Source organism: Somniosus microcephalus, chromosome 11 (genome assembly GCF_052327205.1).
Source record: "Somniosus microcephalus isolate GS21.2 chromosome 11, FLI_Smic_1.0, whole genome shotgun sequence".
Lineage (NCBI taxonomy): Eukaryota > Metazoa > Chordata > Chondrichthyes > Squaliformes > Somniosidae > Somniosus > Somniosus microcephalus.
The window spans coordinates 192,409,422-192,480,841 of NC_140997.1; the positions used below are offsets into that span (position 1 = coordinate 192,409,422).

The 71,420-nt window shown below is 46.5% G+C and overlaps 2 protein-coding genes across 2 annotated transcripts; both read right to left on the reverse strand.

Annotated features, from left to right (window-relative positions):
- Positions 1 to 32,353: 32,353 nt before the first annotated feature.
- LOC147111069 (hydroxyacyl-thioester dehydratase type 2, mitochondrial-like) lies at positions 32,354 to 33,134 on the reverse strand. Its single transcript, XM_086001557.1, has one exon. The coding sequence runs from the start codon at positions 33,132 to 33,134 to the stop codon at positions 32,616 to 32,618; it is 519 nt and encodes a 172-aa protein (XP_085857683.1). The 3' UTR covers positions 32,354 to 32,615.
- A 45-nt stretch (positions 33,135 to 33,179) lies between these two features.
- On the reverse strand, positions 33,180 to 58,774 carry rpp14 (ribonuclease P/MRP 14 subunit). Its single transcript, XM_086001558.1, has 5 exons — positions 58,555 to 58,774; positions 58,366 to 58,456; positions 39,313 to 39,389; positions 34,345 to 34,423; positions 33,180 to 33,272 (listed from the first exon to the last, which is right to left on the reverse strand). Exons 1-5 carry the CDS (start codon positions 58,644 to 58,646, stop codon positions 33,216 to 33,218), a joined length of 396 nt encoding a protein of 131 aa, XP_085857684.1. The 5' UTR covers positions 58,647 to 58,774; the 3' UTR covers positions 33,180 to 33,215.
- Between the last annotated feature and the right edge of the window lie 12,646 nt (positions 58,775 to 71,420).

A 71,420-nucleotide genomic window follows, 5' to 3' on the forward strand; every position in this document is an offset into this window, starting at 1 on the left:
GACTGAAGAGAAGTACAATTCTTTCATAGCAAACCAAGAGAACAAATCGCACTTAATGGGTCAATGCTCCCAGAGAAAAGGCATGGTCAAAAAGGAGTGTTCAAATACAATGCTTCAATAATCAAATAACTCAAATAAAAGGCTTCTGTCCCTTAAGCATAAAAAGACTGCAATTGGTTAAAGGATGATAAAATAAACAAAAGATCAAATAACACAGTGGAGTCACTGATGGTATTACAAACACATCCAATAGGAAAGTTTGTTTATTCTGTGAGTGAAGAAGACTCGTGATCTTGCTTGTAAAATAAACAGAGGGAACTTTAAACTGCTAGTAGCTCGGATTTTGCAGTCAGCGGCAAAGGGGACGGCGCTTGCCATTCACCTCAAAAAGATTTCGCAGGCTCTAGAGCATAGATTTTCTCTTTTCCAACATCAGTTTTAATTTGGCGCCTTCTACAGGGGATCTGCGGCATCCAGCAACAGGGCAGACAGCATGATCAGTCAATCAAATTGAAGAATTCTCACAGATGGCAAAACAGGAAGTAAAACTCAGGGAATATAAATCACATTTAAATCATTGTACAGAAAACAAAATAAAGATTGGGACATACACATGGGGTTAAGGGAGAAACATAAGTATCCGGGCAAAAACTTTTATTAAAAATCTGCAATTTTTAAATGTTCTTCTAAGGGAATGAGACTTCACACTTGTAAAATTAGTTTTTCAGGGCCAGAGAGGTTGTTCAGCAACTATGCACCCTCTATGGTGCGCCGGCGCACACTGATCTGTAAGCTCCCGCGCACTTAAATTCACAGGCTGCATAGTGAGCTGGACAGCTGGAGCGGCCCAATACTCAACAAGCAGGAAAAAGTCATAGCACTGAGAGAATGACCCGGGAACTTCACATAGCCGATCCGAAATGGAACGGCGTTTGGCAAGAGCCTTGGAACCCGCCGAGCGTTGTCGCGGACACCGTTGACTAATGGCGGCTGCAGGACCCACAATTCTCTGCGCCCCAGCAACTTCTCTATCCATGCTCCCTGCTGATTTCTCCGGTTAGAGTGCACATGGTCCCCAGGGCTGCAATGCAGTCTCAAAGGAGTCGGACTCGGTGGAAGAAACCGGGAAGTGGTGGGTAGGATGGGGGTGGCGCTGGAGCAGCAATTTAATGTTGCTGGGGCCCTCGCCGCACGCCCACCAGCTCTGATTCAGGGCCTCAGACGTGCACTCAGTGTTGCTGAGGCCTGCGCTGCACTCGTCCCCACTGTTTCCTGAAGCCGCACTGCGCATGCTCTACAGACAGGCAGTCTCCGGACACAATTTGGAACACATGTGGGAGCCGATCGGAGAACATAAGAAATAGGAGCAGGAGTAGGCCATTCGGCCCCTCGAGCCTGCTCCGCCATTTAATAAGATCATGGCTGATCTTCTACCTCAACTCCACTTTCCTGCACTATCCCCATATCCCTCGATTCCCTTAATATCCAAAAATCTATCGATCTCGGTCTTGAATATACTCAACGACTGAGCCTCCACAGCCCTCTGGGGTAGAGAATTCCAAAGATTCACCACCCTCCGCGTGAAGAAATTTCTCCTCGTCTCAGTCCTAAATGGCCGACCCCTTATTCAGAGACTATGACCCCTGGTTCTAGACTCCCCAGCTAGGGGAAACATCCTCCCTGCATCTACCCTGTCACGCCCTGTAAGAATTTTGTGTGTTTCAATGAGATCACCTCTCATTCTTCTAAACTTGAGAATATAGACCTAGTCTACTCAATCTGTCCTCGTATGACAATCCCCCCCATCTCAGGAACCAGTTTGGTTGCACTCCCTCTATGGCAAGTATATCCTTCCTTGGGTAAGGAGACCAAAACTGTACATAATACTCCAGGTGTGGTCTCACCAGGGCCCTATATAATTGCAGTAAGACGTCTTTACTCTTATACTCAAATCCTCTTGTAATAAAGGCCAACATACCATTTGCTTTCTTAATTGCTTGCTCTACCTGCATGTTAACTTTCAGTGATTCGTGTACAAGGACACCCAGGTCCCTCTGAACATTTCCCAATCTCTCACCATTTACAAAATACTCTGCTTTTCTATTTTTCCTACCAAACTTCACATTTCTCCACATTATTCCATTTGCCATGTTCTTGCCCACTCACTTAGCCTGTCTATATCCCCTTGAAGCCTCTTTGCATCCTCCTCACAACTTATATTCTCACCCAGCTTTGTATCAGCAGCAAACTTGGATATATTACAGTTGGTCCTCCCATCCAAATCGTTGATGTAGATTGTGAATAGCTGAGGCCCAAGAGCTGATCCTTGCGGGCCCCACTAGTTAGAGCCTGCCAACCCGAAAATGACCCGTTTATTCCTACTCTGTTTTCTGTCCATTAACCAATCCTCTATCCCAACCCCATGAGCCCTAATTTTGTTTTAATAACCTTGCGCAACACCTTATCGAATGCCTTCTGAAAATCCAAATACACCACATCCACTGGTTCCCCCTCATCTATTCTGCTAGTTACAACCTCAAAAAACTCAACAGATTTGTCAAACATGATTTCTCTTTCATAAATCCGTGTTGACTCTGCCCAATCCTATTATTATTTTCTAAGTGCCCTGTTACCACGTCCTTTATAATAGATTCTAGCATTTTCCTTACTACTGATGTAGTAGAAAGTTGAGGACCTCAATGTGCGCGTCAGGCAGGAAAGTGAAGAGTTATATTTTTATTATCTAATATTTGGAAAACATTTATTTTTAGGTTAACTTTTTAAATTAATTATCCTGATCTCTAGTCGGTGAGTGTTTTGGTGAACCTCTTCAGGCAAAACTTTTTTTAATGTTTCAATTCATGTGGTGTAATGCAGACAAAGGTGAGCTGTGGATGTGTAACCCAAGAAGACGGTCCTGAACTGGAAATGTTGATGTGAATGAGTGTCTGATTAAAGCTGAATACCAAGACGGTGGGGGAGGGAAAGAGAAGCACGTTTTAATCTTAAATTAGGCCACAGTTCTACAAGCGCTTTTACTCCCATGGAAAGTGGTTTTGGGTGCACAATGAAAAAGTATAACCGAAGAGATAATTGTGTAAGTATAACCGAAGAGATAATTGAGGGTACTAAAGGCGTGAGGCACGAGTCTCGTATGGGTTTATGTTTACAGAGTGCACATTAACTCCAGCTTTAGTTTCTCATCACCTCCCAACAAATGTTGGAAACAAAGTTATTGCTAACGTCTCGTGTAATAATAAGAAAACTTAACAGAACAAGTCATTTGGTTCATCAAGTGTTTTCCTTCCGCCAACAATATCTCTATTAGTTTTTGGGATGAGACGTTAAATCTGCTCCTGTGGTTCAGGTGGATTAATAAGGCAAATCGTGCCTGAGTAACCTGATTGAGGTAGCATGGGATGTGCGAGACTTTGCCCAGAATGTATATTGAAGTGAGGTTCCTTTTCTCCAAATCTCTATAGACCTGGACACAATGGCCATCTTTGGTTTAACTGCTAATCAATTTAACCTGATGTGGAGATGTCCGGTGTTGGACTGGACAAATGTAGGAAGTCACACCTGGTGTTGTGTGACTTCCTAAATTTAACCTGATGTTTCCTGTTACAAAGGAACAGGAGATGACCTGGACAATCTTATAGTTAATGTGACCTTGCTAATAGTTGCTAAGGTGTTAGCTCCAGTGCCTCTATTGTTCTGCCATTAACACTTCACATGGGATGAGTCCCGACCCATCTGTTTTTGTCCTACTCCACCACTGCCCCGACTAATCTCCAATATTAGCATATCCGAATCGGACAATGGCGTCGAGATGTTATGATTAACTTTGATGGGACACCTGACAGCAAATTCTAACACAAGACACAGGTAATATTAGCTTTTGTAGGAGCTGTGACCTGTTAGAGATTAAATATAGCCATTAAATGTTTAGAAGCCAAAAAAAAACAACTGATTTCATGATTTTTAAGAGTTTGTCTGATTGCCTCAAGATTCAAGACAGTGACAATGTGGCATTACTGTTTATATACTTTTAAGTGGTTGCTGTTGCTATTGTAAAATTTACCCACGGACAAAAAAAGGTCGCGCTCAAAGGAGTTTGTGGCCCGCTCAGTACAAAAAAAAACTAGAAGGAACTTTGTTCAGTATGCCGTTAAAATCTCAATTACTCCTGAATGAACGAGGCTTAACATTTTCATTGGTTGTTACAGAGAGAATAGTGTGTAAATAGTTTGAGTTCACGACAAATCAGTGATTTCTAATGATTCCATCTGCGAGGGCTGTAACAGTGCACCTTGTGGAGGAGCAGGGTACCAATGACAGCAGCCTCGCTATTATTACTACCACAAACTCAAATAGCCTCAGATGTCTTTCCACACTCCCCTATCTTGAAAACCTCCTAAACAGGAATGAAGTTCACAATGAACCATGGGGCTGGCACAAATAGCTCTGGGACTACAAAATATGCCTAAAATTGTAACATTTTAAAATCACACTTACATGAAAAGGGTCTCCTATATCTCAGTTCCACATTCGGAATGGCATAAATGCACTATTTGTGCAATCTGGATGAATATACCAGAATCACAATAGCAGTACTCTATTTACAGGCTGCTCCATGAAACTGAAGTAGGAAGAGCAGATTTGTCCCTCCACTCCTCTCCTCCCCTCCCCCATATAGTGGGCACAAATTATCAACTTTAGCGAGGCTCAGCAGTGTACCACTTTGTTTTTTGTCTTTTTGCAATGTTCTCTATCAACTTTTCTTGTCCTCACTTGATGTTCACCAGGGGAGTTACTAGATAGCAATCGAAAGCAGCATTCTTAGTGTGACCTCAGAAACCACATTTGACTTCAGTGTCCCTGAATTAGGGAAAGTTTGGGTCCTAGGTTGTGCTTCTCGCACGGAGCGTGGAGGTGCATGGGGTGCTGTGCCAAGTGGGTCGCTTGCAATCGGAGCTAAACTGTTGTTCTTTGTCTGATATTCCCTTCTATAACCAGGGATGCTGAGGCAAAATGCAATTCCTCTGCTGCCAGTCTGGTTAAAATCAACTAGCTCAGCAGATGCCATAGATGTACAGTATTTAAACAATAATTGTAACATCTTTTTGCATGTGCTGGGTTTTTTTTACATTTTGGTTTAACGAGGTCGTTTTGTTGACTTTGCCTTCATAGCTGGCCAAGAGCAGTTACTGAGTCTGACAGCGAGATTCACTAAAGATAAAAACAGTGCATGCTGTTGTCCTACACTGAGATCGTGTTACACGATAACCCCTGAAACGTTATCATAGAAAACATTTCAAAAGAAGGGTTTTTTTCTCTAATTTTCTAGCAATAAAGATGTGCTGCCTTTTTTCCCCAAAGTTTTTTGGTTTTAGTGTACATGAAGACAAACATACTTGTATCTACCAAGAGTAAACAATACAGCAGGAAAGGAAAACAAAAAAACCCCACACTGAGCATAGTAACTGGATAAACAGGATACATACTTCAACAGGCAGACTGACAGATGATGACCAGCAACAAAACCACATGGAATGCTCCTCTGGTGACTCAGAGGTACATTTAACAACAACTTGCATTTATATAGCACCTTTAACACGGTAAAATGCCCCAAGGCACTTCACAGGAGCGTTATCAAACAAAATTTGACACCAAGCCACATAAGGAGGTATTAGGACAGGGCTTGGTCACGAGGTAGGTTGTAAGGAGTGTCTTCAAGGAGGAGAGAGGTAAAGAGGTGTCTGGAGAGGTTAAGGGAAGGAATTCCCGAATTTAGGGCCTAACAAGATTTGGACATAAACAAAGGATGCTTTAGAGGCAACAGAATATATATCTTCCATCCTTTATTATTCACATTATAAGAACACATTGGCCTGGATTTTATGGGGCCTATAACAGCGTACGCCGTGCAACTGCCCCGCAAGTTCCTGATTTCCGCATGCGATAAAACCCAGAACTTGCAATCTGTGAAGTTTCTCCTTGACAGATCGAACCCATCCGCTACAAATTCACTTTCGCTGGTGCAGAGTTGGGCTATTTGCCCAACTACTGCTCAGCGACTACCCCCCAAACCAGTGTTAGGATTACAATAAATGTTAAAATTAAAATAACATTTTTGTCCTGTTTAAAAATGTTTACATTTATTTTTCAAAAAATTAAATTTTTATTTTAATTGTTTAATTAAAGGGTATTTTAGTTAATTTTGAACCTGTGATTATTTATTTTTATTTCAGTGTTGTGAAATTGTATTTTTAGGTGATTTCTATTATGCTTATGGAGATTCTGTACATAAATGGAATCCCCATAAGCATAATAGGAATTCCCCTGGAATAACAGAAAACGCTGGGGAAAAACTCAGCAGGCCAGGCAACATCCGTGGAGAGAGAAACAGAGTTAACGTTTCGGGTCGAAACCCTTCTACAGAACTGAGGAAAAAAAGTCAGGAAATGAAAAGATTAAAAGGTCAGTTTGGGGGCTGGGAAATGGGGGAGGGGATGGAAGAACAAAAGGGAAGTGAAGAGACATTAAGAGGTATTCAAGATGAGACAAGATAGTAATAGGACAAGTAAAGAGACATAAGATGGCTCTCGATGAAGTGTGAAATGCGCTGGCAAAATGAGAGACAGCTGCCATGTGGGAAAGAAAAAAGGGAAAAGGCACAAACCAGAGGTGTGGATAAAAAATATACAAAAATGTAATAGGGGCTGAGGTTGTGATCTGAAATTGTTGAACTCGATTTTCAGCATCTGCAGTATTTTGCTAAGGAATTCCCCTGGGATGCATGGGCCTTTACGCAGGCGTACACCTGCAGACCCAGGACTGCAAGAGTCCGAAGCTTCAGAGGCAGCAGGTAAGTGCGGAGTTTTCTTACAGTTCGGAGGCGATAAGCCTCCGACAGCAATTTCCAGGCCAATATTCCATCATGGATCTCAGGAATAAATTACTCCCAAGTTTGCTTCAGGTTTGGAGACCCCACTCACATAGGAACCGCTAAAACATGACCCAAGCCCCTGGGGATTCCTTTGGTGGTGACATAGTAAGATATGGCACACAAAACAGCTTTTAACTGATTTTTTTAAGTTCAAACTTCATCCCCAGAGAAGAACTTAAAAAAAATAAAAAATAAAAATTTTCTTGTTGCATTGATAATCTTTGTCTTCCGAGGCCCAAATTACAGAAGTCACTTAGTTGTTGCAAGAATGCAGCCTGGAAGATCGGATAAAGGAACCAGAAACAGGAGGTTCTGCGACAATATAGAATCTCCACACTGTGCACCCAACCAGTTTCACCTTAGAGAACCACAGGAGAATGTTATGGTTAGAAATCTCCAGTTCCACTCAACACCCAATAATGCGAGAAAGGAAACTGACCCTGCTCGAGTCGGCTGAAGAACATGTATTATTCCTTTCCATACTATAAATAAACATCTGAAAGGAGGAAGTTCACTTTTAAACCTTTACTGACAGAATAATCCAGAAACCGATATAGTGCATATGACGAATCTGTGATTAATTTAGAGCAATGTTAAAAATATTGGGCAGAAATGAAGCATGTTCTACAGCAACATAATTAAAAGCAGTCAGGCTGTTTTCCGCAGCCACATCCTTTCCAATGAGTGTACAGTACTTGAAATCAAGAATGATTCACAACTTTTTGGATTGCTGTAGTGCAGCCAGCAAATATGGTAATAAAAAAGGTCTTAAAAAGGCCCCAATAGGAACTCAAGTTTGCCGCAAGACAAAGTGAAGCTGGTTCTTCATCTCAAAACCGTTACCCTTATCATTCAAGCTCAATTCCTGTCAAAGATTTTTTTTTTTTTTTTTTTTAAAAAGCCTTATGACAGCAACATTTAAAAGAGCAGTTCAAAAATAGGTAGATGGAAGATTCAAGTGGATTTCTGAATTAGGGTAACAGCTCTGGGAGCCATGAAAACCTGCCTCTAACTACTTGTTGCTGTTGGTCAAGCTACAAATTCCTAATGGATTCACAGTCAAATACCTGGTCTCACTCAAAGTCACTACAATTCCATTTAATGGCATCAACACTCGCTCCTCCTTAGATGACATTCAAAATTGACATTTCAGACTGGAATGATGGCGGCGGGCATTTCAGCACCAACACACTTTGCCAATAGTAGACACAGGCTCATGCCTGCAATTTACTTCAATGAGGCAACAGTCTCAGAGTTGGGGGGCAAAGCGGTTACCTCAAGAGCAACACTGACAGAAGTCTTAAAGTAGATCACTTGCCCACCCTGCCAGTGTAGTACTTGCTAGCATGGGTGAATCAAAGTTGAGAAAAAGGGGGGGGGGGGGGGGGGAAATAAAATGTTATACATCATATCATAGTTTTGTTTTATTATACAAGTGTACAGAGCATAATTTTTTGCTGATAAACAGAAACAGATTTTTCAAAAGGAAGTTTAGCACTCAGAAGGTTAACAAAATTCAAATTTCAGAATATTTTCCCACATACTTAAATGAAAACAATCATTAAATCATGTGCTTAGAATAGTCATGATCACTGACTAGATGTTTCTAATTTCGTTTTACTGATACACATCTGTTTAACTTTCAATTCTGCAATAGAGTTGTATTTCATGTTGAAACTGAAAGGAAATGCAATGGGCATGTTCTGGAATACAATACTTAATACTCCACTCCATTTTTGTGGATTGAGAATGGTAGTGGTACAGTATTTTAACAGAAAAGTAATGCAGTATAGCAGTGACAGTTAATTCACTATATCAACCTTTTAGTGAATTTTTTCAGGATTTATGTACTTTTAGCACACAGGCATGGATGAATGCAATATAAAGCTCCTTCTTCTCAGTCTCCAAAACACACCAACCACCCCCACTGTTGTCAGAGTACACATGAAACCTGATCCCATATCTTTGGATGATGTCGCTAAGGGGCCACAAGTAGATGAAGGAAGGGGCCAAGGATAGATGCTTCTGGGACTCCAAAGGTAATGGTTACAGGGCAGGAAAATAAACTGCTGCTGGATGTCCTCTGACTACAATTGGATAGGTAGGAGTAGAACCATGCGAGGCAGTCCCACCGAGCTGGACAACGGAGGAGAGGCGTTGGAGCAAGATGGGTTGGTCAACAGTGTCAAAGGTTGCAGAAAGGTCGAGGAAAATGAGGAGCGATAGTGCAACACAGTCACATCGGATGTCATTTATGACTTTGATTAGGGCCATTCCAGAGTTGTGGCAGGGGCAGAAACCTGATTGGAGAGATTTAAACATATATACCCCATGCGACTCCATACTTCAGCAGTGGAATTTTAAAATGTTACGTATAATAAAAATAAAATTCTACACTGTTGGACTTTCAGAAGGCTTTCGATAAGGTCCCGCATAAGAGATTAGCGTGCAAAGTTAAAGCACATGGGACTGGGGGTACGGTACTATCTTGGATAGAGAACTGGTTGGCAGACAGGAAGCAAAGAGTTGGAATAAACAGGTCTTTTTCTGAGTGGCAGGCAGTGACTAGTGGGGTACCACAGGGATCGGTGCTAGGACCCCAGCTATTCACTAATATAAAATATAAATATATATATTGTTCCCTCGTCTAGATATATTATATATATGATCTAGACGAGGGTAGATGTAATATCTCCAAGTTTGCAGACGACACAAAGCTGGATGGGCGTGTGTGCTGTGAGGAGGATGCAGAGAAACTCCAGTATGATTTGGACAGGTTGGCTGATTATACTGCATTTGCTATGCATCTGCCCAATGTGGATAAATGCGAGGTTATCCACTTTGGTGGCAAAAACAGGAAGACAAATTATCTGAATGGCAATAGATTGGAAAAAGGGGAAGTGCAACGACCCGGGTGTCCTTGTGCACCAGTCGCTGATGGTAAGCATGCAGGTGCAACAGGCGGTTAGGGCGGCAAATGGTATGTTGGCCTTCATAGCGAGAGGATTCGAGTACAGGAACAAGGATGTCTTGCTGCAGTTGTACAGGGCCTTGGCGAGACCACACCTTGAGTATTGTGTGCAGTTTTGGTCGTCTTATCTAAGGATGTTCTTGCCATGGAGAGAGTGCAGCGAAGATTCACCAGACTGATACCTGGGATGGTAGGAATGACGTACGAGGAGAGATTGGGTCGATTAGGCTTATATTCGCTAGAGTTTAGAAGAATGAGAGGGGATCTCATTGAAACTTATAAAATTCTAACAGGACTAGACGGACTAGATGCAGGAAGGCTGTTCCCGATGGCAGGGGAGTCCAGAACCAGGGGTCACAGTCTAAGGATAAGGGGCAAGCCATTTAGGACTGAAATGAGGAGGAATTTCTTCACCCAGAGTGGTGAACCTGTGGAATTCTCTACCACACAAGGCAGTTGAGGCCAATTCATTAAATATATTCAAGAAGGAGTTAGATATATTTCTTAAGGCTAAAGGGATCAAGGGATATGGGGAGAAAGCAGGGACCGGGTACTGAATTTGGATGATCAACCATGATGTCATTAAATGGCGGAGCAGGCTCGAAGGGCCGAATGGCCTACTCCTGCTCCTATCTTCTATATTTCTTATGTTTATACATGACCAGTTGCTGCAAACTCAAAAGGTGGTCGTTAACCAAGTTATTATGACTAAACGGCTTTTACAACATCTGCCAGTAAGGAAAGATATAGATGGCAAAAAATATAAACGTATGAATAAACACATTTCTGCCGGCATAACCTCGCAGGGAATATAGTAATGAATGAAGTAGACCAAATTGCCTTGGATGTTCTAACCCTTTGGCAGTGTCGAACATGCCAATCCAGGGATTGTGCAACTCGGTGACACAAGCAGATAGTCATCAGTGAACATGGAGAGGATTGAACTATTTCACAGCACAAGTCATCCACAGTCCGGGCTTTGCCCGCGGCCGCTCTCCAGGGTCACAGCAATCTCTGGGGTGGAAGCGCGGCCGCTTGGCTCTGCGCTGAGAGGAGGTGTCACAAACACGGCGAGCCGTGGGGCCGCTGGCAGAGCCTCCGGGCACCGACCGCCGCGGCTCAGCGACAGCGCGACCCGGCAACCGGGCCCCCGAACCCCCAGCCGGCTTCTTGCCCCTCCCAACCAAGAGCCAGTCCGAACCCAGCCGGCATCAGCCCAAACCACCGCCCCCCGCGGCTCTCCGCCGGCGCGGCCTAAACCCTCCCCCACCCTCGGGGGCTCGGTACCCACCGTGTGCGACTGCAGGTTCTGGCTGGCCTCGATCACGCAGGACAGCGGCACCGTGTCGTCCAGCAGCACTTTACCCGGGCTCTTCTTCTCCATGAACGCCATTGTGCGAGGGGGCTGGCTGGGTGGGTGTGGGGGGAGAGGGAAGGCGCCGCGCTCGGAGGGCATGTGAGGGGGAGAGCGGCCGCCGACTGAGAGCTTGCTTCACCGGAGCTGGAGCTGGAGCCGGCGCCGCGCAGTATCCGCCGGGTCCTACACCCCGCCGGGTTACAGCCCTGGACCGGCGCAGCGCAGAGACAGCGGACGCAACCTCCGCCCACCCAAGACGGCGCTGCAGCCGCACCACCCTGTGCCCCGGAAAGTTACAGTTACCAGGCAGTTCTCAGGTTACGATGTAGGGCTGTAACTATAACCCAGGGCCAGCTCTAGGTAGATTATTGAAATACTTGCTGGGAAGTTACACCCGAAATTACTCCCATTTTGCTGTTGTCAATTTATACCTAAATATACTGCCAATCTCATTAGCCTACGGTAAAAAAAAATCGGTGCAAACAAAGCAGAAATCAGCTAAACAATCGGGACCAAGGAAAGCGCGGAATTCACAGCATATAATCCTTCTTTAAGTATGAAAATTAAAGTTTCAAGCCATCTCACCATCATTCATGCACATTAGGCACAGCATGCTCAGGAACATGCAATTGTGGAAGCTTTTCGATGTTTAATATGACTCATACTGCTGCCATAAAAATGCATTCAAAGAAACGGAAAATAAAATGCAGGTCTCAGTGAGGATCATTTTTTTTAATTGCTTAAAATTCACAATAAAACACCAGAAAAATTACTTTGTTTCCTCCTGCATCTAAAATTATGGGTACAATTTTACACTCGCTTTGAACCAATCTTTACGGCTGTTTAGCTTGGGGACGGAGCCATTATAAAGGCCCAGAATTTGCAGTCTACAACGAAGCAAAGGTGTTCGCCGCTGGCCCCGAAGAAAGCTGCCCACGGAGATCTCGCGATCTCTGTGGTGAGAAGGTTGCCTTTTCCGACGGGTAAGGGATTGCAGCGCTCTATAGTGGGGAATCCCTAGTACACTCTGTTGTAATGTCAACAAGCTGTGTAAGCAGCCAATCACAATGCAGAATTCTCACAGACCAGGAAGCAGGAAATGAGAATCTGCTTTTATCCCGACTTTTTAAAAATGTTACAGAGAGCAAAACAAAGATTGGGGCTCTCACATGTGGATAAGGTAGAACCTAAAATAAATATGAACAAACTTTTAAAAAATATGATTTTTTTTAAGTTTCTTAAAAATTGTAATTTTTTCATAATGGAGAAACTTGACACTCCACTGAGTTAAAGTTAGTTTTTCAGGGCCATAATGTTTGTTTAACAGTCAATACGCTTTTAAAACCCCAGTTACACCTAATCCAACAAGGCCTAACATTTAATGGGGTATTTAACAGCAATATTACTGCGCAAAAGCTCAAGTTTCACTGATTAACAGCTCTGGTGGTGGGGAGGGTGGGGGGGTGGCTCTACAGCGCAGCCAGTGTCGGAGCAGTGAATGACTGACCGCAACTTCAGGATTGCTACCTTTAGATGCGCATACGCTACATCCTGAAGTTGCAGTCAGTTTCAAAGGGGTAATAACAGCGAACACCATTAGTTCGTCCTTATTACCCACCGCAAATTCCGGCCCAATGAGCCATGACACGTTCAGGCACGGATCAATAGACGGGTGTAAAAGATCAAGGAAATCTGGGCATAACATAATTCTATACTTATAACAATTGCCCCAAGTTTCCTCAATCTTTTATGCTGGGTATTTGCTTCAGGTCATGGTTACACATGTCTCTGGGCACATATACACAGGAAATTCCACCAATAAGTCAGAGCTGGAAAATACAGGAATATATGAAAAATAGTGACCATTGCTGTGCAAAATTACAGTATCTAGCAAGGTCCTGTGAAGTCCAAAGTCACTGGAAAATAACTTCTTGATTTGGATTATTGATTTGCCATCTGCCGCTACCAGTATCATCCATCTAGAAAGCACCAGAGAGATCAGTGCTGAATCACTGTCCAGTACAGAACCATAAATATGAAATTTGAGCACCAATACAAGACTATTAGTGCATAGATAGAAAGTAAGTGCATTGTTACAAGGATGGGATTCATGTGTTTAGTACTTCATAACTGGAATTTATATGTTTATTACAGAACACAGAAACCAGAACAGGAAAAGGTATCTGGCCCTTCAAGCCCAACAATAAAGCTACCCAATGTATTTAATCTCCTGAAGGAAGGAGAATTGCCAACACTAAAAGAATTGGCCCAGAATTTCCTGAAAACTTACACCATAGTAATGGCACATCTACGGCATTTAGTACTGCAGATTATATGAATTTCAGTGGGCTACAGTGGAACTGCCATTATCTGCAAGCCAGTTTTTGGTACTCTGCAAGAATTTTTCCAAGGCCAAGTCTTGTATGAGACACCAAAACAGCTCAATATTTCTTTTGCTATTTGTATTTCATCTTATTTCCTTGGTAAATAAAATACATGATATTTATTTCGTTATTGTCTTTTTTTCTATGGTGTTGCTGCACTCTGCAATGCCAAAATGTGGGAACTTTAATTTATCCACCAATTTTTAGTTTCTGTTTGGAGTATCGTCCATTAAGGTAAATCAGAAGTTTTTTTGCACAATTTGTAATCCCACAAGAACATAAGAACATAAGAAATAGGAGCAGGATTAGGCCATTCGGCCCTTCGAGCCTGCTCCACCATTCAATGAGATCATGGCTGATCTTCTGCCTCAACTTCATTCACCGGCCCTATCGCCATGTCCCTTGATGCCCTTACTAGTCAGAAACCTATCAACTTCTGTTTTGAATATACCCAATGACTGAGCCTCCACAGCCCTCTGGGGTAGAGAATTCCAAAGATTCACCACCCTCTGTGTGAAGAAATTTCTTCTCATCTCAGTCTTGAATGGCCCACCCTGGTTCTAGACTCCCCAGCTAAGGGAAACATTCTCCCAGCATCCATCCTATCAAGCCCTATAATAGTTTTGTATGCTTCAATGAGATGTCCTCTCATTCTTCTGAATTCAAGAGAATACAGGCCTAGTTTACTCAATCTCTTCTCATACGACAGTCCCGCCATCCCAGGAATCAATCTCCTGAACCTTCGTTGCACTCCCTCTATGGCAAGTATATCCTTCCTTAGGTAAGGAGACCAAAATTGTACACAGTACTCCAGGTGTGGTCTCACCAAAGCCCTATATAATTGGAGTAAAACTTCTTTACTCCTGTACTCAAATCCTCTTGTAATGAAGGCCAGCATACCATTTGCCTTCCTAATGGCTTGCTGCACCTGCACATTCACTTTCAGTGACTCATGTACAAGGACACCCAGGTTCCTTTGCGCATCTGCATTCCCCAATCTTTCACCATTTAGGAAATACTCTGCCTTTCTGTTTTTTCTACCAAAGTGGATAACTTCACATTTATCCACATTATATTCCATCTGCCATGTTCTCGCCCACTCACTGAGCCTGTTGAGATCCCCTTGAAGCCTCTTCACATCCTCTTCGCAACTGACACTGCCACCTAGCATTGTGTCATCAGCAAATTTGGAAATGTTACATTTAGTCCCCTCATCCAAATCATTGATATAGATTGTGAATAGCTGGGGTCCAAGCATTGATCCTTGTAGTACCCCACTAGTCACAGTCTGCCATCCTGAAAAAGGCCCGTTTATCCCTACACTTTGTTTTCTGTCTGTTAACCAATTCTCAATCCATGCTAGTATATTACCCCCAATTCCATGTGCCCTAATTTTGTTCACCAACCTCTTGTGTGGGACCTTATTGAAGGCCTTCTGAAAATCCAAATACACCACATCTACCAGTTACCCTTTGTCTACTCCACTAGTTACATCCTCAAAGAACTCCAATAGATTTGTCAAACAGGATTTCCCTTTCATAAATCCATGTTGACTGTGCCCAATCTTACTATTAGTTTCTAAATGCCCAGTTATTGCATCCTTTATAATAGATTCCAGCATTTTCCCAACTACTGATGTGAGGCTAACAGGTCTGTAGTTCCCCGTTTTCTCTCTCCCTCCTTTCTCAAATAGCGGCGTTACATTTGCTATCCTCCAATCTGCAGGAACTGTTGGATCCGTGGTTCAGTGGATATGCTGTTATTAAATAATCACACGGATGCTGTACATTAACAATAAACAGGTCTTTACTGGAGGAGGGTAGTCTCAAGACTGGGGGTACAGAGGCATGCGCAAAGCTTATATACAGGTGTGGTCACTGCCGGTACTACAGTATACAGGAGCTGTAAAAGTAGTTCTGACTTAAAGGCACATACACTACAATTCCTCCCCTTTTAGATTAGTAGTACCCCTAGTATTCAAATAACAATTGACATTTCAACATGTACATTAAACAACAAAAGTCCATTTATAGATTCAATCTTTGGGGCGGCTTCCTGACCCTTTCGGGATAGCGCCTTTCCGGAGGTTCTTGTTCTTGGTGCAGAGGCGATTCTGACCCCTTTTCATCGGGTAGTTCCTCGGGTTCCACTGCTACTGGGTCTGAGGTACATGCTACCGGTATGTCGGGTTCATCCCCAGGTACTCGAGACATGGGGTTGACGCGTTCCTGTGACGCTAAGATCTGATCTGTACACAGTGGATGTTCTCCCCGACATCCACTGTGTACATTAGTGGCCCCTGCCTTGTACATATCGTTCCAGGTTGCCATTTCTCTGTTCGATAGTCACGGGCCAAGACTGGTTGCCCTACATTGAAGCTCCTTGTCGGCTTCTCATTGATGTGCTGGAATTGTTTGCCCTCAACATTTCTTCGCACATTTGGTCTGAGCAAGTCCAGATGAGATCTCAACCTTCAGTTAAAGAACATCATGGCCGGGGTCTGGTTGGTAACTGCATGTGTCGCGTTTCGGTAGGCTAATAAGAAATTGTCCATCTTATGCTGTAGTGGAATTTCATCGTCGCACATGGCCTTTATCGCCTTCTTAAAGGTTTGTACGAACCTCTCAGCCAATCCATTTGTGGCTGGATGATACGGGGCGGATGTGTAATGCCTTACCCCATTCCTTCTCATAAATTTTTGGAACTCGTCAGACACAAACTGTGGTCCATTATCAGAGCAAATCTGCTCTGGCAAACCATTTCTGGCAAATATGGTCCGTAGGACTGCAATCGTTTTCTCTGTAGTGGTTGAAGACATTTTTATCACCTCAGGCCACTTTGAATGAGCATCCACTGCTATTAAGAACATTGAGTCCATGAATGGACCAGCGAAATCAATATGCACCCGTTACCATGGAGAGGAGGGCCACTCCCATGGGTGTAGAGGGGCATGTGGTGGTGCATTTTGGACCTTCTGGCATCCTAAGCAGCTCTTAGTTAGGTCTTCGATTTGTTGATCGATTCCCGGCCACCACACATAAGCCCTAGCAAGGCTTTTCATTTTCACTCCCCCCAGATGACCTTCATGTAGCTCATTTAGCACTCTCTCCCTTAACTTGGGTGGAATCACCACTCTGGATCCACACATCACTGTCCCCTGGCATACTGACAGCTGTTCTCTTCTGGATGAGAATGCTGGCAACAGTGAGTCGCCATGAGTTGGCCATCACCTCACCGTCAATTCATATACCCGAGACAGCGTCGGATCATTGCGGGTCTCCTTCTCTATATCCGCGTTCGTTACTGGCAATCGTTCAATTATTGACGAATAAAATATCTCGATAGGGTCCACTGCTGGTGCTTCCTCCACAGTAGGCAGTGGCAGGCGCGATAGCCCATCAGCGTTCCCATGCTGTTTCGTGCCTTTATATTCTATTTCATATTGGTTCGCCCCTAGAAACAGGGTCCATCTTTGTAACTGCTGTGCAGTCATCACTGGAACGCCCTTCTTAGGATTAAAGATGGAGACAAGTGGTTGGTGGTCAGTCAGCAAGGTGAACTTCTGCCCATGCAGATAGTGGTTGAATTTTTTTACTCCCCATACTAGGCTGAGGGCCTCCCTGTCAATCTGGGCGTAGTTGCGCTCGGCTGAGGTTAGTGACCGAGACGCAAAGGCTACTGGCCTCTCCAACCCGTCTGGGAATTTGTGCGACAGCACCGCTCCAATATCATAGGGCGATGCATCACATGCCAAACGAATTGGTAGTGCTGGGTTGAAATGGGCCAACACCTCTTTTGATGTGATCAATTCTTTACACTTCTGGAAAGCTCGTCTACGTTCGTCATCCCACTTCCATGGTACCACTGTTTGCAGTAGGGTGTTCAGTGGGTGTAATACCGTAGACAAATTTGGTAAGAACTTGTGGTAGTAGTTTACCAGCCCGAGGAACGACTTCAGTTGTGACACATTTTCCGGTTCTGGAGCCTTGACTACTGCCTCGATCTTGTCAGGGGACTTATGTAACCCCTCTTCATCGATGACGTGGCCACAATACGAGATCTGTTTCTGGAAAAACTCGCACTTGTGGCGATTAGCTCATAGCCCATACTCCTTTAATCTGGTGAGCACCTTCTCCAAGTTGGCGAGGTGATCACCATCATTTTCGCCCGTGACCAAGGTGTCGTCCAAATAACACTGGGTCCCTGGAATCCCTTGCAGGACCTGATCCATCGCCCTTTGCCAGATAGCCGGAGCCGAGGCTACTCCAAACACCAGCCGGTTGTATTGATAGAGACCTTTATGAGTGTTGATTGTAAGGTATTGTTTCGAAGCTTCCTTTACCTCCATTTGCAAGTACGCCTGGGCTAGATCAATTTTGGTGAAGCGTTTACCTCCAGATAGCGAGGCGAAAATATCCTCAATTCGTGGAAGCGGATATTGTACCGTGTGAAGGACTGGGTTCACTGTCACCTTAAAATCCCCACAGATGCGGACCTTCTTTGGTTCCCCAGGCGTATTACTCAACGACCTCTTCATTACAGGAACGATGGGTGTAGCCCACTCGCTCCAGTCCACTTTGGACAGTACTCCTGAACGTTCCAACCCTTCCAGCTCTGCTTCAACAGCTGGTCTGATCGCATAAGGCACTGGTCTGGCCTTCAGAAACTTTGGGCTTGCATTTTCCTCTATTTTAATCATTGCTGTTATTCCTTTTAGTGTTCCTAGTCCCTCCTGGAACACTTCTTTTGCGTCAGTTAGCATTTTTGACAGTCGTCCAGGTGTGACGTCATCATCCTTTTTGGCCTCAACCTTCAGTGCCTGTATGGAATGCCAATCTAATTGTATCTTCCGGATCCATTCACGTCCTAGCAGTGGTGGTCCTCCATCTGGCAATACATATATATCCATTTTAGGTATTTCCTGGCCTTTATATATCACTTTCACCCTTATTTTTCCTTTGGGGTAGACTTTTTGCCCCGTATACGTCTTCAAGACAATCTCTGTAGCTTTCAAGGGTATGTGTGAAAATAGCCGCTTGTAGTCTCTTTGATTTATGACTGTTAGAGCTGACCCTGTGTCCAATTCCATTTTCACTTGGACTCCATCTATCTTGAGTGTAACCCAGATAGTCTGGTGATCCTCCATTTCTGTTACCTTATGTAGTTTCAGACAACCCAGCTCCTTGATTCCGGAGTCTGTGTCACTTTTCTGTTCGTCTGAACCACTGTCTATCACCTGGTGTACCTTTTTGTACTTCTCCTGTGGAGATTTCTTACTGTTGGTTTTCTTCCCAGACCTGCAGACTCTTGCTATGTGTCCTGCTTTCCCACACTGTCTGCACACTTGGTCCTTGAACCAACAATCTTTCTGGTCATGTGTTGTTCTGCCGCAGCGATAGCACTTCCCTGTTCCATAGGACATTTCATTGGTGCCATATTCTTACGGTCTCCGTTGTATCTCTGCAGCGCCCCTTGCGGCTGCTTCGTGTGATACTGCCATACTGAAAGCTTTGTCCAGCGTAAGGTCCTTTTCTGATAGAAGCCGTTTCTGGGTTCCTTCACTTTGTAGCCCACACACAAACTTGTCCCTTAACGTATCTGCTAGTCCCACTCCAAACTGGCAGTGTTTCGATAGCTTGCGCAGTTCCGTTAGGTACTCAGCATTGCTTTCGTCTTTGTGTTGGTTCCTTTTATGGAACTTAAATCGTTCTGCTATCAGCAGCGGTGTGGGGTTTAAGTGGTCCTGTAGGATTTCTACTATGTTTTCAAAATTCTTGTTTACCGGCTTCTCTGGGGTTATTAGATTTCGCAGTAACCCATAAGTTTTTGCACCCATGGAATTTAACAGAACCAGCGCTTTATTAGCATCTGGCACTTCATTCGCCCTGCAGTACACCTCAATACATTCCACATATGTCGCCCAATCTTCGACTTCATTGTCGAACGTAGAGATACTGCCACTCTTCGGCATCCTTGGGTGTGAGTTAACTGTCAAAAATGGCGCCTCCCGCGCTCCCTCTTCTTCTCCGCTGGCACAAAATGGCATCTCCCGCGCTTTCCTTCCTTCCCGCGCTCGCCCTTCTTCTCCGCTGCGGCTTCTAAAAATGGCGTCTCCCGCGCTCTTTCTTCTTCTCCGCGGCTCAATGGCGTCTCCCGCGCTCCCCTTTCTTCACCCCGCGGACCCTGTTCAGCCCGTGAGCCCTGGCTGTGCTCTGCGCGTTCTTCTTTTTATATTTTTCGACGCCGCTCAGTCTAGAACCCGGCTGTTTCTCTACCCTCTCTCTCTTCGGTTTGTTATCTTTTTATCAACGCCGCTCGGTGTTCAACCCCCGGCTGCGCCCTGCGCTCTTCAGCCTCTGTCTTACCCAGTCGACGCTGCTCGGCTTTCTCTCCGCCATCGGTCGGCTCCAGCCGCCACTGCTCGGGAAGGGTCTGCGCTGGACCTGTCGTCGGTCTCTTGCTGCTCGTCGTGGCTGGGGAACCAAGCCCGGCTCTCCACAGCCTCCCCTACGAAGTTCAATCTCTGCCTGACTGCTGGGCGGTTGCTCGTGGTCGACGCCCGTGTTCCTGGCCTCGACTATTCTTTTTTTATGTTGCAGGTAGATTCGAATCGACACTCGTCGCCACTGTTGGATCCGTGGTTCAGTGGATATGCTGTTATTAAATAATCACACGGATGCTGTACATTATCAATAAACAGGTCTTTACTGGAGGAGGGTAGTCTCGAGACTGGGGGTACAGAGGCATGCGCAAAGCTTATATACAGGTGTGGTTATATACTGACTTAAAGGCACATACACTACAGGAACCATTCCAGAATCTGTAAAATTTTGGAAGATGACAACCAATGCGTCCACTATTCCAATGGCCACCTCTTTCAAAACCCTAGGATGTAGGTCATCCGGTCCTTGGGATTTGTCGACTTTTAGTCCCATTAATTTTGCTAGTACTGTTTTTTTACTAATAATAATTTCTTTTAGTTCCTCATTCTCGTCACACCCTTGGTTTTCTCGTATTTCTGGGAGGTTTTTTGTGTCTTCCTCCGTGAAGACAGAAACAAAGTATTTATTTAATTTCTCTGCAATTTCCTCATTCCCCAGTATAAATTATCCCGTCTCTGACTGTAAAGGGCCTACATTTACCTTCGCCAGTCTTTTCCTTTTCACATACCTATGGAAGCTTTTACAATCCGTTTGTATATTTTTCACTAGTTTGTGCTCATATTCCATTTTCCCTTTCTTGGCCCCCCTTTGCTGATTTCTAAAAATATCCCAATCCTCAGGCTGACCGATTTTTCTGGCAAATTTATAAGCTTCCTCCTTTGACTTAATTCTAGCTTTAATTTCTTTTGTTAGCCATGGTTGGATCACTTTTCCTTTTGGGTTTTTATGCCCTAGAGGAATATATGTTTGTTGCAAATTATGCATTATTTCCTTGAATGTTAGCCATTGTATGTCCACCTTCATACCTTTTAGTGTAGTTTCCCAATCTACCATGGCCAACTTGTCCCTCATACCCTTGTAGTTTCCTCTGTTTAGATTGAAGACCTTAGTTTCAGATTGGACTACATCACTCTCAAACTTAATGTAAAATTCAATCATATTATGGTCACTTGTCCCTAAAGGCCCCTTTACCACATGATTATTGATTAGCTCTTTCTCATTACACAGTACCAGATCCAGAATAGTCTGTTCCCTGGTTGGTTCCTCCACATACTGGTCCAGGAAACCATCTCGCATGCAAGTGAACTGATAACTTGTGAAGTACTACTAATACATCCAATAGAGAAATAAGAAGAAATTTTTTTATTCTGAGAACGGTTAGAATGTGGAACTCGCTACCACAGGAATCATAGAATCATAGAATGGTTACAGCACAGAAGGAGGCCATTCGGCCTGTCGAGCCCGTGCTGGCTCTCTGCAAGAGCACTTCAGCTGATCTCTTTCCCCCGCCCTTTCCCCATAGCCCTGCATTTTTTTTCCTTCAGGTACTTATCCAATTCCCTTTTGAAAGCCATGATTGAGTCTGCCTCTACCACCCTCTCAGGCAGTGCATTCCAGATCCTAAACACTCGCTACGTAAAAAAGTTTTCCTCATGTCGCCTTTGGTTCTTTAGCCAATCACCTTAAATCTGTGTCCTCTGCTTATCAGCCCTTGCACCATTGGGAACAGTTTCTCTCTATCTACTCTGTCTAGACCCCTCATGATTTTAAACACCTCTATCAAATCTCCTCTCAACCTTCTCTGCTCTAAGGAGAACAACCCTAACTTCTCTAGTCTATCCATGTAACCGAAGTCGCTCATCCCTAGAATCATTCTTGTAAATATTTTCTGTACCCTCTCTAAGGCCTTCACATCCATCCTAAACTGCAGTGCCCAGATTTTGACATGGTACTCCAGTTGAGGCCGAACCAGTGTTTTATAAAGGTTCATCATAACTTCCTTGCTTTTATGCCTCTATTAATTTAGTCCAGGATCCCGTATGCTTTTTTAACCGCATTCTCAACCTGCCCTGCCACCTTCAACGATTTGTGCACATATACACCCAGGTCTCTCTGTTCATACACCCACTTCAGGATTGTACCCTTTAGTTTATATTGCCTCTCCTCATTCTTCTTACCAAAATGTATCACTTCGCACTTTTCTGCATTAAATTTCATCTGCCACGTGTCCGCCCATTTCCTCCTCACTGTTCACTATACTTCCAAGTTTTTTGTCATCTGCAAATTTTAAAATTGTGCCCTGTACACCCACGTCCAAGTCATTAATATATATCAAGAAAAGCAGTGGTCCTAGTACTGATCCCTGGGGAACACCACTGTATACACTCCTCCAGTCCGAAAACCAACCGTTCACCACTACTCTCTGTTTCCTGTCACTTAGCCAATTTCATATCGATGCTGCCACTGTCCCTTTTATTCCAAGGACTTCAACTTTACTGGCAAGCCTATTATGTAGCACTTTATCAAACACCTTTTGGAAATCCATGTACACCATGTCAACCGCATTGGCCTCATCAACACTCTTTGTTACCTCATCAAAAAACTTGATCAAGTTAGTTAAACATGATTTGCCTTTAACAAATCCATGCTGGCTTTCCTTAATTAATCCACACTTGTCCAAGTGACTATTAATTTTGTCCCTGATTATCGTTTCTAAAAGCTTCCCCACGACTGAGGTTAAATTGACTAGCCTGTAGTTGCTGGGTTTATCCTTACACCCCTTCTTGAACAAGGGTGTAACATTTACAATTCTCCAGTCCTCAGGCACCACCCCCATATCAAAGGAGGATTGGAAGATTATGGCCAGTACCTCCGCGATTTCCTCCTTAACTTCCCTCAGCATCCTAGGATACATCCCATCCGGTCCTGGTGACTTATCAATTTTAAGTACAGCCAACCTTTCTAATAACTCCTCTTTATCAATTTTTATCTCATCCAGTATCTCCACTACCTCCTCTTTCACAATGACTTTGGCAGCATCTTCTTCCTTGGTGAAGACAGATGCAAAGTACTCATTTCGTACCTCAGCCATGCCCTCTGCCTCCATGCGTAGATCTCCTTTTTGGTCCCTTATTTGGCCCCACCCCTCCTCTTACTACCTGTTTACTATTTATATGCCTATAGAAGACTTTTGAATTCCCTTTTATATTAGCTGCCAATCTATTCTCATACTCTCTTTTTGCCCCTCGTATTTTCTTTTTCACTTCCCCTCTGAACTTTCTATATTCAGCCTGATTCTCACTTGTATTCTCAACCTGACATCTGTCATATGTACTCGTTTTGTGCTTCATCTTACTCTCTATCGCGTTCGTCATCCAGGGAGCTCTGGCTTTAGTTGCCCTACCTTTCCCCCTCGTGGGAATGTACCTCGACTGTACCCGAACCATCTCCTCTTTAAAGGCAGCTCATTGTTCGATCGCAGTTTTGCCTGTCAATCTTTGATTCCAATTTACCCAGGCCAGATCTGTTCTCAACCCATCGAAATTCGCCTTCCTCCATTTAAGTATTTTTACTCTAGATTGCTCCCTGTCCTTTTCCATAGCTAATCTAAACTTTATGATACTATGATCACTGTTCCCTAAATGTTCCCCTACTGACACTTGCTCCAATTCACCCACCTCATTCCCCAGAACCAGATCCAGCAATGCCTCCTTCCTCGTTGGGTCAGAAACGTACTGATCAAGAAAGTTCTCCTGAACCCACTTCAGAAATGTTTCCCCCTCTGCCCTTTGCACTATTACTATCCCAGTCTATATTAGGATTATTGAAGTCCCCCATTATCACTACTCTATAGTCCTTGCACCTCTCTGTACTTTCCCTGCAAATTTGCTCCTCTATATCCTTCCCACTAGTTGGCGGCCTATAGAATACACCTAGTAGTGTAATGGCACCTCTATTATTTCTTAACTCTAACCAAATAGATTCTGCCCTTGATCCCTCCAGGACATCCTCTCTCTCCAGCACTGTAACATTCTCCTTAACCAATACTGCCACCCCACCTCCTTTCTTTCCTTTCCTATCTTTCCTGAACACCTTATATCCAGGAATATTTAAAACCCAATCTGCCCTTTTTTGAGCCAGGTCTCCGTTATTGCCACAACATCATATTCCCATGTGGCTATTTGCACCTGCAGCTCACCAACCTTATTTACCAGGCTTTGTGCGTTTACACACATGCACTGTAAACCTATCTTAGACCTTCTCGTATTCTCTCTTAGTCTGACCCCACCTAATACCTTACTATTTCTTACTTTAGTGCTATCTGTCTCTCCCAATCCTTTGTGCACCTTGTTTCTCCTTTCTAATGCTACATTCTGGTCCCTATCCCCCAGCCAAATTAGCTTAAACCCCCCCCCCCCACCAATAGCCCTAGTAACCCCCCCCGGCGAGGACATTGGTTCCAACTTTGTGCAACCCGTCTGGCCTGTACAGGTTCTACCTCCCCCAGAACTGGCCCCAGTGTCCCAGGAATTTGAAGACCTCCCTCCTGCACCATCTCTCCAGCCACGCATTCATCTGCTCTATCCTATTCTATACTCACTAGCTCGTGGCACTGGGCGTAATCCAGAGATTACTACCTTTGAGGTCCTGCTTTTAATCTCTTTCCTAGCTCCCTAAATTCTGCCTGCAGAACCTCATCCCTCTTTCTACCTATGTCATTGATATGGACCATGACCTCTCGCTGTTCCCCTCTCCCCTCAGAATGTTCTGCAGCCACTCAGTGACATCCTTGACCCTGGCACCAGGGAGGCAACATACCATCCTGGAATCATATCTGCGGCCGCAGAAACGCCTTTTTGTTTGCCTATCGAGTCCCCTACCACTATTGCTTTCCCGACCTTCCTCCTCCTCTCCCCCGTACAGCTGAGCCACCGATGGTGCCGTGGTCTTGGCTCTAGCTGTACTCCCCAGAGGAACTGAAAGGATTCGCAAATTTCATGTCTCCCCCGAAGATTTACTTTTGGCTTATTGGAGAAACCCTGGCTGGACTGAGTTTAAAATCCAGGGCTCCAGGGCTCAACAAGATGGCTGCGGTCAACCTCATGGCCAAGGCCTGTAAGTTTCAGTTTTGGGCTGACAAAGAAGAAACTTTCCAGAAATTAGAATGCAGACAGACCTTCTGCATTTATGCATGAGAAGCAAACCCAGTGGCATTCGGCCTCTGATTAAAACCTATCAAGGTCGTCTGCACAGACAATCAATAGGTAATAGCTGCATTCAGACCTTCGTTAGAGGACATCAACACTGTTCGCAAGCGATCAACGGGGCATTCAAACTGGAATGGCCCTATCATGAAACCAGTTGGACAAAGGGGAACACTTATGAGACATTTAAAACTGATTAACCGGCCATCCAGGTCGATGGGCCCAGATCGGTTTCCTTTGTATAAGCTTCAACACGTCCAGGTCAGACAAAGAAGTAAGCTGATCTGGCGAGAGATAAGGGCTACCAGAAAGGGTATAACTAGTTCCTCGGGAAGCCATCTCTCTCTCTCTCTCTCTCTCCCGCCTCGACTCCGGAGCCCTGCCTTACCATCAAGAGGATCATCGACGAAGAGCCCGTCCAGGGAAACAGGATACCCGCAGTTACATTTAAATCACTGAGGTATCTCTGCTTTGGGCGGTGAAAACCCTAAAGACATCAGCAGGCAATGGGGCACGGAGCAGGCGTTCCAACATCCTAGACTGGTGAGCATCAATTTTCTGGCCCATCACAAGATAACCTAGATAGGTGTAAAGGGTGGGAATTAAGGGGATTGCTAAAATTGTCATTTTAGTTATTTCCCCTCGATGTGTCCGTTTCTCCTCCCCCGCTAAGTGTAATTGTGTTACATCCATAGTGATTTTCTCTCTATAGTAATTGTTTCTCTATTTTAATAAACATTGGTTTTCTTTGCACCGAACCACTGGTCTCGTTTGTCTATATCACTACTCGTAAATAAGTCCGGTGCTCAGAACTAAAAAGGGGGAAGCGATTCGAACCGCACGGGGCTGGGGCAGCTCAGGCACATGGCTGACTGACCAGGCAAAAACCCCAAACCAAAACCCCCTACAGAACCATCCCCTCACCTACTGGTTGGAATGCGAGATGCACTCAGGGGACTCCTGCACTACCTGCCTGGTCCTCCTTGTCTGTCTGGTGGTAACCCATTTCTTCTCTATCTGCACATCCTTACACTACGGGTAACCACCTCCTGAAACATGCTATCCACGTAGCTCTCAGCTTCACGGATGCACGGCAGTAACGCCAGCTGCTGCTCAAACTCCAAATCCTGGAGCTTGACTCCTCCAGCTGACAACACTTCCTACACACATGGTTGTCCAGGACACTGGACGCGTCCTGGATGTCCCATATGGCACAGGATGTGCATTCCATGGGACTGAGGTGCCCTGCCATGCTTTTACTTAATAGATTATTAACTAATTAACAGAAACAACTGAACTAATTGAGGCAAATAGCTGAGATGCTTTCAAAAAGAAACTAGACGAGTACATGAGAGAAAAGGGAATAGAAAGATATGCTGAAAGGCTGAGATGAGGCAGATGGAATGGGAGGAGACTCGTGTGGAGTATAAACACCAGCACAGGCTAGTTGGGCCAAAAGGCCTGTTTCGGTGCTGTGTATTCTATGTAATTCTATGTACACCATGGTTCTAGTGCAGAAGTGCCATGAAATTATGACGCAAGTGAGTTTTGCTAGATTTTATGCCACGCCAACATTTTCTGGGCCATTTGCGGCGCTTTATCGACACCCTCGCCGCAACAGGTAAAAGTGAATTATAATGGGCCATAATTTGCTGTCAAAATAACAGAGAAGCAAATGGCACTCACCATTAATTATGTGCAAATGGTACAGCAACTTCAGGCGAGGGGCAGATGTGTGGTTGAACTCCAATATCCAAAAGCTGCTATCCGAGTTGAGCAGCTCTGCTGTTATGCTATTTTTGCACAGCTCTCACTTTCTACCTCACCATTGAAATGCAATGAAAGATGTGAAGTTGCTGTGGTGAGTTTGGTTTGCATGGTAGACACAAACCAAACTCACCCGAGAAAATTACGTTTTGTCTATTTCAGTCTAAGTACCCTTTTAACAATGTGATGAGTGTTAATTACTACCAGTCAGCCATAATTAAATTTTAAATTATGGCTTAATTAAGCATATTTAACCATATTTTAATTAAGTCTGGATTAGCTGTCAAAGATTCTTTTAACAATGTGCTAAGTGGTAATTACTGCGAATGAACTGGCACTGAAAATTAACTATTATAAGTGTGGAGTCTCATTCCTTCAGGTTTTAATTGCTGTTGGAGATTTTAAAAATGTATTTTACTGATGATTTTCCATGATTTGAGCTAGTTGTCTCACTGCTTGCAGGTGCACACACATCTCCGTCATCGAGACTGAAGCTGTCGAGCTTCGAACTGGCCTATCTGATTGGAAAATGGAAGCGGCTTGCTACTGTTGTGATGTTTTTTATAGCGGATTGAGCAAAGAATTCAATTCCCATTTAGTCAGAGGACCATTGTAGGATTTTCAGTGAAATATTCTTCCACGTCAGGCAGATGGCTCTGCATTGTTGTGGCTACAGAGAATATTTTTTCTTTATTTATTCATTCACGGGATGTGGGCCGTATTTATTGCCCATCTCTAGTTGCCCTTGAGAAGGTGGTGGTGAGCCACCTTCTTGAACCACTGCAGTCCGTGCGATGACAGTACTCCCACAGTGCTGTTAGGCAAGGCGTTCCAGGATTTTGACCCAATGATGATGAAGGAGCAGCGATATATTTCCAACTCAGGGTGGTGTATGATTTGGAGGGGAACTTGGAGGTGGTGGTGTTCCCATGCGCCTGCTGCCCTTGTCCTTCTAGGTGTTACAGCTCAAGGGTTTGGGAATTGCTGTCGAAGAAGCCTTGGTGAGTTGCTGCAATGCATCTTGTAGATGGTACACACTAAAGCCATGGTGTGCTGGTGGTGCAGGGAGTGATTGTTTAAGGTGGTGCAGGGAGTGAATGTTTAAGGTGGTGGATTGGTTGCCAATTAAGCGGACTGCTTTGTCCTGGATGGTGGCGAGCTTCTTCAGTGTTGTTGGAGCTGCACTCATCCAGGCAAGTGGAGAGTATTCCATCACACTCCTGACTTGTGCCTTGTAGGTGGTGGAAAGGCTTTGGGGAGTCAGGAGGTGAGTCACTCGCTGCAGAATATCCAGCCTCTGGCTTGCTCTTGTAGCCACAGTATTTATGTGGCTGATCCAGTATTTATGTGGCTGGTCATTGGTGACCCCCCCCAGAATGTTGATGGTGGGGGAGTCAACAATGGTAATGCCATTGAATGTCAAGGGAAGGTGGTTCGACTCTCTCTTGTTAAGACTCTCTCTTGTTAGAGATGGTCATTGCCTGGCACTCGTGTGGCGCGAATGTTACTTGCCACTTTTCAGCCCAAGCCTGGATGTTGTCCAGATCTTGCTGCATGTGAGCACAGACTGCTTTATTCTCTGCGGAATGATCAACATTACTGATTCTAGCTTTTTATTCCAGATTTATTTAATTTTTTAAAAACTGAATTCAAATTCACAAATAGCTATGGTGGGATTTGATCTCAGGTTTCTGGATTATTAGTCTTTCCATACACTAATCAGTGCGTGATGCTAATATGAGATGAAGGAGTTACAGTCAGCCCTGTAAACAGCTCAGAAACAAATTTATAAGCTGTCAAAATGAATGTTATTTTTCCATACTAATTCACTAATCTTGATTTTTTTTTTTGAGCATTGTCAATTATGGAAAGTACTCTGTAGGTACTATGTGATTTGCGACCTTTATTGGTCGGCTTCTGCTCTGCCACTATCCTCGCTTCGGCATCTTCAAATCAATAATTCACTAAATTTTGGCGTCAGTTCACCACTGGAGGATCAGTGTACACAATGGTCTACTGGCATTCCTCACCAAAACCTCCATTCCAAGAAATTCCCAGCCAATGTGAAGTTTTCGCCTGAAACCTCTCTTTCCCCCCCCCCCCCCCCCCAAAAGAAAGACAATGGGTTAAAAGCTCCAGGATTTTATTATCTATATTGCAAGCACTTTTTGGATAATACTTCCATCATACCATCAGGTCTGGAATTTCCACAGAATATTTGATCATTGCCAATTTTCATGATATCTTTCACTCTCTTTCCTAATCTTTTAAAAATGTTAACATGGCAGTAATTGTTTTAATGGATGTGTGATCCATAGATACTATTAAGAAACAAAATCTATTGCTTAAGGCTTGCTAATTTTGTATTTTCAAAAGAATCAACACTCAAGGAAACAAAAATTCCTGCTTGTTTGTATATAGAATATCCATAGCTGCCAACCTTGTATAATCTCTCATTCCTTTCTTTAATGGAAACAAATCCAATTCTGTGACAAAAACAGAAAACACTGGCAACACTCAGGACACTCCCTCAAGTTCAAAGAACACAATCTTGAACATATCTGCTGCAAAACTGGCTAAAGCATCTGGCTAGACCATATCAACCGCACCTTAGCTGCAAAAATCACACACTACTCCAGGATCATCCTGGAGAAAAAGATGACCCCAGCTTCTTTTCTCCACTAAAAACCATCTCCTTAAAAACCTCTTCTGCCCCCTCCACCCTCACCTCCAACAGGTGCAAGGAGCTCATGAACCTCTTTATCACTAAAACTGATATCTGTTCAGCTTTTTCTGCTGCCCGTCCACCACCTCTCCCCCCCCCCCCCCCACCAACCTAACCTCAAACCCATGCCTTTTTCCAGTTTCTCTCCATTTCTCATTGTGCCCCCTACAAGCATATCTTGTCCACGAGGCCCACCTGCATGTTCTCTTAACCGCATTCCCACTAAACTGCTGAGCAACTTCATGGTTCCATGCTAGCCGTTATTGTAAATGGTTCCCTCTCCTCAGGTATTGTCACCCTTGCTTTCAAAACTGCCGTCAGCTGCTCCCTCATCAAAAAAACCCATCCTTCGCTCCTGTCCTTGCAACTGCCCATCTCCAATCTCCCCTTCCTCTCCATAGTTTTTGAACATCATGTCACATCCAATATCCATGCCCATCTTTCCTGAAACTGTGTTTCAATCTTTCCTATCAGGTTTCTGTCTATGTCACAGCACTGAAACAGCTCTAACCAAAGTCACAAATGACATTCTCTAACTGCGACTGTGGTGCATTAACCCTTCTCCTCCTCCTCGCTGCAGTCTTTGACAGTCAACATCATCCTCCAATGCATTTCCTGCTCAGTGGAATTGCCCTCACTTAGTTCCACTCTTATCTAATCATAGCTAGAGCATCTCCAGCACTGGAATCACTTCCCACCCCCACACCATTAGCTCTGGAGTCCATCCCTCCTCCCTCCCAACATCATCTGCAGACATGGGATCAGCTGCCACACGTACACTGACAACACACATCTCTTCCTCTGGAGGGTGGTTTAGGATCCCTACTTTCAATTTCTGGCTGCGAACCTTCCTTGATATTGGCGATAATGGCTTTGTGGCCGCAAAGGGTCAAATTCGATGAGAAGCTGGTCTTTATGGTCAAACTAAACATTTTGAAGTTCTCTCTAGTGTTAGAGGTTGCAGTGAAATTCAACCTCTCCTTCAGACACATACTCACAAAACTGCAAGGGCAAACACTTGTTTGAATACTTGAACTGTAGACGACATTTTCACTTGCATACCAACCAGCATTGTGTTCAGTTTACAACGTATGTAACCTGAAAAATCTGTGATCTTTAGTGCCATCATGTGTCCTGCATATGTATTGCAATGACCAAGTCATACATCTCTAGTTTTAAAAGGCTTTGCAAATGTTATTATGCATTGGTCACAATTTGCAGTTTTGCATTTCACATTATATTGCTAGAAGCAACTGTCATAAGAGCTCTCGATAAACTGTAACAAATATTTAGAACAAAATTTCACTTTAAATAATTTCAACACTGAAAAGCTATACAGGAAAAGTTCTGATATCCGGCACCGACGGGACCGAGCTGCTGCCGATCTATCAAAACTTCTGGATAGACCAGCGCTAATGTTGAAAGATACGGAGGTTTTCATCTCCGTATCTGACAACACTCTTGCTTAGCAACAGCTTGTAAACACTCGGCCCCCTTGGAAGCGTCTCTGAAGCTGTTGCTAAGCTACAAAGACGCTTTCCAGAGCCTGACTGTTTAAAAAAAAAAAAAAAATGCTAGAAGAAAAAAAACCTAACCAAAACGGCTGCTGATTTCTGCCGTTAGATCGAGGTTTCTAGGCATACAACCTCCGGATAAACCAAAGTTTCCTGTATTAGAAATGTAACGGTGGAACTGAGTAGTGCAGTGGGTTAGATATTGGGCATACAACTCTGGGACCTGGGTTCACCACTCCAGACTTCTAAATATTTCCTGTAAGGGTCCTTTATGAAATAAATTTGGGCAGCCTCACTCAAGTTTTTAAGTGTGCATAGGAGCACAACGCAAAATTCCCCCTCTTCTTTTTAGGTAACCTGGCTCAGAGGTCGCAAAATGGCAGGTGCTGGAAATAGAAAAATGTCACAAGTGTAGTAGGAGGGGCTCTGTGGAGGTTGGGACTGAGGCACACAATTGGGCCACAGTACAAGAAGCATCATTGTATCTAACCATGCTATACCTGACCTAGCAGTGCCTTCTCTTGTCTCTGAATCAGAAGGTTGTGGGTTCATATACCACTCCAGAAATGTAAACACATAATCCAGGCTGTTATGTCAGTGTGTTACTGAAGGAGTGCTGCACTGTTGGAGGTTCCATCTTTCAGATAAGACATTAAGCCAAGGCCCTCTCAGGTGGCGCAATAGATCCCATAGCCCTATTCAAGGATGAACATGGGAGTTTTCCCAGTGTCCTGGCCAATATTTATCCCTCAACCAATATCACTAAAAACAGATTATCTGGTCATTTCTCTCATTTTTTTGAAGGACCTTTGTGTGCGTAAATTGGCTGCTGTGTTTTTCTACATTACAACAGTGACTACACTTCAAAAGTATTTCATTGGCTGTAAAGCACTTTTGGATGTCATGAGGTCATGAAAGGTGCTATATAAATGTAAGTTCTTTCTGTGATGCTGACACTAGATGGAAAAAATAGTTCCATTCCCCAGCACTAACATCTTGATGAGCACCAAGTAAAAAAAAAAATGCTTGACAACAAAAGTAGAAGCACTCCTTTAAAATAAAGTTTATTTTTTTGTCCTCAAACAAAATTCTGCTCCATCACACTGTTACAAGTCTTTATAGTCACTGACATTTATTACTACACCAAACATCCCCCAGCCAATCAACATTGTTTGACAATACAGTATTCATTTTCAAATTGTTTTCAGTGAGATTTCACTAGTTTCCATAGACGCACATTTAAGAATATTAGCATCCAATGAAAACATTTTCCAAGTTACTTTCCAGTTTCAATGATATAGTCATACATTTTGATCTCTATCCTCTGGCAGCATGATCTTGACTTCCCCTTTGATTATAACCTTCTTAGTTTCTTTGACAATGCATGAAACAGCAATCCAAGCAATGGACCTCCTTACTTTAATTACATCTGCAATTGCTGAGACCGGCTCACCTATATACAAAGGTGCAAGGTAACGGAGTTCCTGTGACAGAAGAATACACCCAGGCATTTTGGTTCCCAGAACAGCGGATAATAATCCACAAACCAGCACACCGTGCACAACTGGTTTTCCAAAATTACTGGCTTTGGCGTAATCTTCACTGAGATGTAGTGGGTTAGTATCACCTGTTAACTCTGAAAAGGTGAATACATCACTCTGTGTAAAAGCTTTAGTAAGTTCAGCTCTTTCTCCAACCTGAAGATGCACAGACCGAAGAAAAGTATTCTGTAGCATCACGATGCCACCTGCATGCCACTGACCCATTTTTAATGGGTTCTGAAAGATACCAAGCATAATTCTTTGACCACTAAAAGACATTTCTTCAAATTTTACAACCCAGTTTCTTTCAAGAACTGTGTAGAGCGGGTCACTTTAAACACCTGTTAATTGTCAGAGACTTCAGTTCAACACAAATTCTCTACTGTTGCCTGATAATGCAAGAAGAAATGGGGAGACCTATACAGTAAAGAGATAAAAATGCAATTAATTCATTAATGAAATAAGTAATCTGGTTGTTTCAGAATCAGTTTGACAGCATTTGAAGATCAAACATACAAATCAAAGATTAACGTCTTTGTTCCCATCCAGTCAAGGATTACTGCATTTTATTGGGTTTTGACCCCAAATACAGGTTTGGGGAGGAAAATGTAAAAACAATTATCTATGGGACTCCATATCAATGCACCTTTCTGCCAGATCTGCTCCAGTGATCCCCCCAACTGGATGCACCCCCCCCCCCCCCCCAACAAAAATGTTCCCTCTGCCTGCTCCTGCTGAATTCATAGATGTCTTGCTTGCTCCTGTTCTCAGTGAATCACAGGGTGCTACGGGAAGGTGGGCTAGCACAGCCTTACCTGAACCTTGAAACCAGTCTATTCCCTATAGTGACCACAGACTAAGAAGGGTAACAGGCAAGTCTGGGACAGCACCGCGTCTCTGACTCTTGTTATGAGAGTAAAAAGACCTATTTATGGAGGTAGATCTGGTAGGAGAGGAATGTAAAGAGAGAGTAAAGGTGAACAGTATGAAGTAGCAAAGAAAGGGGGCAATTATAGGTAGATATGTAGAGTTAAACTTCAAGTGCAATTATCTGAGGGTCCAGGACAGTGGCAAATGAGAGAAAGGTAATGAATGAAAAAGAGGAAGTCAGAAGCAACAGAAGAGGTGAAAAGAAATAGAAAAAAAAATCAGCACAGAAATAGTATTTCAGCTTTCATACATTTACCAAAAATATTTCTGGAAATGTCCAGTGAAGATTTTGAAATAAAAAGAAATGAGACAATGGATATTTTAATTCATGATCATATGCAAGGTACAAAAAGTTGTGTTCTTGTTTTGTTTGGTACTGATACTGTAGTCCTCAAAAAAAAGTTAAATGTATATTCTGTATCAAAAACTGCAAAACACAAAAGCTATTACACAATCATTAGGTAACAGCTGGAGAATTGTAGTCAACTACCTTATGTTTTGTGAGTAAAGAGTAACTTGAAAAGATTAATCATTCATTTATAGTAAACACATACAATACCTGCATCACTCTGAAAGCACATTTCTGATTTTGATAAGATCCTAGAAGGGTCAGCGCACTCCATAGCTTCACAAGGCCACTGTGAACAGAGATACTCTGTTTAAGCAGTGACATTTATTTTAGTATTGTCAGTTTACAACAACTTGCACTTATATAGCCACTTTAAGGTGGAACAACATCCCAAGGCACTTCACAGAGAATAATCAAACATAAATGCTGAGAAAAAGGAGCTATTTGGAAAGATGACCACAAGCTTGGTTAAAGAGTTGAGTTTTAAGGAAAGCCTTAAAGGAAGAGAGGGAGGTGGAGAGGCAGAGGGATTTACTGAGGGGATTCCAGAGCATGGGGCCTAGATGGCTGAAGGCACGGCCACCAATGGTGGGATGAAGGAAGGAAGGAAGGGGGGGGGGGGGGGGAAATGCATAAGAGGTAGGGGAAAGGACAGTTCAATGGGAGATGAGAGTAGGCTGGAGAAGGTTACAGACAAGGGCAAGGCCACGAAGGAATTTAAACACAAGGATAATAATTTTAAATTTGAGGCGTTTGGTGACCAGGAGCCAATGTAGGTCAGTAAGGGCATGGAAGATGTACGAGCATAGCTTGCTGTTGGATAGGTTACAGGCAGCAGAGTTTTGGATCAGCCGAACTTTGCAGAGGGTAGAGAATGGGAGGCTGGCCAGGTGAGCATTGGAATAATCAAGTCTGGAGGTGACAAAGGCATGGATGAGGGTTTCAGCAGTAGATGGGCTGAGGCAGGGGCAAATGTGGCCGACATTACGGAGGTGAAAGTAGGTGGTTTTTGTGATGGAGTTTATTGAAGCTCAGCTCTGGATCGAATAGGACGCAGAGACTGCAAACTGTCTGGTTCAACCTGAGACAATGGCCGGAGAAGGGGATGGAATCAGTGGCAAGAGTACGGAGTTTGTGGGGAGGGCCGAAGACAATGGCTTCAGTCTTCCCAATATTTAACTGGAGGAACTTGCGACTCATTGAAGACTGGATATCACATAAGCAGTCTGAAAACACATAAGCAGTGGAGGGCTTGAGAGAGAGATGGTGAAAGGGTGGAAAATTACCCCATGTTTGCAGATTAAAAAAAAAAAACTTTTTAATTCGCTCATGGGATGTGGGCATCACTGGCAAGGCCAGCATTTATTGCCCATCCTAGTTGCCCTTGAGAAGGTGGTGGTGAGCCACCTTGAACCGCTGCAGTCCATGCGGTGAAGGTACTCCCACAATGCTGTTAGGTAGGGAGATCCAGGATTTTGACCCAGCAACAATGAAGGAACAGCGATATACCTCCAAGTCAGGATGGTGGGGAACTTGGAGGTGGTGTTCCCATGCACCTGCTGCCTTTGTCCTTCTAGGTGGTAGAGGTCACGGGTTTGGGAAGAAGCCTTGGCGAGTTGCTGCAATGCATCTTGTACATGGTACACACTGCAGCCACGGTACGCTGGTGGTAGAGGGAGTGAATGTTTAAGGTGGTGGATGGGGTGCCAATCAAGCGGGCTACTTTGTCCTGGATGGTGTTGAGCTTCTTGAGTGTTGTTGGAGCTGCACTCATCCAGGCAAGTGGCGAGTATTCCATCACACTCCTGACTTGTGCCTTGTAGATGGTGGAAAGGCTTTGGGGAGATGGAGGTGAGACACTCGCTGCAGAATACCCAGCCTCTGACCTGCTCTTATTGCCACAGTATTTATGTGGCTGGTCCAGTTAAGTTTCTGGTCAATGGTGACCCCCAGGATATTGATGGTGGAGGATTCGGCGATGGTAATGCCGTTGAATGTCAAGGGGCGGTGGTTAGACACTCGCTTGTTGGAGATAGTCATTGCCTGGCACTTGTGTGGCGCAAATGTTACTTGCCACTTATCAGCCCAAGCCTGAATGTCGTCCAGGTCTTGCTGTATGCGGGCATGAACTGCTTCATCATCAGAGGAGGTGTGCAGCGAACATCCCCACTTCTGACCTTATGATGGAGGGAAGGTCATTGATGAAACAGCTGAAGACGGTTGAGCCTAGGACACTGCCCTGAGGAACTCCTGCAGCGATGTCATGGGGCTGTGATGATTGACCTCCAATCACCACAACCATCTTCCTTTGTGCTAGGTATGACTCCAACCAGTGGAGAGTTCCCCTCCCCACCTCGATTCCCATTGACTTCAGTTTTACTTGGGCTCCTTGATGTCACACTCGGTCAAATGCTGCCTTGATGTCAAGGGCAGTCACTCACAGCTCACCTCTGGAATTCATTTTTTTTTGTCCATGTTTGGATCAAGGCTGTAATGAGGTCTGGAGCAGAGTGGTCCTGGCAGAACCCAAACTGGGCATCAGTGAGCAGGTTATTGGTGAGTAAGTGCTTCTTGATAGCACTGTCAACGACACCTTCCATCACTTTGCTGATGATTGAGAGTAGACTGATGGGGCAGTAATTGGCCGGACTGGATTTGTCCTGCTTTTTGTGGACAGGACATACCTGGGCAGTTTTCCACATTGTCGGATAGATGCCAGTGTTATAGCTGTACTGGAACAGCTTGGCTAGAGGCACGGCTAGTTCTGGAGCACAGGTCTTCAGCACGACAGCCGGGATGTTGTCAGGGCCCAAGCTTTTGCTGTATCCAGTGCGCTTGGCGTTTCTTGATATCATGCGAAGTGAATCGAATTGGCTGAAGACTGGTTTCTGTGCTGGTGGGGACCTCAGTAAGCCGCCGATATGGATCATCCACTCGGCACTTCTGGCTGAAGATGGTTGCAAACGCTTTAGCCTTGTCTTTTACACTCGTGCTGGGCTCCACCATCATTGAGGATGCGAATATTCATGGAGCCTCCTCCTCCCGTTAAGACTGGATGTGGCAGGACTGCAGAGCTTTGATCTGATCTGTTGATTGTCGGATCGCTTAGCTCTGTCTATAGCATGCATGTAGCCCTGTGTTGCAGCTTCCCCAGGTTGGCACCCCATTTTTAGCTACGCCTGGTGCTGCTCCTGGCATGCTCTTCTATACTCCTTATTGAACCAGGGTTGATGGTAATGGTAGAGTGAGGGGTTTGCCAGGCCATGAGGTTACAGATTGTGGTGGAATACAATTCTGCTGCTGCTGATGGCCCACAGCGCCTCATGGATGCCCAGTTTTGAGCTGCTAGGTCTGCTCTAAATCTATCCCATTTAGCACGGTTATAGTGCCACATAACACGATGGAGGGTGTCCTCAGTGTGAAGGCAGGACTTCATCTCCACAATGACTGTACGGTGGTCACTGCTACCAATGCTGTCATGGACAGATGCATCTGCGACAGGTAGATTGGAGAAGACGAGGTCAAGTAGGGTTTTCTCTCGTGTTGGCTCTCTCACCACCTGTCGCAGGCCCAGATTGGCAGCTATGTCATTCAGGACTCGGCCAGCTGTGGTGCTACCAAGCCACTCTTGGTGATGGACATTGAACTCCCCCACTGAGTACATTCTTTGTCCTTGCTACTCTCAGTGCTTCTTCCAAGTGGTGTTCAACATGGAGGAGTACGGATTCATCAGCTGAGCCAGGGCAGTAGGTGGTAATCAGCAGGAGATTATCGCCAAGGGGGCAGCTTGTTGATGTGAAACAGGAGGAGGCAAAAGACAGATCCTTGGCTCTGGAGGTAAAGGTGCAGGGGCAGGAAAAGAATCCATTGCTGGAGATGGCCTGGCCAGGATCAGATAGGTAAGTGTGGAACCAAGGATGACAATCAGAGCTGGATAAAAGGAGGAAATGCATTAGTGGTGGATGATGTGGTCGAATGTGTCAATGGTTGTAGAATAGTTGAGGAAGGATAATGCACCATGGTAACAGTCACAGAAGATGTCATTTGTGACATTGGTTAGTATTGTTCTGTGGCAGGAACGTAAGCCTGAATAGAGAGATTGAAATATGGAGTTGTAAGAAAGGTGAGCATGGATTTGGGAGGCGACACCACATTCAAGAACTTTGGAGAGAAAAGGGAGATTGGAGATGGAATGGTAGTTTGCAAGGACAGAGTGGTCAAGGGTGTTTTTTTGAGGAGAGGGTGATCATGACAACTTTGAAAGGAAGAGGGACAATACCCGAGGAGAGGGAACCATTTACAATGCCAGTCAGCACTTTGACAAGGAAGGGAAGTTGAATGTTCAGCTCTTTAGTGGTAATGGGGTAACAGGAGTAGGAGGTGGATCTCATGGACAAAATGAACTCAGAGAAACTGGAGAAAGAGGCCGGTTCACGACTAGGGCAAGCCTGAGGGGAGAAGCAGCAGAGGTGGGTGAACAGATGGTCTCAATCTTAGCGACAAAGTCCATGAGCTCCTCACACTTCTTGTTGGAAATGATGACAGCGGGAGCAGGAGAGAGGGGTTTAAGGAGATACAGGAAACTTTGTGCTATCCGGCACTGACGGGACCGAGCTGTTGCCGTCCCATCAAAACTGCCGGACAAACCAGCGCTAATGTTGAAACATACGGAGATTTTGAGCTCCGTATCTGGCAACAAACCCTGTTGCTTCAGCTTCTAAACAGTTGGCCGTACCTTGCAAGCGTCTCTGTAGCTTAGCAACAGCTTCAGCGAGACCTTGCAGAGCCTGACTGGTGAAAAAAAGCAACGAAAAGAAAAAAAAACCTAACGAAACGGCTCCTGATTTTTGCCGGTGGCTCGGGCATTCCGGACAGTTAACCTCCAGATAAACCAAAGTTTCCTGTAGTTGGTACTGGAGAAAAGAAAATGGGGAATATCCTTGCTCTGCAGTATGATCCTAGAGTAGTGTGCGACTCTGGTAGAGGATAGTGCAGCCAGATAGCACTTGATCTTGTGATGGATGTTAAACTAGTTTTGCACCAGAAACTGTATTATTTGGTTCACATGTTTGATAAGGCAGATTTTTTTTTTTTTTTAATAAATGGCACTACCAATGTTTCTGTATATTCAAATCACCATATAGAAAGTGCCTTTAAATGGTTACTATGCACACCCACCTGCTTTTTACTCTTAGTATAGCCGTTAATGTTTCTTCTTCAAATCTCAGTACATCAACAGGTAAGGCAGCGCCAATCTGCAAAATTAACAACACTTTCAGAACATTAAACCTTAGAGTTTTTGAATTGTGAATTTCTAAGGTATATTCAAATGCATTTTCAAAAGGCAAAAGGGCAAAAATAGCTACTTGCCCTCAAAGTGATTGATAAATTCTATATTAGAATGGTTGGTGTTATGTACTGACAGTGCAATAAATAACCATCTGAACAGGTGGTACATCACAGAGAACAAGATGTCATACATGCAATTCCCAATCTTAGCTGTGCTATACGGGGTGATGTCAAATGTAGATTGGGCACTTTTCTACTGGGAAGTGGGCAAATTAAATTTGAGGGTGACCCAATCAAAGCCATCCACATACATCTTGACTGTCACCTGCCACTTGTCAGCCCAGGCCTAGACGTTATCCATGTCTAACCAAAGAAGTTGTGAATGGAACTGAACACTGAATCAGCAAACAATGTCACTCCTGACCTTACGACAGAGGGAAGGTCATTGATGAATCAGCTGAAGATGTATATAGGGAATTTAAAGGAGAGGCATAGTGGATGAAATAGTCGCCAGTGATTATGGAACAAAGACATGAAAGGAGTGGGGAACACATAACTAAAGTCAGAGGAGCAGGTGCGTGTGAGGAGGTACAGCTGGAGGTGACCATGGAGATAGGTTGAGATGAAGCCATGCAAAGATTTGAAGATAGAGACAAGGAAATGAATTTGCTGGAGCTCAAAGAAGCTATTGAAGCTGAGCAAGGATGAGGCGCGAGACTTTGTGCAGGTAAGGACATGGGTCATGGTTGGGGAACATTGAAGAAATCAAGCTTTGAGATGAACGCAAATGGATTAGTGATTCGAAGTGGATGAGGAGAGACAGCAAGCCATGGTCAGTCACACATTCCACCTCTCTACTTCTCTTTCCTTTAAGATGCTCCTTAAAACCTACCTCTGATCAAGCTTTTGGTCATCTGTCCCGATACCTTCTTTTGTGGCTTGGTGTCATATATGGTTTTTTTTAATTGATATCGCACTTGTTAAGTGCCTTGGTATGTTTTACTACGTTTAATATGCTATATAAATGCAAGTTGTTTATGGCTTTGATCTGCACAATTGGGGAGGGGTGGGGTGGGTGGGGGAGAAAGGGGTGGGTGGGTCCCTCTCTCTCTTTTCCCCCCCCCCAGTCCCTCTCTCTCTTCCCCCCCAGTCCCTCTCTCTCTTCACCCCCCTCCCCTTTCTCACCCACCCCTTTCTCCCACCCCTCCCATCCCAACGCACCCTTCTCCCCAACCCACCCGTTTCTCCCCCACCCCTTGCTCCCCCACCCCTTTCCCTCATTCCCTCCCTCTGTCTCCCTCTCTCATTCCCTCTCCCTCCTTTGCTTTCCATCTCTTTCTCCTTCCCTCTCTCTCTCTCCCCCTCTCTCTCTCTCCTTCCCTCTCGCTCTCCTTCCCTCTCGCGCTCTCTCTTCCCCCCCCGCGTCGCGCTCTCTCTTCCCCCCCCCCGTCGCGCTCTCTCTTCCCCCCCCCGTCGCGCTCTCTCTTCCACCCCCCTCGCGCTCTCTCTTCCCCCCCCCGTCGCTCTCTCTTCCCCCCAGTCCCTCTCTCTCTTCCCCCCCAGTCCCTCTCTCTCTTCCCCCCCGTCCCTCTCGCTCTTCCCCGCCCCCAGTCCCCCTCTCTCTTCCCCCCCCCAGTCCCCCTCTCTCTTCCCCGCCCCCAGTCCCCCTCTCTCTTCCCCCCCCCCCCAGTCCCCCTCTCTCTTCCCCCCCCCAGTCCCTCTCTCTCTTCCCCCCCCCGTCCCTCTCTCTCTTCCCCCCGCCCCCCGTCCCTCTCTCTCTTCCCCCCCCCCCCCCGGTCCCTCTCTCTCTTCCCCCCCCGGTCCCTCTCTCTCTTTCCCCCCCCCGTCCCTCTCTCTTCTCTCCCCCCCCCCCCCACCCCCCCGCGTCCCTCTCTCTCTTCCGCCCCGGTCCCTCTCTCTTCCCCCCCCGGTCCCTCTCTCTCTTCCCCCCCCCCCCCCGGTCCCTCCCTCTCTTCCCCCCCCCGTCCCTCTCTCTCTTCCTCCCCGTCCCTCTCTCTCTTCCCCCCCGTCCCTCTCTCTTCTCTCCCCCCCCCCCCCACCGTCCCTCTCTCTCTTCCGCCCCGGTCCCTCTCTCTCTTCCGCCCCGGTCCCTCTCTCTCTTCCCCCCAGGTCCCTCTCTCTCTTCCCCCCCGGTCCCTCGCTCTCTTCCCCCCCGGTCCCTCTCTCTCTTCCGCCCCGGTCCCTCTCTTTCTTCCCCACCGGTCCCTCTCTCTCGTTCCACCCCGGTCCCGCTCTCTCGTCCCCCCCCGGTCCCGCTCTCTCTCCCCCCCCCGGTCCCGCTCTCTCTTCCCCCCCCCCAGTCCCGCTCTCTCTTCCCCCCCCCCAGTCCCGCTCTCTCTTCCCCCCCCAGTCCCGCTCTCTCTTCCCCCCCCAGTCCCGCTCTCTCTTCCCCCCCAGTCCCGCTCTCTCTTTCCCCCCCCCCAGTCCCTCTCTCTCTTCCCCCCCAGTCCCTCTCTCTCTTCCCCCCCCGTCCCTCTCTCTCTTCCCCCCCGCCCTGGTCCCTCTCTCTCTTCCCCCCCCCAGTCCCTCTCTCTCTTCCCCCCCCCAGTCCCTCTCTCTCTTCCCCCCCAGTCCCTCCAGTCCCTCTCTCTCTTCCCCCCCAGTCCCTCTCTCTCCTTCCCCCCAGTCTCTCTCTCTTCCCCCCCAGTCCCTCTCTCTCTTCCCCCCCAGTCCCTCTCTCTCTTCCCCCCCAGTCCCTCTCTCTCTTCCCCCCCAGTCCCTCTCTCTCTTCCCCCCCAGTCCCTCTCTCTCTTCCCCCCCAGTCCCTCTCTCTCTTCCCCCCCAGTCCCTCTCTCTCTTCCCCCCCAGTCCCTCTCTCTCTTCCCCCCCAGTCCCTCTCTCTCTTCCCCCCCAAGTCCCTCTCTCTCTTCCCCCCCAAGTCCCTCTCTCTCTTCCCCCCCAGTCCCTCTCTCTCTTCCCCCCCCAGTCCCTCTCTCTCTTCCCCCCCAGTCCCTCTCTCTCTTCCCCCCCCAGTCCCTCTCTCTCTTCCCCCCCCAGTCCCTCTCTCTCTTCCCCCCCAGTCCCTCTCTCTCTTCCCCCCCAGTCCCTCTCTCTCTTCCCCCCCAGTCCCTCTCTCTCTTCCCCCCCAGTCCCTCTCTCTCTTCCCCCCCAGTCCCTCTCTCTCTTCCCCCCCAGTCCCTCTCTCTCTTCCCCCCCCCGTCCCTCTCTCTTCCCCCCGTCCCTCTCTCTTCCCCCCCAGTCCCTCTCTCTCTTCCCCCCCCAGTCCCTCTCTCTCTTCCCCCCCAGTCCCTCTCTCTCTTCCCCCCCCCGTCCCTCTCTCTTCCCCCCCGTCCCTCTCTCTTCCCCCCCCCAGTCCCTCTCTCTTCCCCCCCAGTCCCTCTCTCTCTTCCCCCCCCAGTCCCTCTCTCTCTTCCCCCCCAGTCCCTCTCTCTCTTCCCCCCCAGTCCCTCTCTCTCTTCCCCCCCAGTCCCTCTCTCTCTTCCCCCCCAGTCCCTCTCTCTCTTCCCCCCCAGTCCCTCTCTCTCTTCCCCCCCAGTCCCTCTCTCTCTTCCCCCCCAGTCCCTCTCTCTCTTCCCCCCCAGTCCCTCTCTCTCTTCCCCCCCAGTCCCTCTCTCTCTTCCCCCCCAGTCCCTCTCTCTCTTCCCCCCCAGTCCCTCTCTCTCTTCCCCCCCAGTCCCTCTCTCTCTTCCCCACCCCCGTCCCTCTCTCTCTCCCCCCCCCGTCCCTCTCTCTTCCCCCCCGTCCCTCTCTCTTCCCCCCCCCAGTCCCTCTCTCTTCCCCCCCAGTCCCTCTCTCTCTTCCCCCCCAGTCCCTCTCTCTCTTCCCCCCCAGTCCCTCTCTCTTCCCCCCCAGTCCCTCTCTCTCTTCCCCCCCAGTCCCTCTCTCTCTTCCCCCCCAGTCCCTCTCTCTCTTCCCCCCCAGTCCCTCTCTCTTCACCCCGTCCCTCTCTCTTCCCCCCCCAGTCCCTCTCTCTTCCCCCCCCCAGTCCCTCTTCCCCCCCAGTCCCTCTCTTCCCCCCCCAGTCCCTCTCTTCCCCCCCCAGTCCCTCTCTCTCTTCCCCCCCGTCCCTCTCTCTCTTCCCCCCCAGTCCCTCTCTCTCTTCCCCCCCAGTCCCTCTCTCTCTTCCCCCCCCGTCCCTCTCTCTTCCCCCCCGTCCCTCTCTCTTCCCCCCCCAGTCCCTCTCTCTTCCCCCCCCCCCAGTCCCTCTCTCTCTTCCCCCCCAGTCCCTCTCTCTCTTCCCCCCCAGTCCCTCTCTCTCTTCCCCCCCAGTCCCTCTCTCTCTTCCCCCCAGTCCCTCTCTCTCTTCCCCCCCCGTCCCTCTCTCTTCACCCCGTCCCTCTCTCTTCCCCCCCCAGTCCCTTTCTCTCTTCCCCCCCCAGTCCCTCTCTCTTTTCCCCCCCCAGTCCCTCTCTCTTCCCCCCCCAGTCCCTCTCTCTCTTCCCCCCCCAGTCCCTCCAGTCCCTCTCTCTCTTCCCCCCAGTCCCTCTCTCTTCCCGCCAGACCCCCTCTCTTCCCCCCAGACCCCCTCTCTCTTCCCCCCAGACCCCCTCTCTCTTCCCCCCTAGTCCCTCTCTCTCTTCCCCCCTAGTCCCTCTCTCTCTTCCCCCCTAGTCCCTCTCTCTCTTCCCCCTAGTCCCTCTCTCTCTTCCCCCCTAGTCCCTCTCTCTCTTCCCCCCAGTCCCTCTCTCTCTTCCCCCCTAGTCCCTCTCTCTCTTCCCCCCTAGTCCCTCTCTCTCTTCCCCCCTAGTCCCTCTCTCTCTTCCCCCCTAGTCCCTCTCTCTCTTCCCCCCTAGTCCCTCTCAATTTCACAATTCACAATTCAAATCGCTTTATTGGCATGATAAGTTACATCTTATGTTGCCAAAGCATCAAAATACATTTATGGTTTACCACATAAACGCAGTTCTATTCATACAGTGTATAAACAGGTATATCCCTGAGTGTATAAATATACATTCGCATTGTTTATATATATTCTTTTCTTCGTTTACTGGTTGTCTCTCTGTTCATGGCAAGCTGTAACATAGCGTGCCGCCAGTGTTATACAGCTTCTCTCCTCTCCCAGTAGGAATGGGAGTTTTTGGTTGTCATTCAGATTTCTGAAATCAGGGCATATTTGTGAGAATTTTTGGTAGAAATTCTCCCTGATGCCCTGATATTTTCCACAAGCTGTGAGGAAGTGCATCTCTGTCTCCACCACTCCCTGACTGCAGTGAGAGCATATCCTTTCCTCTCTTGGCAGCCTGGTCTGCCTGTGTCTGCCTTTTTCGATCGCTAGGCTATGTTCGCTAAGTCTGTACCTTGTCAAGGTTCTTCTCAGTTTGTTATCCTTTACCATGGTCAGGTAATCAGCTATGTTGTATTGTCTGTTTAGGGCCAAGTAGCAATTGAGTTTGCTTTGGGTTTTTGTTGTTTCTGCCCAATATGTCAGATATTTTTCCTTTTGCTTAGCGACGATTGTGTTGGGTCGAATTCTTTGTGTTACCCTGTCACTGTCCTGGGGCTGGTTATTGTTAGTATTGTTAGTAGTTACTTCACTGAGTCCCAGGACCAGTTGACTGAGGGTATTCTTCTTTATGGTCAGCTCTTGGCATTTCAGGGCGTCGTTGTGATAGCATTGGGGATTGCTCATTTGTAGGTGATTCCAAAATTTGGTGGCTCTTTTTTGGATAGTGATTATTAATGGATATTGGCCTAGTTCCGCCCTGCATGCATTGTTTACTGTTTTCCTTTGAGTCCGGAGGATACTTTTACAGAATTCTGCATGTAGGATCTCAATTGGGTGTTTGTCCCATTTTGCAAATTCTTGTTGAGTTAGCGGTCCCCATACCTCACTGCCATAGAGTGCAATTGGTTCAATTACTGATTTGAAAATTTTGAGCCAAATGCTAATTGGGATTTCTATTTGGATTGATTTTTTGATGGCATAGAAAGCCCTTCTTGCTTTCTCTTTCAGTTCATTCACAGCCAGTTTGAAGTTTCCCGTAGAACTGATTTTTAAGCCCAAGTATGTGTAGTTAGTGGTTTGTTCAATTTTGGTTGTTCCTACTGTGAAACTTATTTTGGGTCCCTGATGTTTGGATCTTTGCTGGAACACAAGGACTTTGGTTTTTTGGGGATTTATTGTCAGGGCCCAAGTCTGGCAGTACGACTCCAGCAGGTCCAGGTTTTGCTGTAGCCCCTCTTTAGTAGGTGACAGCAGAACCAGGTCGTCTGCATAGAGGAGGAATTTAACCCCCTAGTCCCTCTCTCTCTTCCCCCCTAGTCCCTCTCTCTCTTCCCCCTAGTCCCTCTCTCTCTTCCCCCCAGTCCCTCTCTCTCTTCCCCCCTAGTCCCTCTCTCTCTTCCCCCCTAGTCCCTCTCTCTCTTCCCCCCTAGTCCCTCTCTCTCTTCCCCCCTAGTCCCTCTCTCTCTTCCCCGCTAGTCCCTCTCTCTCTTCCCCCCTAGTCCCTCTCTCTCTTCCCCCCCAGTCCCTCTCTCTCTTCCCCCTCAGTCCCTCTCTCTCTTCCCCCCCCCAGTCCCTCTCTCTCTTCCCCCCAGTCCCCCTCTCTCTTCCCCCCAGTCCCTCTCTCTCTTCCCCCCTAGTCCCTCTCTCTCTTCCCCCCCCAGTCCCTCCAGTCCCTCTCTCTCTTCCCCCCAGTCCCTCTCTCTTCCCCCCAGACCCCCTCTCTTCCCCCCAGACCCCCTCTCTCTTCCCCCCAGACCCCCTCTCTCTTCCCCCCTAGTCCCTCTCTCTCTTCCCCCCTAGTCCCTCTCTCTCTTCCCCCCTAGTCCCTCTCTCTCTTCCCCCCTAGTCCCTCTCTCTCTTCCCCCCTAGTCCCTCTCTCTCTTCCCCCCTAGTCCCTCTCTCTCTTCCCCCCTAGTCCCTCTCTCTCTTCCCCCCTAGTCCCTCTCAATTTCACAATTCACAATTCAAATCGCTTTATTGGCATGATAAGTTACATCTTATGTTGCCAAAGCATCAAAATACATTTATGGTTTACCACATAAACGCAGTTCTATTCATACAGTGTATAAACAGGTATATCCCTGAGTGTATAAATATACATTCGCATTGTTTATATATATTCTTTTCTTCGTTTACTGGTTGTCTCTCTGTTCATGGCAAGCTGTAACATAGCGTGCCGCCAGTGTTATACAGCTTCTCTCCTCTCCCAGTAGGAATGGGAGTTTTTGGTTGTCATTCAGATTTCTGAAATCAGGGCATATTTGTGAGAATTTTTGGTAGAAATTCTCCCTGATGCCCTGATATTTTCCACAAGCTGTGAGGAAGTGCATCTCTGTCTCCACCACTCCCTGACTGCAGTGAGAGCATATCCTTTCCTCTCTTGGCAGCCTGGTCTGCCTGTGTCTGCCTTTTTCGATCGCTAGGCTATGTTCGCTAAGTCTGTACCTTGTCAAGGTTCTTCTCAGTTTGTTATCCTTTACCATGGTCAGGTAATCAGCTATGTTGTATTGTCTGTTTAGGGCCAAGTAGCAATTGAGTTTGCTTTGGGTTTTTGTTGTTTCTGCCCAATATGTCAGATATTTTTCCTTTTGCTTAGCGACGATTGTGTTGGGTCGAATTCTTTGTGTTACCCTGTCACTGTCCTGGGGCTGGTTATTGTTAGTATTGTTAGTAGTTACTTCACTGAGTCCCAGGACCAGTTGACTGAGGGTATTCTTCTTTATGGTCAGCTCTTGGCATTTCAGGGCGTCGTTGTGATAGCATTGGGGATTGCTCATTTGTAGGTGATTCCAAAATTTGGTGGCTCTTTTTTGGATAGTGATTATTAATGGATATTGGCCTAGTTCCGCCCTGCATGCATTGTTTACTGTTTTCCTTTGAGTCCGGAGGATACTTTTACAGAATTCTGCATGTAGGATCTCAATTGGGTGTTTGTCCCATTTTGCAAATTCTTGTTGAGTTAGCGGTCCCCATACCTCACTGCCATAGAGTGCAATTGGTTCAATTACTGATTTGAAAATTTTGAGCCAAATGCTAATTGGGATTTCTATTTGGATTGATTTTTTGATGGCATAGAAAGCCCTTCTTGCTTTCTCTTTCAGTTCATTCACAGCCAGTTTGAAGTTTCCCGTAGAACTGATTTTTAAGCCCAAGTATGTGTAGTTAGTGGTTTGTTCAATTTTGGTTGTTCCTACTGTGAAACTTATTTTGGGTCCCTGATGTTTGGATCTTTGCTGGAACACAAGGACTTTGGTTTTTTGGGGATTTATTGTCAGGGCCCAAGTCTGGCAGTACGACTCCAGCAGGTCCAGGTTTTGCTGTAGCCCCTCTTTAGTAGGTGACAGCAGAACCAGGTCGTCTGCATAGAGGAGGAATTTAACCCCCTAGTCCCTCTCTCTCTTCCCCCCTAGTCCCTCTCTCTCTTCCCCCCTAGTCCCTCTCTCTCTTCCCCCCAGTCCCTCTCTCTCTCCCCCCCTAGTCCCTCTCTCTCTTCCCCCCTAGTCCCTCTCTCTCTTCCCCGCTAGTCCCTCTCTCTCTTCCCCGCTAGTCCCTCTCTCTCTTCCCCCCTAGTCCCTCTCTCTCTTCCCCCCCAGTCCCTCTCTCTCTTCCCCCTCAGTCCCTCTCTCTCTTCCCCCCCCCAGTCCCTCTCTCTCTTCCCCCCAGTCCCTCTCTCTCTTCCCCCCTAGTCCCTCTCTCTCTTCCCCCCTAGTCCCTCTCTCTCTTCCCCCCCTAGTCCCTCTCTCTCTTCCCCCCAGTCCCTCTCTCTCTTCCCCCCTAGTCCCTCTCTCTCTTCCCCCCTAGTCCCTCTCTCTCTTCCCCCCTAGTCCCTCTCTCTCTTCCCCCTAGTCCCTCTCTCTCTTCCCCCTAGTCCCTCTCTCTCTTCCCCCTAGTCCCTCTCTCTTCCCCCCTAGTCCCTCTCTCTCTTCCCCCCTAGTCCCTCTCTCTCTTCCCCCCTAGTCCCTCTCTCTCTTCCCCCCTAGTCCCTCTCTCTCTTCCCCCCTAGTCCCTCTCTCTCTTCCCCCCTAGTCCCTCTCTCTCTTCCCCCCTAGTCCCTCTCTCTCTTCCCCCCTAGTCCCTCTCTCTCTTCCCCCCTAGTCCCTCTCTCTCTTCCCCCCTAGTCCCTCTCTCTCTTCCCCCCTAGTCCCTCTCTCTCTTCCCCCCTAGTCCCTCTCTCTCTTCCCCCCTAGTCCCTCTCTCTCTTCCCCCCTAGTCCCTCTCTCTCTTCCCCCCTAGTCCCTCTCTCTCTTCCCCCCTAGTCCCTCTCTCTCTTCCCCCCTAGTCCCTCTCTCTCTTCCCCCCTAGTCCCTCTCTCTCTTCCCCCCTAGTCCCTCTCTCTCTTCCCCCCTAGTCCCTCTCTCTCTTCCCCCCTAGTCCCTCTCTCTCTTCCCCGCTAGTCCCTCTCTCTCTTCCCCCCTAGTCCCTCTCTCTCTTCCCCCCAGTCCCTCTCTCTCTTCCCCCTCAGTCCCTCTCTCTCTTCCCCCCCCAGTCCCTCTCTCTCTTCCCCCCAGTCCCTCTCTCTCTTCCCCCCTAGTCCCTCTCTCTCTTCCCCCCTAGTCCCTCTCTCTCTTCCCCCCTAGTCCCTCTCTCTCTTCCCCCCTAGTCCCTCTCTCTCTTCCCCCCTAGTCCCTCTCTCTCTTCCCCCCTAGTCCCTCTCTCTCTTCCCCCCCCAGTCCCTCTCTCTCTTCCCCCCCCCAGTCCCCCTCTCTCTTCCCCACCAGTCCCTCTCTCTCTTCCCCCCCAGTCCCTCTCTCTCTTCCCCTCTAGTCCCTCTCTCTCTTTCCCCCCTAGTCCCTCTCTCTCTTCCTCCCCCGTCCCTCTCTCTCTTCCCCTCCGTCCCTCTCTCTCTTCCCCTCCGTCCCTCTCTCTCTTCCCCCCCCGTCCCTCTCTCGCTTCCCCCCCAGTCGCTCTCTCTCTTCCCCCCAGTCCCTCTCTCCCCCCCCAGTCCCTCTCTCTCTTCCCCTCCCAGTCCCTCTCTCTCTTCCCCTCCAGTCCCTCTCTCTCTTCCCCTCCAGTCCCTCTCTCTCTTCCCCCCCAGTCCCTCTCTCTCTTCCCCCCAGTCCCTCTCTCTCTTCCCCCCCAGTCCCTCTCTCTCTTCCCCCCCCAGTCCCTCTCTCTCTCTTCCCCCCCCAGTCCCTCTCTCTCTCTTCCCCCCCCCAGTCCCTCTCTCTCTTCCCCCCCAGTCCCTCTCTCTCTTCCCCACCAGTCCCTCTCTCTCTTCCCCCCCCAGTCTCTCTCTCTTCCCCCCCCCCCAGTCCCTCTCTCTCCCCCCCCCCAGTCAATTTCAATTCAATTCAATTCAAATGCTTTATTGGCATGAAAGTTTACAGGGAACCAGATTGCCAAAGCTTACATAACAAAAAGTACAGTTTTCCAACATTCTGTAGGTGTCAAATAATTTTGACCTTCGTTGGGTACATACAATATTAGTTTAAACAATATTAATTTAAACAGTCGTTGAACATCGTTGGGTACATTCAGTATTAATTTTAAACAGTCCTCAGGTTGTGAAATGTTGTTACATATTTGGCACCAAGGTATGGTCTGTCTCCTTCTCCAAGGACTAATCTTAATTTTGACAGGTCATCCAAATCTTTGAAATCTGGGGTTGTTTGGCTGAGCTTGTCAAATAATATGTTTCTTGTTGTGTTGAATTTTTCGCATTTTAGGAGGAAATGCATCTCTGTCTCAACCTCGCCGGCCAGACATTGATCACATATTCTATTCTCTCTAGGCTGCCAGGATTTCTTGTATCTTCCTTTTTCAATTGCCAGTTGGTGGTCGCTTAGTCTGTACCTGGTGAGGGTCTGTCTCTGTTTTGCGTCTCTGATGGTCGAGAGATAGTCTGCCAGTTTATATTCTCTTTTTAGGGCCCGGTAACATTCTAATCTGCTTTGGCTTTTGGTTATTTTGTTCCAATGTTCCAGGTAGGTTTCTTTGCATTGTTTAATGATTTGGTTCACTCGGATTGGTGTTTGGATGGCAGTGTTGGTCTGGGGACTGGTCAGGGTCCGGCTGAGTAGGAGTACTTAGTTTCAGTAGCAGCTGACTCAGGGGACTCTTTTCTGGGTTTAGCTCTTGGGTCTGGAAGGCTTTAAAATGAAGGGTGTCTGGGGAGCTAGATTTGAGGTGATTTAGGAAGTTTAGTGCTCGTTGTTGGATGTTTATCAGTGGGTATCTGCCTAGTTCCGCTCTGCATGCATTTGTTGGTGTTTTCCTTTGGGTGCGAAGAATGCTTCGGCAAAATTCTGCATGTAGGGCTTCTATTGTGTGTTTTTCCCATTTAGTGTAGCTATGGTGATTGAGCGGAGCCCCATACTTCACTACCGTACAGCGCAATGGGCAGGATTATGCTGTCAAATATTTTGAGCCAGATTTTGATTGGGATTTGGATGTTGTAGAATTTTATTTTTATTGCATATAGGGCTCTTCGGGCTTTTTCTTTTAGTGCATTCACTGCTATGCTGAAGCTCCCTGATACTGTAATGGTTAGACCAAGGTAAGTGTAGCTCATAGTGTGTCCTATGATGGTATCACTGAGAGTAAACTGGTATTTGTTTTCCTGACACCTGGGCCTTTTTTGAAAAATCATGATGTTGGTTTTCTTTAGATTTACTGTTAGGGCCCAATTTTGGCAGTATTTGTCGAGTAGGTCTAATTGTTGCTGTAATCCCTGTTCTGTGGGAGACAGCAGAACCAGGTCGTCCGCATAGAACAGGGATTTCACTTCTCCATCCAGGAGACAGAGACCCGGTGACTCGCTTTGCTCCAGCATGTCTGCTAATTCATTTATGTATATGTTGAACAGGGTCGGGCTCAAATTGCAGCCCTGCCGGACGCCTCTCCTCTGGGTGAAGAAACCGGTGCGTTTGTCTCCAATTTTGACACCGCATTTATTTTTCAGATACATCGATTTAATAAGGTCATAGACTTTGCCCCCTATTCCACACTGAAGAAGTTTATAATAGAGCCCTTCGTGCCAGATAGAGTCAAAGGCTTTCTTGAAGTCAATGAAACATGCGAATATTTTCCCATTTTTTGTTTGGTGTATATGTTTTTCAATGAGGGTGTGAAGGGTATAGATATGGTCGGTGGTGCGGTGTTTTGGAAGAAAGCCTATTTGATTTTTTCTAAGGATATTATGTTTGTTAAGAAAATCCAGTAATCTACTATTTAGAATACTGCAGAATAACTTCCCTAGACAACTGTTGACACAGATGCCGCGGTAGTTATTTGGGTCTGATTTGTTTCCACTTTTATATATGGGAGAGATGAGTCCTTGGCACCATATATCGGGAAAACAGCCTGAACGTAATATGATGTTGAATAACTTGAGTACAGCACCCTGCATCTCCATATTGCTGAACTTGAGCATTTCATTTTTGATGTTGTCTGGACCACAGGCTTTCTTTAGGTGGAGAGATTTTGTTTTTGTGGCTAGTTCTTTCCATGTGATTGGGGAGTCTAGAGGGTTTTGGTTGTCTTTAATTGTTGCTTCTAATGTGTGGAGTTTTTCTGTGACATGATGTTGACTTGGGTTTGTTTTGTTTATTGGGATGTCTTTGTAGAGGTTTTCAAAATGTGTTCTCCAGATGTCTCCATCTTGGATTGGTAATGCTTGTAATTGTGTTGTACTCAGGTTATTCCACATATCCCAGAATTGATTTGGATTAATGGAGTTTTCAATTTCTTTGAGTATTTTGTGGGTATAATTTTGTGTTTTGTTCCTAATGGTGTGTTTATATCTTTTGAGGGTCTCATTGTATCTAATACGTAGGTCTGGATTGTTTGGTTGGCGATGCTTTTGGTTTGATATTTTTCTCAGGTCTTTTCTGGCATTTTTGCATTCGTGGTCAAACCATTTCAGTTTTATTTTGTCTTTTGTAACGTTTCCTTTTCTGTTTCACAAGGTCGGCTTTTACAGCTGCCTCATGGAAGATCATATTTATGTCATCTATGGCCATGTTTACACCATCTCTGGTGATCTCATATAGATTTTCTTTAAATTTTGATATTTTACTTGTGAGATCAGGTGAATTTAGTGCTGTGATGAATTTATCTCCACTGTCTGGGGCCCATCTGTATGTCTGGTTTATTTTATGGAGCTTACTGGGTTCCTTTTTTGTGTCTGTAGTTTGGGCAGAAAGTTTAAGGTACACATTTATTTGGTTATGGTCTGAGAGGGGGGATTGCTGCCTGACAGTGAATGCGTTGATATCGCAGGGGTCCAGGTCAGGGGTCTCTTCCCCCCCCAGTCCCACTCTCTCTTCCCCCCCCCTAGTCCCTCTCTCTCTTCCCCCCCCTAGTCCCTCTCTCTCTTCCCCCCCCTAGTCCCTCTCTCTCTCTTCCCCCCCCCTAGTCCCTCTCTCGCTCCCCCCCCCGTCCCTCTCTCTCTCCCCCCCCCGTCCCTCTCTTCCCCCCAGTCCCCCTCTCTCTTCCCCCCCAGTCCCTCTCTCTTCCCCCCCAGTCCCTCTCTCTTCCCCCCAGTCCCTCTCTCTCTTCCCCCAGTCCCTCTCCCCCCCAGTCCCCCTCTCTCTTCCCCCCCAGTCCCTCTCTCTTCCCCCCCAGTCCTCTCTCTTCCCCCCCAGTCCCTCTCTCTTCCCCCCCCAGTCCCTCTCTTCCCCCCCAGTCCCTCTCTCTCTTCCCCCCCAGTCCCTCTCTCTCTTCCCCCCAGTCCCTCTCTCTTCCCCAGTCCCTCTCTCTTCCCCCCAGTCCCTCTCTCTCTTCCCCCCCGTCCCTCTCTCTCTTCCCCCCAGTCCCTCTCTCTTCCCCCCCAGTCCCTCTCTCTCTTCCCCCCCAGTCCCTCTCTCTCTTCCCCCCCAGTCCCTCTCTCTCTTCCCCCCCAGTCCCTCTCTCTCTTCCCCCCCAGTCGCTCTCTCTCTTCCCCCCCAGTCGCTCTCTCTCTTCCCCCCCCCCAGTCGCTCTCTCTTTCCCCCCCAGTCGCTCTCTCTTCCCCCCCAGTCGCTCTCTCTCTTCCCCCCCAGTCGCTCTCTCTCTTCCCCCCAGTCGCTCTCTCTCTTCCCCCCCGTCGCTCTCTCTTCCCCCCCAGTCGCTCTCTCTTCCCCCCCCGTCGCTCTCTCTCTTTTCCCCCCCAGTCGCTCTCTCTCTTCCCCCCCCCAGTCGCTCTCTCTTCCCCCCCCAGTCGCTCTCTCTCTTCCCCCCCCAGTCGCTCTCTCTCTTCCCCCCCCGTCGCTCTCTCTCTTCCCCCCCCAGTCGCTCTCTCTCTTCCCCCCCCAGTCGCTCTCTCTCTTCCCCCCCCAGTCGCTCTCTCTCTTCCCCCCCCCAGTCGCTCTCTCTCTTCCCCCCCAGTCGCTCTCTCTCTTCCCCCCCCCAGTCGCTCTCTCTCTTCCCCCCCCCAGTCGCTCTCTCTCTTCCCCCCCCCAGTCGCTCTCTCTCTTCCCCCCCCCAGTCGCTCTCTCTCTTCCCCCCCCCAGTCGCTCTCTCTCTTCCCCCCCCCCCCAGTCGCTCTCTCTCTTCCCCCCCCCCCCAGTCGCTCTCTCTCTTCCAACAACAACATGCCCTCTAAAAAGCCTTGGCACCGCCGGGCACTCCAGCTAGTATGCTATATAAATGCAAGTTGTTTATGGCTTTGATCTGCACAATTGGTGTTGTGGGTGAGATAGTCCTTCTTGTACATTGAGAAGGCATCGGAAGATCAGCAGCTGGCTGTTTAGAAATCATCGTGGAATTGTACTGTTATGGGCTTGCTGGCCCACGCTGCAGGAATGGGAACGTTGGATCTGAAGAGATGCAGAAGTTCCCTGTTGCTCCTGTAACAAAAGTTCGCCCAATGGTATTCGGGGCTGAAGGTCAGTGGCACTGTCCAGATTTAAGCTGGGGGGAGGAAGAGCTGAATGATGCAAAAAGATTGGTATCAACTGGTAATGATGCCAAGTGCTGCAAGGTTGAGGAGTAAGGAGTTAAAGTATGGAACAGCCGAGAGGTGTCAGTGCCAAGGATGTCGGCTCGGAGCTGTGCCAGGTAGCAGAAAAGGAGACAGAAATGTGAATGCCACTGACTTAACTCAAAATTAGCAATCCTTTTGTTTTTCTGGGGAACTTCCATTTTGTGTGTTCAGGAATGGCAGGAGCACCATGAAACTTGGTGTGTTTATTCTTTGTTTTTGACAGCCTAGAGTCATACTGGCACAGAAGGAGGCCATTCGGCCCATCGAGTCCGTGCTGGCTCTCTGTAGTGCAATCCAGTCAGTCCCATTCCCCCGCTCTATCCCCGTAGCCCTGCAAGTTTATTTCCCTCAAGTGCCTATCCAGTCTCCCCTTGAAAACATTGAGTGTCTCCGCTTCCACCACTTCCGTCGGCAGCGAGTTCCAGGTCCTCACCACTCGCTGCGTAAAAAAGTTTTTCCTCACATACTCCCTGTATCGCTTGCCCAAAACCTTAAATGTGTCCCCTAGTCTTTTTTTCATTCACCTAAGAGGGCAGACAGGGCCTCAGTTAACAGCTCATCTGAAAGACTAACCTCCGACAGTCTAGTACTGTCTCAGTACTGATTATGTGCTCAAATTTCTAGGGTGGGGCTTAAACCCGTGATCTCCCGGCTCACAGGCGAGTGTGCTATCACTCAGCAAAGGCTGACCCATAAATGGAATTAGTAAATGATAGAACTATAGGAAGGTGGGTAACAGAGGTTATGTAAGAGGTGAGAAATGACGACAGAATTTCCAACCCTAGTGGGGAAAAAACTGGAGCCTTGGAGGAATCAGAGAGTGAAGGAGTACAAGGAATCATCTTAGGATCATCTCCCTATTATGACATAATTGACCCTTTAAGTCTCAATGGGAAAGCGACAGCTTACAAGAATTTTTCCCTCCAGGAACAGCTTACTCCAACGTTTGGAGGATGTGAACTATAGGAAAATGATTTAGCCGTTACACAATGGTAAACTCTTAATTTTATCAAAAATATATTCAAATCTTAAAAACATTTTTTTTTAACCAAGGGCTAGTTCATTACATTATTTAATCTCCTTATAAACAAGTGCAATTAAAAAAAAATAAGACAGCAGCCAGTGATTGCTTGCTTTCATGAATCAGTCACCAAGTTAGTCGTACAGTAAAAGTTAGACCACAACTGATGTCAAGTTGCTCTGTGGAAGATAACTCACTGGTGCAAGATATCGCTTTGCAAGCATACTGAAGCCTAGAGTAGTTTATCATAGCTTCAGGCTCATGATTCCCCAGTCAACAAGCTCCTGATTTCAGCTGTGCTGTTAGCATGAACTGCTGAACAGAGATCAGGTGCGTCCGCGTAGTCAGGGACAAAAATAAAATAACTTCTCTCAAAACACTTGTTCAACAGTGTTTGGAAGCAGGTCGTCTGTCCACCACTCGCAGCTGGGGAATGATATTTATGACACAGAAGGATGAACACATTTAAAGACAAGACTTTAAAAAGACGGAAGTGGTGGAAGCGAAGACACTCAAATGTTTTCAAGGAGACACTGGATAGGCACTTGAGGGAAATAAATTTGCAGGGCTACAGGGATAGAGCGGGGGAATGGGACTGACTGGATTGCTCTGCAGAGAGCCGGCACGGATTCGATGAGCAGAATGGCCTCCTTCTGTGCCATTATGACTCCATGACTTCAACATTTTCTAAAGAAATAGCATTTTAAGAAGTCAATCATCCTACCATATATAAGCTACAAGGACAGGTTGGAGAAGCTGGATTTGTTTTCATTAGAACAAAGGAGGTTGAGGGGTGATTTGATAGAGGTGTACAAGATTATGACGGGTTTGGATAGGCTAGACGGGGAAAGGCTGTTCCCACTAGTTGATGGTACAAGGACTAGGGGACACAGATTTAAGGTTTTGGGCAAGAGATACAGGAGGGATGTGAGGAAAAACTTTTTTTACGCAGCGAGTGGTGAGGACTTGGAACTCGCTGCCGAAGAAAGTGGTGGAAGTGGAGACACTCAATGTTTTCAAAGGGAGACCGGATAGGCACTTGAGGGAAATAAACTTGCAGGGCTATGAGGATAGAGCAGGGGAATGGGACTGACTGGGTTGTTCTCCAGAGAGCTGGCACGGACTCGATGGGCCAAATGGCCTCCTTCTGTGCCGTTATGACTCTATATCATGCATCACAACAGTCTTTTGTTAAAAAAAATAATTTTCTGCTTTTCTACTCTGAAAATTATAAACAGCACACAGTGTCAACACTGGAGTGAGCAAAAAGAAGAAATTGGCCTATAATGTGTTAATTGCATAACACAGAAATGCCCTGGGTGGATGAGGAGTGCAAATGCCACAGCAATTCCATATCTTTCTACACGAGACTCTATAATAGTTTGCCTTTAGAAAACCAGGAGTTATACAGAAGAATTTTTTTTTTTTATTTCTGTGGAATGCATTTTATATTTTGCAAGGGTGCTAACCCATTAATTCACCAAATCTAAATAAAGTTCAACATCACAAATGAAATGCAATGTTCAGCAAGTCTTCAATAAGCATACTCTTCTTATTCCATGCATTAACAATTTAATAACTGACCCATCTAATAGCCCAAATGACAAAACTATTAGTTCTCACTACACACAGATGCTTACCTACCAGGTAAAAACAGGTGTCCTTCCTACAAATGCAGTATGCCATTACATTTTAAAATGGAAAGCACCCTCACATAAAACCTTTCCGTTAAATCACGAGTGACTCATAGCCAAGACCACCTTTTCTGAATTACTGCCACTCTGCCATCTTTTGGAAAACGTGAGATTCATCCTTGAAATAAGTACCTGCACCCCAATAACATGTTGGTCTGGAATTTCCCTCGAGACAATGGCGTAATGCCAATTTTCAGCACAAAAGATCAAGGAAATTCGGGCATAAGTATGCCACACCCATGGTTCTTTGATCTTTTGCGCCGATTCAGCAAAAGCTCTACTGAAACCCTCCTTTGCTTATTAACATAGCTCTGCCCGACCACACAAAAAAACAGAACGCGAGTTTCCTGCATTTACGCCAGTTCTGAACATCTGCCTCCAAACTTTTAGGTGCCGAATGATGCAAAGCCTTACCTTTGGTGTTTAATGGTGGGCTTTTAAAAAGCTACAGGAAACTTTGGTTTATCTGGAGGTTAACTGTCCGGATCGCTTGCGCCACCGGCAAAAATCAGGAGCCGTTTCGTTAGTTTTTTTTTCTTTTCGTTGCTTTTTTTTTCCACCAGTCAGGCTCTGCAAGGTCTCGCTGAAGCTGTTGCTAAGCTACAGAGACGCTTGCAAGGTACGGGCCGACTGTTTAGAAGCTGTTGCTAAGCAACAGGGTTTGTTGCCAGATACGGAGCTCAAAATCTCCGTATGTTTCAACATTAGCGCTGGTTTGTCCGGCAGTTTTGATGGGACGGCAACAGCTCGGTCCCGTTGGTGCCGGATAGCACAAAGTTTCCTGTATTTGTTTTTTTGATTTTCTTCAAGGAGAGCACTGTATTTTCTGTACCGGAATGCATTTTTGTGGCATCAGAGAGAGTGACATTAAAAAATTTCCAGTATTACATTTTCTTCTACATGCTGTGCCTAATTGTTTGCTTACTTAAAACTTTAATTTTAATAGATAAAGAAGGAATATGGTGCAAGTTCCACGATTTTCTTCGCCTGATTATTTATGCTGATTTTCACGTTCCGGAATATGCTAATATTCCCATGAAATTTTGGTGTAAATTGATCGGTGTAGATTTGGGGAAATTCCAGGTAAATTTTTGAAAATATATTACCGCCTGCCCCCTACTTTACCAGCAACGAGAAATTCCTAACTAATCCATTTGTAATGCCTTTGCTGTGATGGGTTTAATAAATCACTTCAGTTTTCAGTTAATTCATTTTTTGGGGGGACAGTATATCCCTTTACCGCTAAACGACTGTTGCATGGTGTCTGTTTGAAAGTTTACACTTGCATGGTCAGGTAATTAGAACAAGATGACATTCCTCCAGGAAGTAACGGACAGTGTTTAATACAAGTTGCATCACTTGGGGTGTCATCCCGAGTTAACTGGACTCCTACCTCTCCGTGCAAATCCTTCAGGGCCGAAACCATCAACTGTTTAAAGTGGGCAGCGTTCAGCCTGAGCCCAGGTCTCGTTTCCTCAAATTCACTGTTTAAAAAAGAGAAAATAAACTGAGTCGTGACTCGAGCTAGAGAAAGTAAGAGGGCCGCTCTGCGCTGGGGAAACGGGGCAGGCTTTTCACTCACAGGCCGACCTTCAGGTACTGATAGTCACAGGCATTCTTGTAAACGCGCCTCTCGTAGGCTGCTGTGTCCTGCTCCTCACCCGGGTGGGTCATGCTGCTGGCCACATGCAAACCAACGATTTAGCGCAGTGCCGGCTGGAGCGCTGCGCTACACCCACATGCCGAGAGACCGCCACTTCCGGCCCCGGTAACCAGGCAACCGTCGGTTCCCGCTCCCAGCAGCCACTTGGCTATCCGTGTGAAGCGCATGCGCCGCCGGAAGTCAGCCGCAAGCAGAGGCTTTTCCCAATATACACTGAAGTGATCTTTCTTCAGTTTGGGGATGTGGGCTACATCAGCATCGCTATCTGCATTGCTCAATTGCAATAACTTCTCATTTATTTAGCGACCAGAACGCTTTACAAAGAGGAGGAAGAAAAGGATGGGACGGACACAGCATGGGTAAAAGGTGAAGAGTGGTTACGTTGGGGGAATAGCAAAAGCACAGTGGAGGAGGAGGCGGCTTTTGAGAAGGCCCCACCTGCTCTCAGGTGGACGCAAAAGATCTCATGGCACTACTTCGAAGAAGAGCAGCAGAGTTAGCCCTGGTCTGGCCAATATTTATCCCTCAAATCAAAGAAAGACTTGCATTTATATAGCACCTTTCACGACCACTGGACGTTCCAAAGCGCTTTACAGCCAACTAAGTACTTTTGAAGTGTAGTCACTGTTGTAATGTTGGCAGCCAATTTGCACACGGCAAGCTCCACAAACAGCAATGTGATAATGACCAGATAATTTGTTTTAGTGATGTTGGTTATATCAGTAATAGCAACATAAAAAAAAATTGGCCTGGAATTTGCGGTGCTGTTATTACCCCATTGAAACTGACCGTAACTTCAGGATTTAGCGCACGCGCATCTAAACACGAAAATCCTGAAGTTGCAGTCAGTCATTCACTGCTTTGATACTAGCTGCGCTCTGCCCCCCCCCCTTTTCCGCAGTAATGTCGCTGTTAAATACCCCATTAAAAGTTGGGCCTTGTTGGATTAGGTGTAACTGGGGATTTAACAGTGTATTCACTGCTAAAAAATGTTATGACCCTGAAAAAAGAATTTAAATTTTGTGGAGTGTCAAATTTCTCAATGTTTTTAAAGTTTATATTTTTTTAAAGTTTGTTCATATTTATTTAAGGTTTATCTTTTCCCCAGGAGAGAGCCCCAATCTTTGTTTTGCTCAACATTTTTACAAAGTGGGGATAAAAGCAATTTCATCACTTCCTGCTTCCCGGTCTGAGAATTCTACATTGTGATTGGCTGCTTACACAGCTTGTTGATGTTACAGGAGCTCGTGCTATGGAATTCCCACTACACTACAAGATCTCAATTGCACATCAAAAAAGGCAAAATTCTCAGAGATAGCAAGATCTTTGTGGGCAGCTTTCTTCGGGGGCCAGCGGCGAACGCCTTTGCTTCATCGCTAACCGCAAATTCCGGGCCATTATCACGTTGCTGTTTGTGGGAGCTTGCTGTGTGTAATTTGGCTGCCACGTTTCCTACATTACAATAGTGACTACACTTCAAAAGTACTTCGTTGGCTGTAAAGCGCTTTGGGATGTCCCGAGGCCGTGAAAGGCGCTATAGATGTGCGAGTCTTTCAGGTTTCTGACGACAGGGCTAGTTGTAGCAAGGGGGAAGGAACTGGGTCGGGATTTCCAGGGGGTTGAACAAGCGACTACTAGTGGTGGAACAGAAAAAGCAAGGGATGAGAAGTTAGAGGAGCAGGTGTGTTCAGAGTCACTAAGGTAGGGTGGGGCAAATGGATCATGACTGATTTGAAACCAAGAATGAAAATTAATTGGAGCATTGAGAGGATGGCTTAGGCTCTGACCAGTTCCAACTAAAAATGGCAATCATAAGAACACAAGAAATAGGAGCAGGAGTAGGCCATTCGGCCCTTCAAGCCTGCTCCACCATTCAGTAAGATCATGGTTGATCTTCGATCTCAACTCCACCTTCCCACACTATCCCCATATCACTTGATATCTTTAACATCCAAAAATCTATTGATCTCTGGTTTGAATATACTCAACGACTGAGCATCCACAGCCCTCTGGGGTAGAGAATTCTAAAGATTTACAAGTGAAGAAATTTCTCCTCATCCGAGTCCTAAATGGCCAACTCCTTATTCTGAGACTGTGACCTCTAGTTCTAGATTACCCAGCAAGGGGAAACGTCCTCCGAGCATCTGCCCTATCAAGCCCTGTAAGGATTTTATGTTTCAATGAGATCACCTCTCATTCTTCTAAATTCTAAGAATATAGGCATAGGCCTTCGGGGGTGTAGCGCCAGCCATTAAGAATCATAGAAACTCATGGCACAGAAGGAGGCCATTTGACCCATCGGGTCTGTGCCGGCTGAAAAAAAGCTATTCAGCCTAATCCCACTTTCCAGCTCTTGATCCGTAGACCTGTAGGTTATAGCACTTCAAGTGCATATCCAAGTAGTTTTTAAATGCGATGAGCGTTTCTGCCTCTACCACCCTTTCAGGCAGGGAGTTCCAGATCCTAAAGTTCTCAACTCCCCTCTAATCCTTCTGCTGATTACTTTAAATCTATGCCTCCTGGTTATAGACCTCTCTGCTAGGGGAAATAGGCCCTTCCTATCCACTCTATCTAAGCCCCTCATAATTTATACACCTCAATCAAGTCTCTCCTCAGCCTCCTCTGTTCCAAAGAAAACAACCCCAGCCCATCCAATCTTTCCTCATAGCTAAAATTCTCCAGTCCTGGCAACATCCTTGTAAATCTCCTCTGTACCCTCTCTAGTGCAATCACATCATTCCTGTAATGTGGTGACCAGAACTGTAGAACAATACTCTAGCTGTGGCCTAACTAGTGTTTTATACAGTTCAAGCATAACCTCCCTGCTCTTATATTCTATGCCTCGGCAAATAAAGTGAAGTATCCCATATGCCTTTTTAACCTTTACCTGTCCTGCTACCTCCAGGGATCTGTGGACATGTACTCCAAGGTCCTGCTGTTCCTCTACATTTCTCAGTATCCCTATTCCCTTGTCTGTCCTCCCCAAATGCATTACCTCACACTTGTCTGGATTGAATTCCATTTGCCACTTTTTCTGCCCACCTGACCAGTCCATTGATAGCTTCCATTGATGCAGGAAGGATGTTCCCGATGGTCGGGGAGTCCAGAACCAGGGGTCACAGTCTAAGGATAAGATGTAGGCCATTTAGGACAGAAATGAGGAGGAATTTCTTCACCCAGAGGGTGGTGAACCTGTGGAATTCTCTACCACAGAAGGCAGTAGAGGCCAATACATTAAATATATTCAAGAAGGAGTTGGATATATTTCTTAAGGCTAAAGGGATCAAGGGGTATGGGGAGAAAGCAGGGACCGGGTACTGAATTTGGATGATCAGCCATGATCACATTGAATGGCGGAGCAGGCTCAAGGGGCCGAATGGCCTACTCCTGCTCCTATCTTCCAAGTTTCTATGTTTCCTGCAGTCTACGGCTTTCTTCTTCACTATCAACCACACAGCCAATTTTTGTATTATCTGCAAACTTCTTAAGCACGCCCCCTACATTGAAGTCTAAATCATTGATATATACTACAAAAAGCTAGGGACCTAGTACGGAGTCCTGCAGAACCCCACTGGAAACACCTTTCCAGTTACAAAAACCATCAGTCGACCATTACCCTTTGCTTCCTGCCACTGAGCCAATTTTTGATCCAACTTGCCACTTCCCCATGGACTTTTACTTTTTTGACCAACCTGCCATGTGGGATTTTGTCAAAAGCCTTGCTAAAATCCATGTAGACTACATCAAACACACTACCCTCATTAGCCCTCCTTGTTATTACTTCCTCAAAAAATTCAAATCAAGTTAGTCAGACATAGCCTTCCCTTAACAAGCCTATGCTGACTGTCCTTGATTAATCCGTGCCTTTCTAAATGAAGATTTATACAATTTTTACAACAATCTGCCCACCACCAAGGTTAGGCTGACTGGCCTGTAATTACTTGGTCTATCCCTTTCTTCCTTTTTAAACAACAGTACCATGTTAGGAGTCCTCCAATCCTCTGGCACCACGCCTGTAGCCAGAGAGGATTGGAAAATGATGGTCAGAGCCTCCGTTATTTCCTCCCTTGCTTCTCTTAACAGCCTGGGATACATTTCATCCGGGCCTGGCAATTTATCTACTTTCAAAAGATGCTAAACCCCTTAATACTCCCTCTCTCACTGTGTTTATCTCATCTAATATTTCACACTCCTCCTCGTTAACTACAATGTCTGCATCATCCCTCTCTTTTGTGAAGACAGATGCAAAGTATTCATTAAGAACCATACCCACTTCTTCCGCCTCCACACACAAGCTTCCTTTTTGGTCCCTAATAGGCCCTACTCTTTCTTTAGTTATCCTCTTGCTCTTTATGTATTTATAAAACATCTTTGGGTTTCCTTGCCAATATTTTTTCCATGCCCTCTCTTTGCTTTCCTAATTTCCTTTTTAATTTCATCCCTGCACTTTCTATACTCCTCTAGGCTTTCTGCAGTATTTAGCACTCGGTATCTGACATAAGCTTCCCTTTTTTGCCTTATCCTACCCTGTATGCCCCTTGACATACAGAGGGCTCTAGATTTGGGAGTCCCACCCTTTTTCTTTGTGGGAACATATTTGCTTTGAACCCTCGCTAACTCCTCCTTGAATGCCTCCCACTGCTCTGACACTGATTTACCTTCAAGTTTCTGTTTCAAGTCCACTTTGGCTAAATCACCTCTCAGCTTAGTAAAATTAGCTTTTCCCCAATCGAGAACTTTTACTCCTGGTCCACCCTTGTCTTTTTCCATAACTACACTAAATTTAACTGAATTATGATCGCTACCATCAAAATGCTCTCCCACGGATACCCCTTCCACCTGCCCAGCTTCATTCCCTAAAACTAAGTCCAGAACCGCCCTTCTCTTGTTGGGCTTGTTACGTACTGGCTGAAAAAGTTCTGCTGAATGCATTTTAAGAATTCTGCGCCCGCCATACATTTTACACTGATTTTATCCCAGTTAATATTAGGGTAGTTGAAATCCCCTACTGTTACTGCCCTATTGTTTTTGCACTTCTCAGAAATTTGCCTACATATTTGCTCTGCTATCTCCCTCTGACTATTTGGGGGTGTATAGTACACTCCCAGCAGTGTAATTGCACCTTTTTTGTTCTTCAGTTCAACCCATTTGATGATATCTTATATAGATACAATTACAGCTTTGAGGACGGATTATATGAACATATCATCCATCCTCACAGCTTTAATTGTTTCTTTAACCAATAATGTGACCCCCCTCCATTTTTTAATCCTCCTCACTCTCATCTGAAAACCCTGTAACCAGAAATGTTACGCTGCCATTCCTGCCCTTCTTTCAGCCATGTTTCGGTAATAGCTATATCATCATCATCATACTTCCACATATTCCCTCAGCTCATCTGCCTTATTCACTGGACTCCTTGCATTGAAGTATATACCATTAAGCACAGCCAAACCCTTTTATTGTCTATTTTCTAGCCTTTGTTTCCTCTGTCTTCCAAACTCACTTACTAATTTACTGCGATATTGGTCCCGACCCTGTTGAGGTGCAACCCGTCCGGCTTATACAGGTTCCATCTCCTCCAGAACCGGTCCCAATGCCTCAGGAATCTAAAGCCATCCCTCCTGCACCATCTCTCCAGCCACACATTCATCTGCTCTATCCTCCTATTTCTGTACTCACTCTACCTTTGAGGTCCCGCTTATCCCTAAAATCTGCCTGCAGGATTTCATTCCTCTTTCTACCTATGTCATTGGTACCGATACGGACCACAACCTCTGGCTGTTCACTTTCCCCCTCAGAATGTCCTGCAGCCGCTCAGTGACATCCTTGACCCTCGCACCATGGAGGCAACATACCATTCTGGAGTCATGTCTGTGGCCGCAGAAACGCCTGTCTGTTCCCCTAACTATTGAATCCCTGATCACTATTGTTTTTCTTACCTTCCTCCTCACCCCCTGTACAGTTGATCCACCCATGGTGCCGTGGACTTGGCTCTGGCTGTACTCCCCAGAGGAACCATCGCCCTCACCAGTATCCAGAACAATATCGGTTGGAGTAAGATGCACTCAGGGGACTCCTGCACTACCTGCCTGGTCCTCCTTGTCTGTCTAGCAGTCACCCATTTCCTCTCTGCCTGCACACCCTCACGCTGCAGGGTGACCACCTCCTGAAATGTGCTATCCATGAAGCTCTCAGCCTCGCAGATGCACTGCAGTGACACCAGCTGCTGCTCAAGCTCAGAAGCCCGGAGCTCGAGCTCCTCCAGTTGACGACACTTCCTGCACATGTGGTTGTCCAGAACACGAGAAGCATCCTGGACTTCCCGCATGGCACAGGATGTGCATTTGTCAGAACTGAGGTGCCATGCCATGCCTCTATTTAATAGACTACTAACTAAACTTTAATTTAACCCACTGACCTAACATAGAGGGGAAAAAAATATTTAATCAAGTTTAACAAGAACCACAGAGATACTAAACACCAAGAAACTAAATATTAGCTATCTAGATACTTAATTTAGAGTCCTCCTTTTGAGTTGGACGTGAGAAACTGCCTTCTTCCTCTTCACCGATTCCTACTATCACCAAATGCTTCCACTCTGCTTGCAATCCACTTCAATTGTGATTTATCCAGCTCTGTGCGTTTGCAAACTAGTGCCTAATATATACCTTTTGAGAGTCGTTTGAGTTATAACTGCTAAATCCGCTTCCCTCTTTTTGTAAGACCAAAATAAATTAGACAAATAAACTGTAACAAAAACTCTAATAAATCTTTAAATAAAACTTAACAAATCAAATTAAAATTTGGTCATTTAAATCAATTATGCACTCCAGTCCCCGCGGCGCCCACCGTTCACGGAAGCGCTCGAGCGCGCCGGCGGACACCGCGTGCTCCATCTCCAGGGCCACCCGGGCGCGAACATGGCCGCGGAAGCGAGGAAGGCAATCTGGCTGGATGACCCCCTCGAGCGCCCGCTGCCTGGACCAATTAATGGCTTTTTTTGCCAGGCCCAGGAGCAGACCCACGAGGAGGTCCTCCAACCTGCCCGCTCCCCTCCGCACCGGGTGACCGTAGATCAAGAGTGTGGGACTGAAGTGCAACCAAAAATCGAGGAGCAGCCTAAATCTGCTTCTAGCTCACAGCTTTTACCACCTAATCAAGCAACCACTTACAGCTGATAGCTGTTAACTGCTAACTGCCACTGACTATGCAGTTTCTTTTCTATTACAAGACAAACCTAAATTCCAATTTGATGATTACTTACCTAACTTACCTTATGTCTACCAGTGAATTCCTCCTCTCCACCGATTCCTACTATCACCAAGTTCTTCCACTCTGCTTGTGATCCACTCTGATTATGATTTACCCAGCGCGGTCTCCAAGCTCTGCACCCAAGTTAAGGCCAGTTTTGTTGAAAAAATTATGGCTGCCTCGCTTCTGCCAGATTCCGGCGTGGAACACAGCAGCCACCATTTTGGAGAGGTCATTAGCGGTGTTGTTGCCTGTGCTCGCCCCTCACATGTAAATATGCAGATCATGATGTCAATCGGCATGCAAAGCCTGAATTGATGCCTGTAGTGTATGTACCCATCTACCTTTAAGGGAACTATTGAATGTAACCGTTCACCTTTAAGGGAACTACTTTAGGTGTGGCACTATTTGTTTGGCTTCTGTATACTGTAATACCGATAGTGACCACACCAGTATATAAGTGTTGTAGCAGGATTTCTGGGGCAGATTCACCCGGACCTTCGAATAGTAAAGACCTGTTTGTTTGTTACTTCTGAAGTCTGTGTATTTATTAACTGCACAACCCACAGACTTTACAGTGGCGACGAGTCCGATCGTACCCTGCGGCAAGATTACCAAAAGCAACGAAGAGCGTCGAAGAGAGACAACCGCCCTCGTCGTGCTACCAAAAGAAAACACGAGGCTGCAACAACAGAAAGCAGGAAGACTAACAACAGAAGCTGTATCAGCAACAGGCACTGACTACCCTTCTGCCACGGTGCGGAGTGAGCCGACCAGCAAGAAACAAGGCGGCCGAAGAGACTGTGAGTAGGGGAAGGTGTAGAAGTATCCGAAGGATAAGGGCAGAGCACTCGACCTCGGTCGAGGGGGAGCTGTGCCGGCCAAAAGTCGGGTCCAACGGCGTCGGGTGACAGCCGGACCGCGATCGGCGGGAAAACTCCGGGCAGTGACCGCGGCCACGAAGCGCTGAGCCTGCGAGTAGGCGCGGGAAGAGAAACCCAGCCGCAGCCGGGGAGGGAAACACCGGTCTGCGAGAGGGCTGGGGAGGCGAACGGGAACCGTGCGGGTGAGAGCCGGGGCGGAGAGAGAGACTGCGAGGAGCCAGTCCAGCGGCTGAGCTGTTCTCCACCAACGGGGTACTCAGAGCCGGCAAAACCGAACGTGCGGGAGTGGGTGAGAGACACAGCCGAAAACGGGGTGAGAGACTGCGCGAGAGCCAGTCCAGCGGCTGAGCTGTTCTCCACCAATGGGGTACCCAGGGCCGGTAGCACCGAACGTGCGGGTGAGAGAGCGACAGAGCCGGGTACGGAGAGAGAGAGAGACTGCGCGAGAGCCAGTCCAGCGGCTGAACTGTCCTCCGTTAACGGGGTGTACCCAGCGCCGGTAGAGCCGTGCGGGCGGGAGGAAAAGACATAGCCGAGTAAGGGGAGCTGTGCGGTAGCCAGCCAGCGGCTGAACCTGTCCGCTGTGGGGGAAGCGTACCCCTTCCACCGGGAAGAAACGCGGGAAGCCGCCATTAGGCGGAGAAGACGCCAGAAGCGGGAAACCACCATTGAAGTGGGCGGGGCGAGAAAGGAAGAGCGGGAAACCGCCATTTTCGCGGGAAAACCGCCATCTTGATTGACATACCGCCATTGAAGTGGGCGGGGAGAGAAGGAAAGAGCGGGAAACCGCCGATTTCGTGGGAAAACCGCCATCTTAGAAACAAACAAATAAATAAGAATACTTAAAGAAATACTGGTGCTGCTCCCAAGGGAAGAAAGATGCCTAAGCGAGGGAATATTAACGACTTTAATTCTGAAATAGAAGACTGGGCCACGTACGTGGAACGCATAGAGATCTATTGCGAAGCCAACAAAATAGAGGAAGACGACAAGGTGATAACATTGCTAAACTCGATGGGGGCAAAAACATACGGGCTCTTGAAGCATCTAATAGCACCAAATAAACCAGCGGATCAGACCTTCGAAGAGATTGTGGCTGTGCTGAAGGACCACTTGAACCCCACACCGCTGATGCTGGCTGAACGATTCAAATTCTACGCAAGAACGCAGAAGAAAGACGAAAGCAATGCGGAATACTTGGTCGAACTGCGTAGGCTAGCGAAATACTGCCAGTTCGGAGGGAATCTGACAGAAGCGCTGCGGGACAAGTTCGTATGCAGATTGCCCAAAGAAGGGACGCAGAAGCGACTACTGGAAGAGAACGACCTCACACTGGACAGGGCTGTCCTTATAGCTGCATCGCACGAAGCCGCAGCGAAAGGAACGGCGGAAATGCAACTAAAGGCGGCGGCACTCGGGGTGGACCAAATTACTTCAAGCACAACAAAATGCTACCATTGTGGGAAGACAACGCATGACCAGAATCAATGCTGGTTTAAGAACCAAGAGTGTAGGAAATGTGGCAAACTGGGTCACATCGCGAAGGTATGCCGGTCCGGGAAAAAGATCAATAATCAAAGGAAGCCACCACCAGAAAAGTACAACAAGGTACACAAGGTGGCTGAGAAGAGTTCAGACGAACAGAATTCAGACTCAGACCCAAACAACCAGGAGCTGGGTAGTCTGAGAATCCACAATGTGGGTAAAGAAACGGATCTACAGGCCATCTGGGTCATACTAAAAATAGCTGGAGTCCAAATAAGAATGGAGCTGGACACTGGATCAGCTCTATCAGTCATCAACCGAAGGGACTACCACCGGCTATTCTCTCACATACCTTTAAGAAATACCAAGTTCGTATTACAAACATACACGGGGCATAACGTATACCCCGTGGGGAAAATAAGAGTCAAGGTGAGAGATAGGGGTAAAGAACACCCAAGAATGAGCTTGTACGTATTACCTGAGGGAGGACCACCACTTCTAGGATGGGAGTGGATTAAGAAAATAGACATGGAATGGCATTACCTAAAAGCCATAATGAGGGAGGACTCGGTGCAAGCTATTAGCTCAGATTCTGAAATGGATGATGATAAGACCAAGTCGAAAACGAAGACAGGCAGAAGGACTTATGGTACCAAGAAGAATAAAGCTGCAGAGCAGAACTCCAGGTTGACAGAGAATTCTGAGCCTGTTCAAGCAAAGGATTCATCCATGACGGAAGAACACCGAGCTCGGACGCAAACTTATGTCAAAGTACGACAACAATTAGAACAGTTGAGTGATCGTCTCGTACAGGAGATGAAAAATATGGAAAAGTTCTGGGACACCGAATGGGGGAACCTGGAAAGACTACAGAGACAGCTAGCTCAAGCAGAGAGCGACCATAGAGCCATCATGGTCAAATACCAATCACATTCCCCTGATGCTGTTCAGGAACTAGAATATTTACAGAATGAACCAAAGGAAGAGGAATCTTCAGGGAGCCAGGATTTTATTCCAGTTCTTCTTTACGACTCCTTACAAGCAGAGTGTGAGAAGTTGAAAGAACAGTATGAACAGGCCCAGGCTACAATTCAGGAGGGGGTTAACTCGGCAGCCTCCGAAAAGCTAGTTTCAGTAGAAGCATATGAACAACTAAAGGTTGAACATGAGCAAGACGTCCAAAGGCTGCAGGAAATTCTTGATGAGCTCAAGGCCAAGACAGACTCATCGATAGAAGCTCCATCCATAGATGAGCAATTAGAGGTGAAAATCATGGCAGAGCATGAAAGACAGGATGTCCAAGAACTTATAAAAACATTGAAGGACACCCAAGACAAATATGAGGCGGCAATGTCTGAGGTTCAACAACTTGAAGAACAGATTCAACTGGGAATCCTTGCAGTGGAAGAACAGGACACTGTAAGAATGGTCCCTGAACATGAACTAGAGAGCATCAGGGCGCAACTTTTCCGAGCGCTGAAAGCCAAAGTTCAAGAGGAACGTAAGGTGGAAGTATTGGAGAAAGAGGTGGATGAAATGGAGAAGACTCTGATCCACCGTGTTCCCAGGGAAGAGTTAACGGTCGGCCAACTCCTTCATATGCTGAAGGACAAGACTCTACAAGGGGAACAATCTGAACACGAGCCTCAATCTTCAGGGGGAACGAGTTCGGAGCTCTCAAAAGTCACGGAGATAGCTGAGGTGGCAACACAAATTTTACAAGGATGCCAAAAGTATGTTGAATCACGTCAAGGTGAACAGAAGAAGGTGGAAACCGTTACTTCAGTAGAAGGGTTAAATAGCCTGATAACGCAATTACCGGTGGAAAGGAAGGTATTGAACTCACAAATGAGGTCCGTCGTGAAGGAATGGCAGATAACCCAGGAAGAGCGGGATGAATATGAATGCATGAAGAAGGCTTTTCAAGAAAGATGTTTAGGGAAGGAACCACCGTCAGCTAACGTCCAGACGGGTGAGGAGGAAGAAGAAGTCTCTCTCGCTGGCCTAACTCAGGACGAACCTGAATATTACCATGACCTGTTGAGTGACACTGAATATTATGAGGATGTGGTCTGCCCAGCTTGTGATGAAAACTCTCAAAGTGCTGAAATCCGGATGAAGCACTTAAGGTCTAAGGAACATAGAGAGTTGGTGGCGCTACAGCTGGCAGCCGAGAAAGGAGCTCCGAGAGTTTCAAAAAGGCAGAAAAGAAAAAGAAGAAGCAGAAGATAATAACTGTCTAAAATATTAGCACTTCTACCATTCCAGGCGGGACATTACGAAAGGAGCTAAATTAGTTGAAAAACTGGAAAATGTCAAGACAACCAGTTGGTTGTCAAAGTCCGCACCGCTGGTTCAACAGGACGAAAGTTCAAGCTGCTACGTCAAGAAAAAGGCTATGGAGGAGTCACGCTAGCCCGGTGAACCGGCTACCCCAAAGAAATGTTGTTCGGAACGAGTCAAGATCAGAGACTGAATCTATGAACTGTTTCCGCAGAGACGGAACCTGTGAACTGTTTCCACCGAGATTATATTTGTAAATTGTTTTATATGACATTGACTCCACCGAGATTATAGCTGTAATTTGTTTTATATGAAGTTGAAGATATGTATGTTTAACGGGGACTCTGTAAGTAATAAGCTAAAAAGGGAGGATTGTAGTGTATGTACTCGTCTACCTTTAAGGGAACTATTGAATGTAACCGTTCACCTTTAAGGGAACTACTTTAGGTGTGGCACTATTTGTTTGGCTTCTGTATACTGTAATACCGATAGTGACCACACCAGTATATAAGTGTTGTAGCAGGATTTCTGGGGCAGATTCGCCCGGACCTTCGAACAGTAAAGACCTGTTTGTTTGTTACTTCTGAAGTCTGTGTATTTATTAACTGCACAACCCACAGACTTTACAATGCCCAGCTGCAATTTTGGATGTCGGCATTCTCCATATGGCCCTCTGAACCATGCACAGAAGAACGTGTGTGCAGCAGTACTACAGAGACGCTGTCAATGCTTCTTAAAGGGACACACACATCTTTCAGGTAAGTTTCGATTTCAGCTTTTGGACTTTTTCCATTTTATTGGAGTAGTGGCTTGGCGCAATACAATTAAAAATTTGTTAAAGTGGGCATGGAATGCTGCTGGATGTTTACAAGGTTTTGG

What these genes read in the sequence shown, in the direction of transcription:
- LOC147111069 (XM_086001557.1), bottom strand. Translation starts at nt 33,134, where the DNA reads ATGTCTTTTAGTGGTCAAAGAATTATGCTTGGTATCTTTCAGAACCCA.
- rpp14 (XM_086001558.1), bottom strand. Translation starts at nt 58,646, where the DNA reads ATGACCCACCCGGGTGAGGAGCAGGACACAGCAGCCTACGAGAGGCGC. An exon ending in CAGTACCTGAAGGTCGGCCT is followed by an intron (nt 58,457 to 58,554) that starts GTGAGTGAAAAG and finishes TTTTTTAAACAG; the next exon opens with TGAATTTGAGGAAACGAGAC. An exon ending in TGAAGGATTTGCACGGAGAG is followed by an intron (nt 39,390 to 58,365) that starts GTAGGAGTCCAG and finishes TTAATTTTGCAG; the next exon opens with ATTGGCGCTGCCTTACCTGT.